We start from the raw sequence: 72089 nt of genomic DNA, 5'->3' as shown, positions 1-72089 counted from the left end.
ACTGTTATATGGTGCAAGTACTTCAGCTATGCTTACACTCCAGGGCTCAAAATAATGCCAAAAGCATGCAGGTTTACTTCAGAATATGTCTTTTTTTGTTCTTTATATAAGAATATTAACAGTCCATTAAACTTGTTAAACTTTATAAGTAAAGAAATTATGGCCTCAGCAAACCTCTTTTGTTCTGTAGCAGAAGTATATTCCTTGCCTCTAAGCACCATTTTAGATTTAAAAGAGTTCCTCAAAGGTATTTCTTAAGTAAACCTTTCAAAGTCTTTTATAGAGTAATCTTCCTCCTCTCCCCCGCTTTGTACCAATGCTTATTTAAACTTGAAGTTTATATGAATTTTGATTCTACAATGTTTTTATTGCCATGCTGAACTTTTCCTCAAAACAACTCAAAACTTGCATGGACCAGTTCTGTCTTTCATTGCATAAACCTGTTATTTAGATTTTAAGGGGGGTCTTTTTGGGTTGGAGATTTTTTTGATGTTGGTGGGGTTATTTTGTTGTTGCACCTCATCAGAGCACTGGTTGAGAAAGCTGCAAGGTGCTTTGTTCTCTGTAGTTCTCTGTAGTGTAAGCATGTTCTTTTCCCCATTTTCTGTATCTTTAGGCACAGAGTGTTCCATCTTTCCTACCTGGAAATGCCATGGGCACTGCTCCTAAGTGACAGTTGTCCATAGAGCCATCCTAAGTACAATTCAAGCAACTTCCAGTGAAAGTTTTGATGGTGACAGGAGAGAGGACACACAGTTCAGAGAGGACATAGCACCTCTGACAGTTCAGAGAGGCACCACTGTGGCTGATGCTGGCACTAGGAAACAGATGGTTACTAGGCCAGAAAATAATAATGGAACTCTTCTATGGCTCAGGCTGCAGATGACCAACTTTAAAAAAACAAGTTGAAGCTCTAAGTCTGCAGCCCTGTGAAATGCCACAGCGAGAAAGGATGTGCTGCAGACATCAGAAAACAGAAGAACCAGCAATTTAAGCAATTAAATAGGCAGGGGAGATTACCAGGAGGAGTAAGACGGCTATTTTTGCCAAGAGTTTTTTGGAATATGTGCCCTAAAAACTATTATAACTTCCCCCACTGAATGCTAGCCCAGGAGAACAGTGTGAAATGCCAGATGTCTGCAGAGCCTTTAGCACAGGCTCCATCTTTGTATCCTCCTTATCCTTCTCAGGAAAGGCTAATTGCAATGATATCCACGTAGTGACAAAATGAGCCAATGGTGGAGAACGTGCTGTTATCCTGAACCATGAGATACTGTCAGATGCTGGTATCTACCATTAAAAGCCTTCATGTTGATTTAATTGTTGGGTTTTTTTCTGATTGTCACATGCCTAAAACCTGTGGCTTCCAGCTACACGAGAGATCTTAGCATGAAGCAGGGTCGTGGAGAGGACAGAGCAAGTGCATGAACCCACTACCCCGTAAGGTAACTCTTACGCACGTGCCATGTGCTAACAGTGTAAAACCCGGGCTGCCAGGAACAATCTGGGGCATGATAATCCTGTAATGAGCAACAGCAGGTGCTAAAGTGCTTAAAGTAAATCACTCCTGCAGTCAGCGAATTGTTATTTATATCAGCACCACCAAAGAGTGCAAATCTGACAGGATGGGTGGCAGCCAGTGACCCCTGAAACTGGGGGCTGGGAGCTGCAGGGGATCCCTGGGCAAGCAGGGCAGAGAAGGGCAGGGCAGGGCAGGGACCATCTCACTGCCTCCACCAGAAGCAGTACAAAGTGGGGACAGAGCACCAGGGGCCTCTCCCTGGGGACAGAGACAGCCAAGGCTGGGGCAGGACATCTGCCTGCAAGTGCAGCTGGGGATCAGGGAACCAGGGTCAGGCCCAGCCCAGGATGACTGAATCATCAATGCACAGCCAAGGAACTGAGTGTGGTTTTATAACATCATTTGTTGTTTTCTAATTTTGATTAGGCTGGAAATAGAGATTTCTTCTATCTCTTTCAAGCCTTTTGTTGATTTGGATTGTGAGGAATTCCTATTACTTTTCCAGCTCAGCCTGTCTGTGGGTACACCCAGAAACACCAGCCACAGGAAGTATTGATACAGTATTAGCCAAGGCAGCAATGAGCACAGCACAACACAGTATGTCTCCAGGATTGGTGCTGTGCTCCAGATGTCTGGAGTAGAAAATTCAGCACGGTCTGAATGGTCCTCCATTCCTCTCCTCTCCAGCCAGTGAAGGATATGGGGCTCTCACACCTCTCTGAGCCGTGGCACAGGAGCAGCCTCCATCCTCGCTGCACAGGTGAGACTGAAGGTCTGGCCTGATAAGTGCTCTCTGATGGCAGCCTCAGGCAAGGTAGATTATTTCATCCAAACATTTAAGTGTATTTGGACAAATTATTCTTGCCCTAGGAACATAATATAGTAATGAAATTATGTTGTCAGCCATTGCAGGCCTGGCAGGAATTACAAACTATTTTAATCCGGCAAGAACACATTTGCCCAGGCAATAATTTGACTTGTCATCAGTAAATTCTTAGCTCAGCTTTTTAAGAGACAGGAACACACAAAAAAGGATTGATCTCTGGGTTATTGATTCCTATCACAATTTTATCAAATTTTCTTCTACAGTCTGTAGCGAATTGATCTATGGGCTGTATTTTCCCACCTGTATATCAGAGGTCTACAGGCTTTAGAAGGGCTTTTCAGCATAATGCAGCAGCTTGTTGGTTTGGTTTCAAAAGAACATGGAGCTTGCCAAATGTACTCAAAGGGAAGAAAAAAAAAGAAAGGTAATTTGTCCTTGTAAGTACCGATGCAACATGAGAATAGATCTGTAGGCCTTGTAAATTCAATGCCTAAAGAACAGGTCTTCTGTTGAATGCTGGGCTGCTGTGAGACAAAAAGATCAGTCCAAAGGAGAGTCAAATTGCAGCTCAGTATTACTTCTTGGCTGAGATCCTCTACTGATCTGGGGTGTCACCGTCCCTAGCCAGAGCAAGAAAAATAAAAAAATTTACAAGAACAGGGTTCAGCTTACCTTTCTACATGCTGGACAGTTTATTCTGAATTCTCTTTCCAGTCAGGGGAAAGAAAACCTGTTGATGTGTCACCTGATCCATTTTAAGCATCTCTGTTAGAATGAGAGGAGGTGAACCCTGAAGGTGTCTGTTTTAGGTTGCTTTTTTTTTTTTTTTTCCCATTGAGTACTCATTGAGTATACAGTGATTAGCTCAGACTTAGAGATATGACTTTTAAGCTGCAAACTGGGACAGATGATTCCCATGCTAGTTTTCCTTCTTTTCATCTTTTTAAAAGCTTTCTCAGTATCCTATTCCTAATCAGCATAGGATGAGTCAAGAGTGCACAGCTTTGTTGTTTCATCCTTCCCCCAAAATAACCCTTCAGCTGTGCCCAATATTTCTGGTCCCCAGTCTGCATTGCTCTGTTACACCACACCATTCCTGAGCAGATTCCACACGGGACACTTGCTCATTGTGTGGAGGGATCAGACAGATGCAGGGGGAAGTGCCTGTTGTAGGGTGGTGTGGGAGTCAGGCCTGTCCTGGATCTCACATAGGGTCCTTCTCTTTACAGAGCTAACATTTTTCCCTGTGACAAGACATGCACAGCAACTGGTGTCACTGCTGTGTCACATTAGGTTGTGTTCGTCAGGAAATACCCTGACACCAGTCTTTACTGGTAAATCTCTTCAGTAAGATGTAGCAGCCACAGCTGTTTCTGCACCAACAGAGCACCAATATTATCTATCTTCATTGCAAGACAGAAGAAAATCTATTTGTTTTAGGTCAGACTAACTCCGATTCATTGTGGTTTTACCAGCTGGCTTCCCTCCAGCACCAGTGTATGTATCTTTGTGTCACTTCTCAGCACCAGAAACATACTGTTCTCCCCAAATTACAGATGGGATCCTGAAGCAGAATTCATCTTCTCCCAGGCAACAAAGGGAGGGGTGAGAAGTTACACAGGAACCAGAACATAGGAACTTTAGCAGCCTAGAAATGGAGCCTGTGAGAGCCCCTTCTGTGGGGTGGTGCATTGAGTTGCTCCCAGAACCACAGGCAAAGCCTGGCCCCACCTGCATGCTACTCCTGTAGACATGAGAGACCCATTTGATCTCTACATGGCTCTTAGCTGGCAGTTTAGGGCACAGATTAGTGAAGTGCAGGAAAACTGGATTCTAAGATGTAACCTATAAGGAACTAAATCCAATGTTTGTATTTCTGGAATAGAGGGTTAAACTCATCTGCCAAGTAAATAAGGTACTGCCACCTTTGAAAAGCCTCATTATCCAGTCAAGACCCGTTTGCCATTAGTGTGACACCTGTGTGTAAAATGATAAAACTGTAGCAATTAGCTATAATTTTAGTCCATGCACATTATATCTGCTTCCAACTTGAGTTAGTTCAAAGTACATGTCATGTTTGAGACCAGTCTGGCAAAAACAGCAGAAGCTTAAAAACACAGAAGTTCTTTTCCTTATTTATTTATTTGCTTGCTACTGTGTCTGCATCACATTTGTAAAAAGGCCTGCACAGCATCCTCCTCTACTGGAAATGTATTAAGGCTGAATTATACACTTCATCTTTACCAGTAGAGATAGAATATCATAGGAATCAGGGAAACTGTCATCTGTACCACCTAGTCAGTTTAAATACAGAGAACCCATTAAACAAAGTATTTAAGCAACAAAATATCTTGCTTATTATTAATGATATCCTGAACATGAGGAAGCCTATCACCCCAGTTCTCAGCAGCCTGTGGTTATGCTGCATAATTACATAATAACCAGCAACACAGTCAATGCCTGCCCAATAAACATTTTCATTTTATTCCATCATAGAAGAGTACACTGCTGCTAAATGGATATTAAAAACAACTATCATGACTCAATACCATCATTAATCTAAAACAGACTCTAAAACAACAAAAAAGAAAGGTTTTTTTTTTTAAATAAGACAAGTATGCTTACCAGCATTTGAGATTTCAAATTTATATTTTCCAGAAACACTACGGGTAAATACTTAAAATGCCTTAGTTACCTCAAAATCATGACTCATCTGAAATTAATGGAACTACATGAGTAACCATGTAGAGACAGCACACTCTCAAGCGCCAAGTTAGGATATCAAATTTCCCAGTCCATCAATTAAAGCCACTTACACATTCCAATCAGTATATCTAGAATCTCAAGTATATTCTACACTGAAGGAAGAAGTTTGGCCAGACTCAAACCTTCACCGCTGATCCTGTCTTCCTCTGATATTTAGCTCCATTCAATCACTGCCCACAACTGTCAGCAATTCAGTTTCCCATTTTTGGTTTCAGATTCCTTCTGTCATGTATGATGTACAGAAACTTAAGAGGAGGCCGACTTTATCTTGAAATGGTTGGCAGCGTTACAAAAGATCATCCTATTGTGAAATCAGGGGAAAACCAGACATCACTACACTCCCATATCTGCTTTAAATAAACCTGATTCTGTCTTCTAGACCTAAAATAATACTGCATACTGTGAAGTATTTGAAGGATTAATTAATCCTAAATGTGTTGAAATATTCATATTGAAGATATTACATAAAGCCATCTAACTGTTCATTGCTGCAAATGTCAAAAAAACCCCCACATTTCACAGGACAACAAAACAGTAAGAAAAGCCCACACAAGATAAATCCAGGAATTTCAAAACACTCATTCACCTAACCTCACCAAATGAAACAAAAAATTCCTACATTTTTTGGGAAAGCTAGAAGCGTAAAAAATTTATTTAGATCCAAAGAGACCTCCACTTTTGAAACCAAAAACTCTCTTTTTCCTGTTGCAAAGAAATTGGCGTTGTCGAATTTAGCTATCAGGTTCGTCCTTATTTTCAGAAAACCAGGAAGAAAATGAAATGCCAATTAAAAGAGTATAAGTACTGAACTATAACCATTTTTCATAACAAAGATTACAGCTGGACATACAATTAGAATGGTCAAACAGCACATTTTAGCAATTAATTGTCATACTACTGCATTTTGAGTCCCAAATCAAATCAAATTGCTTTTGGCAAGGTGAAACAGGGACTAAATAGGACATAGTCTGCTTGTCTCCCAGGTCATTCCTGTACCAATAAATACCTCTTTTAAGGCTTCAAAAAAAGTTTCGTTTCAAGTCCTCAGTGAGGAATATCCTTAAGGGAAGCATCAAGTATCCTGTTATGAAAAAATGTTCTGTCATATTTGTACATATTTTCCAGTTATTCTGAAGTGCTACACAGACCAGACTTGAGTGTACTAACATTTGATTAAGAGACAGCAGTAGGAAATGTTTGCTGCATGAATCCAAGAACTGGATCTTCTATACTACTGCAGATGTCCCTTGTCTTTTATGCCAATAGAGCCATTATGGTGATTTTTCCCCTCTCCTTCACCACAAATGCCAGCACAATGAACATTTGGAAATTTTTGATGTGAAAAACACAAACAGAAGAGTGCTAACCTAACCAGCTGTGCTATGCTGTGAGGAAAAAAACCAGCCAGGCAGATCACCCTGCATAATTATGAAAGAATGATACCATGTACATCATGGTAACATGAAAAATATCTGTAATGAATTTAATACTATGTAAGAGAAAAAAAAAAAGGGATTTCCGTACTGAATATGCTGTACCATGCTGGAAGCCTTTGCTCTCTGCATTTTAGAATGACACCATTGGTTTGTCTTTTGCTGTAAGCTTAATTACAGTGTCACTTTAATGCTGCCAGTAATAAGGAACTATTAGTACTGCTCTTAAAGAGGGGAAAAAACTTTATTGCAGAGTTAGAAATGCTCTTAAAATAATAAAGGGCAGTCAGCAGCCACATTTGCTCTGCCAAGAGCTTTTAAGATGTAACCCAGAGGACTGAAGCTTCATTATGAAAACATTTTTCCTGTTGCCACTTGAAAAAATTTTGCCAAATTTAATGACTAAAATGTAGGTAATAAAACTGCAACATTAATTGCATGCTTAAGAATGGAGAGACAAAGTAGTTCTACTTTCACTGAAGAGATGACTTTTAGGACTGGCACTACTTTGGACCCTAAAAGTACAAGGATCAATGCCACTGAAGAAGACAGAGATTTTTATAACCTCACGACTGTGGATACAAGGGTTCATCAGAGAATTCAAATTTCAAAGAGCAACATACTAATACCAGGATATGTGTTTCTTTATAGAATATATATAGTGTTTAAAAGAAACAACATTCCACAAGATAGGCTCTGAAGATTCCTTAATAAGAAGTGCTCAGTTTTTTTGTCATTTCTATCCATTAGCACTGCCTAAAGCAGCTGGAAACGGTGCTGTGCTTCTAAACCATGCAGACAGAAAGTGGTAGTCAACATGGGAGCTGTGGCAAGCCAGCTTTTAAAAAAGGTTATATTTAGACAATACTTCAGGTTACATCAGTCTGCCTTCTTCTTCTTGGATTGAGTGGTCAAAAATGCTAGAGGCTTGTTTATTTTCCATAATTCAAGGATCTACACAGTGTATAAGACATTATTCTCCAAGTTTTCCAACACCCTCACACTCAAAATCACCGATGTGAAGTAGAATGGAAAGGGTCAGAAGTCACCAGTACAAAGATGGCAACTAGAAGAGCAATTCCATTAGACAGAGGAACACTTACACTAAGGCAGCCAAGAAGACATTCCAATCTGGATCTGGCATTGCAATAAGACACAAATACTTTCATTTTCAATTTAGAAACTTTCAGTCAAATTAAATTTTTTAAAAAGTGACTGGAAGTTCTTGGCATTATTATTAAATCAGTGCTTTAGCTGTGGAAGGTGGTTCACTCCTACAGTCTTTTTAATTGATCGTTTTTGAGGATTAACCATCTTCGGGTTTCCTGGAACAATATGTCTTCCTCTGAAATAAAATGGGTGACGTTAGTCAGCAAATGTCACATTGCCTGTAAGTTTTAACTGCTGAAAATGTGCATGCTTTCTATATTTGCATATCTGATTACTACTGTGAATTAATAAACCCAAGAAAAGAAAAAAACAAGTACATTTCTAGGTTCGCAGGTTAGCTGAGCATCTAATTATTCTGCAAACTCAATCTTCACCTCATGATTCCTGTTACCTAAGTGATGTCATTTGGAGAACATGAACAGAATACTAAATATTGGCACTAGGAGAGTGATAACTAGCTACAAAGACATTTTCATCAGTTAAAGAATTCCCACCAGAAAAGGGGAAAACACTTCATGTAGATGTAGTTGCAGCTCTCTGCAGGTATTCCACTCTGGAAAGCCAGGCTCTTGAACCCATGATCACCAGAAATTCCTGCAGAAGATGCTGCCAGCAGACTTTTGAAGTGGTACTCATCATGGATACATACACCATCTACATGAAACCAGCTAGAGCTTCATGTTGATCTTCTAAGAAATCTGTGGGAATGTAAAGAAATCTCCAGGAAAAGAATGGCACTTTTGCAAGCTGGAAGGATCATTCTCCTGACCAAGAATCCTGCCTCTCTGCTCCTATGCAATGTCCCTTTGTTTCTCTTCCTGTTCATTACTGCAGAGGAAAGACAGCACTTTACATACTCTACAACAATATATAGAGCTTCAGTGTCTTTCTCAAGCAAAGGAATTATATAGGATGCCTTTGGAAAATATATCACAACATCACACTGTTATATTTGTCATGATACCCAGATATGTGATAGAAACTACGATAATGGTATCTGTGCAAGTTTCAAATTTGTGGGGAAAGAGGCAACAAAGTCAAACCTAGGGCTCACTAGTCTTTTTGGGATTGACACATTTGTTCCAGCTCTTACAAGCAGTCTTGGTCTTGGAGGGAGAACTGTCCCCATACAGATATGGAGGTACTTCTACTCAGAGCTGGAAGATCACAATCCAAGGCCCCAGTGTATTTGATAATCAATTATTAAAATTCAAATCAGTTGATTACTTAAAATCAGTTGGTTAAACTGTAGATCACTGTACAGCTGAACAAAGCAGAAAATGCCTGTGTGGAATTCTGCAGGCAACAAAACCTCTTCCCCTCAAAACAAGCTAGACTTACAGACTTAGAAGCTAGGTAACTGCAGCAGTGCAGTGTTGAAACTGAGCTAATAAGTCCCACCATAAGTCTCAGTGTAACAGCAGGGGTCAGAATGACAATGAATTGACTGCTCAAATTGCATCAGAGATATGAGCCGTCAAGACATCCATGTTCTTCCCACCTGTCAGCTAGCCTATCTTCTTGTCCTGTAATAACCACAAAAAGGACCTCTGCTGAACTTGCTTCTGTTTTGGATGGCCAGGAAACTGAATGCATCAACAATTAGTTGCTGGAACTCTGGTTACTGAGAATTTTAGACTCTCTGTGCTGACAGGCACTGATCTCTATACCATCTCACACATTTAATCCCAACCTCAGGAAAAAAAAACCAAAAAAAAAACCCAAAGAATTCACATTAGTGTTCACAACTACTACCCAAAAATGTTTTTAGTGTTCGTTTAATACACAAGTAGGGCTTTCTGTACATGTTCCTATAATTAAAGCAAGCATTAAGCAGTTTCTCAGTATGGTTTGAATTCCAATGCAGTTATTTTGTAAAAGGGCAACAAAGGTGAGATAAGAACTCTAGACAGAAAATTTTCAAATTACTCTCAAGAACATGCATGTCTTCTCTTATTTTAATGAAATTATTTCTCATTAATGTCAGCTTGAACAAACAACCCCCAGGCTATAAATCAAAACATAATTTAAAAGGAATAATATAACAATGGCTGTATTTACCTTGTGATGTTCATGAGGTGCATACTTATATTCTAGTATTTTCGTAAAATACAAATTATGCCAAATCCCCACTCTTAGATCCATGTTGCCAGCAAAGATCAAAGTTTGTCCTGAAAGTTCTAAGTCACTAACTATAAAAGTAATAATCTGAAAACTAGGTTCTTATATACTAAGGACAATTTAAAAGATGGAAAATTATCTTCATGTGTTTAAAGAACATTGAAAAGTAAAAAAAAAAAAAGTCCTCTTAGGGAAAATGGATTGAGATGGGATATTTTGTTATACCACACATCTTCTGAGACCAGCAGTTACAGGACACTTTATTTTCTTTTGTTTGATATATAGAAAATTACAGAAACACACTGTCATATAATTGCAGGGTAAGTAATGGTCTACCAAAATAGATTGTAAAAAACCCCACCATAATCACAGATCAGTGGTAACCCTCAGCAAACCGCTGTATCTGGCAGATGATATTTAATCTCACTGCAGGGGCAGTTAATCCTCCTGGTTCTAGCTTTCTGACCTTCTCCATAGGAACCATGTTAAATATCACTGGGGTCAAAAGTGATACAGTGGCATATGGGGCACTTCAAACCCACACAGTGCTTTTTATGTATTGATAAACTTCAGTTATAGAACTGAATTAATATTGTACTGCATTATTTCATATTCTACTAATATACTCTCCTGGAACATGAAGATTCACCATTCCAGTTTATGAAATCCTGTGATTCTGTGCTTAGAACAGAATGAAAGGAAAAGCCTGGTAAGCAAATAGGTCTACACAATTTCATGTTTATAATTCACTCATTATATTTTCAGATGATTCCAATATATATTGTGTATGCTTATATTAATAATTTTGGTTAAGTGTCTTTGTGGAAGAGTATTAACTGTGAGACACTAAATACATAGAAACCATACTATCTTAGAAAGTTTCCAAATATAAATTATTTGGGAGAGTTTCAAAATTAAGTATTATATCTGCTTGCTTCTACACTTTTGTAAGCATCTGTTTATGGCCACCGGAGGCAGGTGACTGGGTCCAACAAACTTTTCATATATGCTCCCTATATTCTTCACACTTTATGTTCTTAACATATTCAATTTAGTTAAAAAATAAATCTCATCAAATTTCAAGCTTATCCACAAGTATTACAATCAGAAATTAATTTTACTTCTATGTATCTCAGAGCAGGGGGACTTTTTTCAAATTTGTATTTCTAATCCATATAACTAAACAGAAGTCTGCTAAACAATGATTTAAACATATGTATTTTCAACATTTGCATTAAATAAAACTGATGAAAAGCAATATCAAAAATTATGTTGAGTAATACTTTGTCTGTGGGCTTATGCTGTGATATTTATCATGAACAGAAAGTTGCACTGTTCAAAACAGTGCTTAGCAAAAATTAATTAACCAGAAAACAGGAATATAAAGCAAATTTACCTCAGTATCTGTTTTTCTCCCTTGCCAGTCAGAGCATCTGGTTTTTTCCTTTCAAAAATTGTAGGTTTAGCTGAGGTCTGCAATAGCCAAATTTTTACAAAACAAGTTAAATCCTAACACAAATGACAGTTACAGAAGTAAATAGGATTTGCACGAATTTACCTCACTGAAGGTAAGAAATTTTTGTAATTGAGGAACTCCAGTATTAAAGATGATGGCTAGTATAATTTATCACCTTATCATATCTGAGATGTGATTCTGTGACACATGAGGAAAGAGCAGTGCCAAGGTTGCCTTCACTGTTTTTGTAATTTATATTAATATAGAATGCCAGTATATATGGTTATTATCTATAGCACTGTTTTTGCTGATAGAGTTTACTCCAGGCCTATCCCAAATAAAATTAGCCATTTCCAGCTGTAGCAATCTATAACCCTGCGCCTTTCCTGCAAAGGAATCCCAGTCACAAGTCAGATGCCACTCTGCTAGCAAAAGTTTGTGGCAAAATTCTGGCCTGAAAGTATGGCCTTTTTAAATAACTGCTATAGTTCTTAGCTTGCCTCTCAAACTGATTTCTGAACACCACCAGAGAGTGTCTTTAAGATTCGTGGACTCCAAATCCTAAACCAATGCTTTGCCAGACTGAAAACAAAAAAAAAAAAAAAAAAAGCAAACAAGAATACACCAGAATCCATTGGTGCCTCTAGCATGAGCTCTCAAGATTGTTGAATTTTTCATTTATTTTAAAACTATCATTTAAAACTGACTGCATCCTTATGGATCAGATAAGACAAACATCAAAAGGACTCAGAAGATAAATATATTTTGTAAATAAATAAAGAAAAACCCAGAAAAGCACTCAGTAATAAAAAGGTAAATTAAAGAAATGGCCTCTCAGAAACATCTTTGTCTTCTGCTTCTGCCGCAGGCTTCAGGAGGGATCCAAAACACAGCAGAAAAACTTGCTGGTTTTTCTCCTCCTGGTATTTTTTAATCCCTACCAGTAAAAAACTTGTATTTTATGATATTTTTTTTCTTACTGTCAGCTATAAAAAAAAATACAAACATAACGCGATAAAACAAAGGCTTAGAAGAACACTATATCTATTCTTTGTATATATCTATTCTCTGTAAATAAGAGTGTGTCACTAGGATACACTATTGTCACAGGACAGCAATACTCTGTGGTATATTTACTGTGCAAGGTAAGGAAATTGTTAGCCTATGGGTCAATCCTTCTAATTCAACAGCAGCCAATATTACTGTGCAGACTCTAGAATACTGATATTTTACTACAGTTGAAAAAGTCTGTATTGAATGTACATCTACTTCTGCCTCTATTGTTAAAGGGAACTGTTAAAAGAGAACACGGATTTTAACATATACCTCACTTCAAATGATATCTTACACATATTTAAATGTTTTTATAGGGAGCTGAACATAGGCACTCCTCTTGCTAGCATGTTCAGTAATAAAATCTGCTTTTATTTCCTTTCTTCCTCCAGAAGTTCTCAGTTTCACTGCTAATGTAAAAATATTAACAGTTATCATGAGCATTTCCCAGGCTTTTTCTTGGTTTCATGCTGGAAAGTTCATTTAAGCAATTCTTTTAGATTTCCCAAAGTAGCAATGAACCATGTGAGAGAATCAGTTGCCCACTGTGCAAACACATGCTAATTACAGGCTTTTACCCCACTTAGCTATGAAAGTGACTCAGTGGCAGCAATTCTTGACTATCACACTAAGCTATTACTTTCACATTATTTAGGAATTTAGAACTTTTCTTGAATAAGAAGTAATATAAATCTTTACATATTTCTTTACAGGTTTCCCCAGTTTGCAGTATAAAATTTCTTGTATTACATGATTTGCATCAATAAAATTTTTCAAAATCAGCTTTTGTAAGATATTTGGTATACAAATGAAGTAATAAAACACCCTGATCTAATGGCATTACAGACATTGTTGTTACTTTAAGAAAGCATTAAAAGTTACTGAGTCACGCATGTTTCTTACCTGTAAGATCTCTGAGAGGTACAAGCGCCGCTCATCACTAACTTTGTGGTAAGCCTACAGTTAAAATGAGATATAGGCTATCATTAAGCACAAATTTTAAAACCTGAATCATACAGCAGATTCAGATATACAGCAGAGCCTTTTTCCAGTGACACATTTTTTTGGAACTATTGTATTATGTGTTCCACACACAATCTGTTTGCCACACAACATAACAGCTTTTGCAGTCTAGAGGGATAGAGTGATTACAAACCTTTGCTTCTTGTTCCAGCCTAAGTTCATAGTCCTTTAGCTGATTCTGGAGACTCTTCTTCTCTTCTTCTAGTTGTTTAAGAACCTCCTTTAAGGAACCCTGTGGTTATGGTAAATAAAACAGTGGTTTACATCTACTTCTATTCTCTATAAAGATGTCATCACCATAGTCCTTATTATTCAAGCTTTATGATGTTTGTCATTGTCTTCGGTTCCTGTGCATTTTTTGTTTTCATGGTTCTAGCTGGCACACTGCAGAGGCAAAAGCAATTAACCACATGCTACAATTACCAGTTATGCATTACACATTTCCACTGTGTTAAAATGACACAGGTACAGTTTTCCACACTGCTGCTCCTTGGCATCTTAAGCAAAGTCACGCTGCAGTGACCAGTCAGAATTGCTCCTTTGTTCTAACCAAAATTCTCTCTGATGGCTCTTTTTTAGTAGGAAGAAGATTTCACGTCTTACCAGCACATCCATTTTCAAACTACTTGCTGAGAGAGCTGCTGGGCTGGTTGAAGAGCCACATGGGACATTAAAGGTAACTCATACCAATTTGTCTAGAAAGCAATACTTAGTGGGGAGACTGTCTTAGGTGTGCAGCCATCTATGTTGTCTACAGTAGGAATGAGTAACAGCAGTAGAGTCCATTTTTGGTTACTGGCACTGGCCAAATCTTTGCTTGTTGTGTAATGGAATTAAAACACACACCCACATTTGGGAGGACCTAAGCAGGTCCTCATCTACTACTAACTCAGGGAATTGCTTTTCATAATCCCATTCATAATTTGATCCACTCCATCCAGTAGAGACATAATTATATGAGTTTTGCCCTCCAAATTCAGGAACACTGCATTTCAACAAAGAGGAATTTGGGCAAACATGCCAGAAGGCCTGTGTGGATGAAAAAGTAGCTTCTTAACAAATTCAAACACATGAAGGAAGCCTAGAGGAAGCCTAGAGAGCCTAGAGGAAGTCTGAAAACACAGACTGGTAGCCTAGGAGGAATACAGGGATTGAACAGTCAGGGATCCGTTTAGGAAAGCTACAGTCCTGACAGAATTAAACTCATTGAGGGATGTCAAGGGCAACAAGAAAAGCTTCTATAGGTATGTTAGTGATAATAGGAAGTCTAGGGAGAATGGCTTCTTTCCAGAGAATGGATCGAGAGCGGTCTTTAGAAGGAGGACTTGGGGATGTTGGTAGATGAAAATCTTGCCATGATCTGGCAATGTGGCTTGCAGTCCAGAAAGCCAACAGTTTCCTGGACTGCATCACAAGTGTGGTAAACAGGCTGAGGGAAGTGATTTCCCTCCTCTGCTCTGCTCTCTTGAGACCCCACCTGGAGTCCTCCATACAACTCTGGGGTTCCCAAGAAATGGATCTGGACTTGTTGCAGCAGAGAAGGACCAAAGAAGGACCACAAAAATCCCAGGGCTGGAGTAACTCTGCTCTGAAGACAGGCTGAGACAGTTGGGATTGCTCAGCCTAGACAAGAGAAGGCTTTGGGGAGATCTTATAGCAACTTCCAGTACCTGAAGAGGGCCTACAAGAGAGCCAGAGAGGGACTTTCTTACAAAGGTATGTAGTGACAGGACAAGGGGTAGTGGCTTTAAACTGCAAGAACATGTTTAGATTAGAAACTAGGAAGAAATTTTTTACTGTGAGGGTGGTGAGGCACAGGTACAGGTTGCTCAGAGAAGTTGTGTATGCCTCAACCCTGGTGGTCTCCAGGGTCAGATGGGACTCTGAGCAAGACTATCTAGTGTAAGATGTCCCTGTCCATGGCAGGGGTGTTGGAACTAAATGGTCTTTAAGGTCCCTTCCAACTGAAACTACTCCGTTATTCTATTATTATTCAAGGTGAGTTTACACCTGTTTGTTCTTGTACTTAAACATGTTTTAAATAACTGTTCTTCCTCCTCCCTGCTGTTCGTCCCCAGCATGAATAGACTGAAGACATGAGCATTTTTTTTCCACATTCATTTTACTAGGATGATTAAGCTGAACTTGCAGAAATTATCTTTCACACGCCAGGCAGTCCTTTCATCTTATCATCCTAGTAATCCCTTTGTACACCAGGCTGGAGCTCAACCTTCTTATGGCTAGAGAACAGAACTGGCCTACAGTATGCAGTACTCCAAAAGCCATCCCACTGCCTTGATCAGTGATAATTCTTTACCTATACAAGTTTTAGGATTGCATTTTCCTTTTGCACAGCTGCACAAAATGGCTCACAGTCAACAAGGCATCAGCTAGAATACCCAGATATTCCTCTGCAGCTGTATCTTTCTCAATTCATAACATAATTTCTTTACTCATTTCTAAATCCTTTGGTCTACACTATTAAATTTTACTCACATTTTTAATAATCTAGTCTTCACTGTCTTTCTTTTTCTAAACCACATCCAGATCCCAATTATATTATATAATTGGTTTCAGGAGAGAGATATCACAATCTAATTCTGCTGTGTGTATCAAGGTCATGCATTAAATATTAAGGTTCATCTTAAACCTAGTCCTGGAAGACCTCTGCTTGTACTCTCCCAGCAGACTCCTCCACTAATCACTGCTATCATGTTCCATTTGCCAGCTCTTTACTCCTCTAACAAATCTATTCATTTTCATTTTCTCCAAATTAATCAGTCACTTCCCAAGTGACATAATATCATTATCAGAGGTCACAGTGAACAAGATTACTGTATTTATTGAGACAACAAATGTATTGTTTTATCACAGAATGTCAACAGTTTGCCCACCATGAGCCCCTTTTAATAAATCCATATTTCAATTTCATTTTGTAACAATTATTCCTCTCTTTAAACTGAAAAAAAAAAGCTTTTCTCCAGTGCACACAATGTGCACGTTTATTAGAACCACTTGCTATCATATCAGTGATGTGACAGGCCAGTTCTTTCAGAATCCTGAAATACGGATTACCCATCTCCCTCATTTTATGCATATCCAGCTCTTTCAGTTTTCCTTAGAATTTTTTTGTTGTCATTTCTCCTTCCAAGCACTTGCTGACATTAGCTATTTTTTCCTTTCCTGCATTTTATTGTTTCTGCCTTTACTTAAAACTTAGGCAATATATACATGTTTAGTTTAAAGTGCATGAATTCATGATCATTTGATCTGACACGTTTTTTGACTGGGTTTTCTGCAATGTTCTTGTAGATCTTAAAAATCTAACATAGCATTGTGTCCCTTTTATCTATTATTTTCTGATAAAATGTGTTAATTACCCATTGAGTTTTGTGCCTCATCAGTATTAGCACTTGGTTTTTAGTCTTTATTTACAAGTCTAACATACAATACAATTTCTGTTAGTCTAATAATATTATATTAAAATTCATCCATCCAAATATTATATTTATATGTATATTTGACTGGATAGATTCAGTCTGAGGTGAAGGTATCTGCACTTGAGTGTGCAAATGTGAACTGAACATCTATGAAGAGGCAGAGTGAAGACAACCAATGATGTGCAGTATTCATTCAGCTAAGCAGCTAAAGAGCTCAGCTCAGTTCCATCTGAGTTCTTCTAGAGAGTCCAAGACATTCACGTGTGGCAGATATGACACATGGGTTACACAAGACACATCCCCCTGGAGCAGTAAAGGCTACTTCGCACTGAAACATCTTCAAGACTCTTTGCTTACGCAATTATTCCACTGAAGATGCCAACCAAATAAATCTAGATACAAACTCCTTCACTCAGTTCACTGTATTAATAAGACCTGTAACTGCCTATAGTAGGAATTAAAAGACCTAGAGAAGAGATAGACATATAACTACATATAGAAAAGTAAAGTATTTTTTATTACCATATAAGTATTTTTGTCCTAATATTTAAGAGTCATATTGTTCAATGTACATTCAATATTATTTCCCAGTACTGTTGTGACTAAACTTTGTTTTCCATTCCATCCTCAAGATTAATTCATCCAAACAGCTGATGAAGAAAGAATCAACAACATTTTTGTCAAAGTCTCTCACGTCTGCTACATACCACATCTATCTCTGTTTTGTTCTTTCCTGGCAAGTGTGTACCTTCAATACTTGTTATCCCATAATGGTTTTGCTATCAATGCTACTGCATTCCTGGTCAGTCAGGTTCTTCCATTTATTTGCTCAGATCCCCTGTGTAAAATAAGTATCTGGTTTAGTTTTTTGTTTTTTGTTCTTTTTTTTAATTTCTAACACAAGCACCTCCTTAGACAAAATAGATGAATCCTTTCCTTTCTATGCTGATTACTTGACCATCCCCTTAATAATCAGTTATTTCTTCTCATGACCTTAATGCTTTGCTAAACCTTGGTTTACCAGATTTTCCTGGTAAACACTGAAACAAGGTAACAACTCTCCAAATATTTTTCCCTTCTTTTTCCATGGGAATTTTAAAATTTTTCCCTATTTAACATGCTACTCTCAGATTCAGAAGGCCAGTATCCATATATGGTTTATTTCTCAGAGAGTTTATGAGTGCTTGCTGCTGGTACAAAAATTATATCTGCCTGTTTTAAGTCTCCAGTCTTTTCTAGTATCTGCAGATTATTGCAATTTTTATTCTTTTGCATAATTTTCTGCATAACATGTTAATTTTTGGCTCCACATTTTATTTTTCATTTTAAAAATTCTGGGTTTCATTAAGATTTTCATAGGGATAATTTCTGTTAAAGTCAAGATTTTGCAGGAGCAGGGTGAAAGGCACACCCTGTAATTTTAAACATGTTGCAAGAAAGAATAGCCCCTCACACTGTTCAAAAGACAAAAAGAGATGCAGAAGAGCTGTATCTTTGAGGAGAATTTTGCCCAGGATTGAACCATTATTAACTTTAATCTGTTATAACAGGCATACTGGAGACATGAAAAGAATTGAGGAGTAGTTGCAGATTTTTTTCCTAATTAAATCAGAAGTGTCTTGGATGCAGACAAAATCTTTGTCCAAATACAAAAGGCTTCTACAGTCAATTCAGGCAATGCTGGCCAATTCAAGGAGAAAAAGTAAACTGCAGATTAAAGAGAAGATTTGGCTTAATTCCACTAGGGTCATGTGCTGTTTCATTTCAACATCAGTGTCTCTAAAGAATTAAACAAGACAGAGAAGACCTCAGCACTCTTGAACTAGAAAACTAAATTTTTTTGCCTTGACCTCAGTGCACATTAATGATTATAACCATGTGACAGCATATTTTGTACAAAATCTTTTGTACCACCTACTACATATTTTATATCAAAAACCACAGCTCAAATACAGTAAATACAAAAGTTCATGCTGCTTTCCAGATTTGTTCTATGTAAATCCACAACACACTATTTATTTCTTTACTAGACTGTCCATCATTGTTATATAAGACAGCAAGACTTGGTGCTGCAGCTGTTACTTACAACAGAGCAATTTGGTACCTCCTCAGTGATGGTACTCATCTAATTTCTTTGAGTTCTTTCACTTACAAAGTAAACTACTTTTAGATCTTTTTTCATTAGACTTTTCAGAAGCACTGTCTATTTTTTGCTGCCAATGCAGCTGGTCCACTGCAGATGCCTGGGCATTCATTCAGCTCTGGAGCAAGGATGTTATCCAAATGCAAGCAAACAAACTGTGCACTACACTGCTTTTGATGAGCAAGCAGACGGAAATAGGTGGATAACATGACTAAAAGTACACAGTTACCTCAGAAACTGTAATAAATCCATGATTACAAATCCCTTATGAAATAAGAAAGCTATCACTCAAAATTTACAGATTGGGAAATGAGGCCCAAAATCAAAGTAGGACTGGAGTTGCAATTGCACTTCAGGCAGAATTTAACATCTTAGTGCTAATAAAGCAGTCTATGCAATGTCTTACATTCTTCACATCTGCTTTTGTCAAATAACAGGGAGGCATCTGAGCTGTTGCTGTTGTGATTGCCCATAAGACCAAGGCAAACTGAGCTGCCTGGTTTGCTGTTGAAAGCCTTCATGGAGTATCAGTACAAAGCTTTCCAGTGGTCATCCCTGGCAAGGATGTTCTACACATATTACCTGGGGAAGAAAGCCACTTCTATCTAACAGCATAAATTTTAACCCAGAAATAAACTAGTTGAGTTACATTTTAGTCCTCTGCTTCCCCAAGATCTTGAATTCTCATATCTCATAGCCTGAGAATGCCCTTGCCACCATCATACTTAACTAGTGCTGACACAATTTTTGAAGCCAGGCTGTCAACGAGTCAGAAATACAAATATTTGCATGGAAACAGATGGAAAAATTGAAAAAGGCTGAAAGGTCATGTCTGTTTCTGGAGTGAAGGCAGGATTTCAGGCACACTTCTTGGGTTTTTCTTACTGACTTCCTATTGGTTTTCCATCTCTAATGTGCAATCTGTTTGAATTCCAATCTAGACACTTTTCTCACAGCTAATACCTATTAAATTTACTCAGCTAACCCTGCTTGAGAACTTCTATTCCTGCATCCATGAACCTAATTGATGACACAGATCTCACTATGGCAGTACTGAAGTTCTTGTGGAAATCTTGTGACACAGATGTTCCTACTCAAGTAAAAGACCTCTCCAAGTCCCCAAACACTATAGAATGCAATTTCAAAACCAGGCACTAAGAAACTTTAAAGGACAAAACTTCAGAGAGGTTCTAGAGGTCTGCTTTAGCCAGGACTGATTGATTGTAAGTTATCTCCCATTCCTAATTTCAAGGCAGTTATTGGGGAACTAGCAGAGTCCTTGTTCATCTGCAGGTTTTAGCTGCTGCACATCAATACAAATCAAGAAGTGAGAAACAACAGCATATCAACTCAGACAAATCATTAAGAGCTGTATTTGCCTTTCCTGAATTCTGTGGGAAGCATGCAGAAAGAAACCTCACCAAAACAGATTCAATTCTCTATGATCATGGTTGTATAAGCAGCTTAGTACTTCATACTGTAAAACAACACAAAAATTCACAGAAAACAGAACTTAAGACATGTAGTAATACTGACTTGTAGCAGACTTCTTATATCATGAAAAAGACTGAAAACAAAGAAAGGGCCAGTGAGAGCTCAAGAGAACCAGAAGGAGATTCCTAGCTATGCAGATTTCCCCCAGAATGAATGTCTACAAAACCCCAGGAAGAACCAGTATGATAAGTTCTGGAAAAGCTTTTTAGAAGTAGTTTAACTGAATCCTGACCTTTTTTGAAGATAGATTCATTACAGGTTCTTCTACTAAGCCTTGAATAGTGGGACATTGTATGCCTGAAAAGAAGACATAAGCTGACTAAGGCATTTAACCTGAATTTAAGATCCTTAGTTTTCAATACATCATCCATGTCAAACCACTCTGAGCAAGCTGGTAAAAAGCTAAAAGACACACTGAGATTTTAAATGAATACTTCCTTTATATAACAGAATTTTGTGGTGCTTAGCATGATTCACTCTCAGAGCAAAGACACATTAATCTTGTGCCTAGCAATTACAAAGTCCAGAGTTTTACAAAGAGAACACCAATTCTCCAGTTTCTTTTTCCCACCATTTTCTTTTCACTTGACTAAAGTTACATATTTGGCTTAATATTGCAAGAAAATGAAATTATATGGAAAGATACTGTAAGTGAATTTTAAGGCCACCCACACAATTTGCTCTCATTCTAGAGTCTTCCTTGCCCTGCTCTCAGAGGGGAGATTTCTAACAACCATTTCACAAAAGACAAGGTGCCAAATCTATGGTACCATCAAGAAGTTCAAATCTCTTTTCATCAGAGACCTGCTCATGCAGACTAATGATCCTTATGCCAATTTGCTTCCTCTTTTTCTCCATGATTTAGAACAAAAGCAATATATCTGTCAGTTTTGCTTTAAAACAAAAGCAACACAAGGAGCCTTTAACATATCATTTAGAACTCATTAGTAGCAAAACAAAATAATACATCTTTAGTTTTACTGAAATGGAAATTGATTTTAGATTGCTGTCAATAAGCTCACGAGTCATACACCCTATAAAAAATTATACCTCAAAATTATTTAGCCTAGCATATTTCCCCATGCAACATGCACTTGGATCCTGTAAAAGAATCAGCACAGGCAGAGAAAGGCTCTCGGCACTTGCCTAAATGCCAAGTGCCCCCTTGTGGTCAGCATCATCCTTAGATTCCAAACCTGACCCAGAGTGGAATTGCCTTAGTGCGCTGTATTAGTGCACAGGGGTGGGATGCTCACTCCCTAAATCCTTATTTCAGTGGTCTCCACACAATGTTCACAGGGGTTATACGCTGACTTGGGCAGGGGAAGTTAAAACGGAGACTTCCAGCGCTGTGGTTCAGATTGATAGAACAAGGAACTAAGGAATTCTTGAGAACAGACAAATAGGAATGCCACTTGACTCCAAGATTTTCATCTGATTGTTTTCTTTGAAACACAAAGTGTATTGTGCCGCTAGACACACCACAAAGTGATTTGAGTAAAACAGTCTCCTGGTTTGAATAAGGCCACCAGGAGGAACAATTAATGCCAAGTTGACATGGAAAGGAAAAAGATCTCTTGGAGGTATTTGAAGTATTTATTTGAAGGTCAAATGAAAGGAGTAGGAAGGGGAAGTCTGTGAGGAGGCAGGATAACAGCCGGGGGCAGTCAGAGCAGAGACAGAACTTTCTCCAAAATACTTCCAAGTTTCATGAAAAACCAAATTAGGATACCAGATTTCTTCTTTCCATAGAGCCACTCATGGCTTAACCCAGGAAGAGCAACAAGATTCATTTAAGTCACTTACTAGAAGAATTGTCAACATTTCCTATGACATTCTAAGTGCTGATATTCCCTATAGGCAGTTATCAATGCCTACAGAAATACAAAGCCTTCACTGCATGTTTTCAAAAACCCAAGATTCCCTTCCAGTCATATTGCAATCACGTATGTCTCCAGCGTGACACTGCCACACATTCTGCTTATATTTTAAACCTGACAGCAAACACTCTGAGGTGGTTGTGTGAGGCTATCAGTTCTGTGGTCACTGTCCTTATAGAAAGACAGCTTTGTAAAGCAAGTATCTGGCCCTTAATGTCAGAATTTTCTCCTCTGTGGTGCTGGACATTATGAAAAAATGGTGATTTATCCCAGAAGCCCTGGTTCCCGGGCTAATCTTAACTAGAGCGTTGCTAAGGCAATGCTATCAGGAGTGTGCTCTTCTGAACTGATTTCACAGTGTGCTTCTCAGTATTTGCATACTAAAGCTCCTGTCTAGGGATTTGTTCCTGCAGAAATAGTGAGAGAGAAAGGAATAGTTTTCTTTCTGCTTATATAGGAAATTATGTTTAGCAGAGAACCTGTATTTTACCAAAACTCATTTTATGAAAAAATGCAAACAAATGAAAGCAGCATGTTTAAAAGATGCAAGTAAAATTCACATCTTGTTATACTTTAGAGAGAATGCATTCCTTCTCTAATTATTTCTGAAGTACTGTATGACAGTTGTATTTTTCATTGGAACATAAAGGAAATTACTGACTAAACAGTTTTCACTGTTGGAACTCCCTTGTGCTTGTCACTGTTATTTTTAATCTGCCCTCAGTACACAAAATTTATTTTCTAGACCCTGGCAGTAAGAATTTCTGTGATCAAGGTATTGGTTCTGCATATATTGCTATGTGACATCTACATAATTTTTCTGAATCAATAAAAAAGGATTATCTCATATCAGTATAAGGACTTCAGAATAATAACTGTATACATAAATGGTGTAGGGCTGTTTTTAATAGAAATAAATTATTCTTCAGTTCAATTCTAATTCTAAAGCAAAAATAGTGCAAGCCAACTGCAACAATTACTGCAATTTTTCAACACAGCAAATCCTCTGTGCTTCCTTGTTCATCACGTCAGAATTTGCATTTGTATTCTTCTCTTTCATTCAGGTTTTCATAGCTTGCTAACTGCCAGGTCCCTGATGACTAATATCTTTTTTTTTTTTTTTTTTTTTTTTGCCTGTAGTGCTTGATATTAAGAAAATATTTTATGCTACCTATATCTAAATAGGTTGAATTACTCTATAGACAAGTTTTCCTCCCTCGACTCACTATAGCAGGACCTCAAATAACTAGCTTGAGTGAGCTAAATCTCTTCAGCATCTTTGAGATAACTCCTCTGTTAAATATAGCTGAAATTGTTCAGTAAATTAAGAATTGTTAGAGGTCCTTCTAATAACCCTAATTATAATTCTAAGTTTCTCGGGAAGACAGGTTATAAATACTTGAAAATAATATTTAATTTTCTAAATACATTGCTCAAAACAAAATCTACTGAAATTCTACTGTCTACTGTTGCCACATTGTAGGAATTGCATCACCTTGCTGAAAGAACCACTTTTCAATCTTTCCACAGAGCTTCACACAATCACAGAATCAACGTTTTTGGGATCAAGTCCAACCATGAACTCAGCAGTGTCAAGTCTACCACTAATCCATATTGCCAAGTGCGACAATACTTGTCTTTTAAGTACCTGCAGGGATGGTGACTCAACACTTCCCTGGGCAACCTGTTTCAGTGCTTGACAAACCTTTCAGTGAAGAAATCCTTTCTATGCAATACACTTAGGAAATGTATTTTCATAGAGGAATATATTTCCTATTCATATGCAACTGCAAGTTGAAAGCTGAATACCACAGTGTACTTTTGATTTTACAGGCACACACGCGATGCTTTATATGCCCACTCTCAGCATTTTTAATTTGAGCAAATGTATACTGATGACTGGCTGAAAACTCTTTGTTTTTCTACCACTCACATCTGCTCTTTATTCTCATATGTGAAGAAGCTAAATATTCTCCCCTAATCCACTGAACAACACTCAAAAACCCCAGAGGAGCTTTAACAAACCTAAATGCTTGAACACCACAAAAAATTATCTGTATATTTTTACCACTGTTTTATCTTCTAAAATTATATGTATAAAAAGCAAAGCAGCTCCTCATTCTCCAAGAGTATCCAATTTTCGAATGGCTTCAGCCAAAAAAACCAAAAAACCCCAAACAACAGCCTTTATATTTCTGTGCTCTTTCCATCTCCCAAAATCAAAACAAGAAAAAAATGAAACATTTCATTAAATCCTTAAAGCACTTCCCTTTCTGGTTAGCAAACAGGAGGATTTATTAACTCTAGGGTGGAAGAATTAAGTAAGGACTTGAAAATGCATGGCCTAGTATATGGATTCCAGACTTTCCCAGGCTTCACTAAGTGAGTCTAGGACTCTTCAAGCTCCCTTCTAGACTCCTTCTGGCAGGATGAACCTTTCAGTCGGGCTGGCATTCTTCCCTTCATGGGAACAGTAATCAAACCTCTCAGAACCACGGCTCATTGGTGAGCAGGCAGTGCAGTGCATAGCAGGGATTACAAATGTACTGGTTGGTGGGAAAGGAGATTATCCCTCTGGTAATGCCTCCTGGAGTGCCTGGCAAGGTGTAATTGGATTGGTTAGGAGAGTCCTGGCAATTGGACAGAAATAAATACTTGTGATACTGTAACTATGCATGTCAGTCTGTGCTTTATAGGTTGACAGGAATAATATCGTCCAAAGCAGACTCTGCTGTAAATTTTCCAGATCAGTGTTCTCTGTCTTCGAGACTTTTCTTTTAACATAATCCCAGCTGTATTTTCAGATGAACTCAGTGAAACAGGAAAGTGGGATGGGGAAGATTTTGTTCTCTTTTTAATTGGCTTCTAAAGAAAAAAACTCTTGCCTACCTACAAAACACCATGGTCTCTAGGACAACACTAAAACTGGCAAAAACGTTTTTCTGTTTGAAAGCCATGGATCAGATCAGAAAAAGCAGTTAATTATTCACACCCTGCTTACAGCAGATAATTATCCTTCTCACTAACAGAGCATGCAGCCTCTTCTAGGGTCACTAAACTCCCAACAATCTTTAGATTCTGAAGGACCAAAAAAGTCAGATGGTAACACTTCTGTAAGTATAAGCAACAGGAATAAAAACTACAACAGCCCTGTGTCATAATGTTCATTATCACAATGTGTTACGAGGCATTACCATATCTTTATCTACCTTCCCTATTTCTAAAAGTGAGTAAGAAACAGAAAAGTTGTCAAATTTCATATTTCAGCAAATGACAGGCTAAGGAAAAAGCAGTTCTGAATCTACAATGATTTTTTTACTTCATTTACTACCTTAGAAGACAAAATTGCCATAATATTTGCTAGGGTTTTTTCCTTGGCATTTTCTCCTCAAGACTGCAGAAAAAATGTTTTAAGCTGTGTTGAAATAAAGGACATGAAGTATGAATGCATTAAGGAATAAAATTTAAAAAATAAAAACAAATACTTCCTTCAGTGATGCAAAAATTTACTGTAAAATGGGGACTTTTCCTGTGACTATATTATGCAAAATGTTACTCCAACTATTCATCTAAGTTATCACAGTTGATAGAAAACTGGGATTATTGTCTGATACAACAGAGGATTGTGTTGCCATGCAGAGGGGCCTCAAGAAGCTGCAGAAACAGGCAGAGAGGAATCACGTGGAATGTAAATGCAGTCCTGCCCCTGGGGGAGAAATAATCTAGGCACAGTATATGCTGGAGTTGACTGTCTGGGAAGCAGCCTGGAAGACAATGTCTTTGGGGTCCTTGTGAGCAAGGTGACCCTAAGAAATCAATGCACTCTTGCTGCAAGGGTGGCCTGTGGTTCCTGGGCTGCACTAGGAAGGTGTTGTCAACAGGTTAAGGGAGGTAATCCGACCCTTATCCTTAGCACCTGAGAGATCTAGCGGCAGTGCTGGGTCCAGTTCTTCAATACAAGAATGATATGGACTTCTTGGAGCAAGTCCAACACAGGGCTATGAAGGTGATTAAGAGACCAGAGCACCTGACAGATGAGGAAAGGCTGAGAGATCTGCAACTGTTCAGCCTGGGGACAAGAAGGCCCAGTGGTTCTCATCAATGTGTATAAATTTGTGATGGGAAGGAATGAAGAAGCAGCCAGGCTCCTCTCAACAGAGCCCAATGACAGGACAAGAAGACTGAAACAGCTGGAATTCCATTTGGTCAAAACTGAAGACATTTTTTACTGTGAGTGGTTAAAGACTAAATGATTCCCTGAGGTTTAATGTTTTCTCTTTTATTCATAGATCTAGTCCAGCTATTCCATATTGCAAGCCTTACTGCAGATTCAGTTGTAAAACCTTCACTCAGGAAAACATTTCACTACATAACTCTTCCCAACATTCAGGTTTTATGTATTTCCTACATAAGGATTTTACTCAATATTTTATAAGCAATTGCATATATGAAACAATAAAAACATAAGCAGAAGTGATTGTTTTTTCTTCTAGACCAGGCTGCTGCTATTTTTTGTCATGAAAAACAAAGACTATACGAGTTTTCAATTAGAATGTGATTCGTTGTTAAGCCAACTAAATGTCACAGTACTTACCACAGGCATTTTATCAAAGATGCGAACAAGGGACAGTTTATCTATAAATAAGCAGAAAATTGTGACCTGTTGATATAATTTCAACATCTCTAATCACCACTAATTCTATTGAAAAAGATACAAATATCCATTTCTACCTGCTGGATTTCCACGAATAAGCTCCACCTTATCTTGAAGAATATTAATTTGCCTTTCCAGCTGTTTGTTCAATTCTACTTGTGTCTCATATCTGGTTTTCCATTCATTACCTTAAAGAACAAGTACAGAATTATTTTATTTCCCAGATTAGTTCATGTCATTTTAAGCAAAAGCATTTTTAAAAACTGTTCCTTTTAACTAACTGAAGACTGAGAAAGTCTTCACTTAGTAATCTTCATAATAAGCATCTTTGCATATAAAAGAGCTTGACAATGTAAATCAAGGGGAATTTTCACTAGGCTTACTGTGGTCAGAATATTAACCAACTCTGTGAATTTATACAGATCATAGTTTCATGAATAATTAACAAAAAAAAAGCTAGTGTGGCCACACGTAGTATTTCTTAATTTCACATCTGAAGCACCACAGTTATAATAGTCATGTTTGAAAAGTGAAAATTTAAATTTCTAAATAAATATTTGAACCCCTGTAGGTCCTTCCTAAAATAATTATTTATCTATGTTTCCGAATCAATTAGAAATTCAGTTGTAATTTACTTACCTTCATTTTCAACACTGTTAAGACTTTTTTCCAGTTCTGTTACAGTGTTTCTCAGTTCAAATATTGAGCTTTCAAGCATCTGCCTGTGGTATTAAAAGAAGTCAATAAATTGCTACACGAGCCAATAAATGGCTCTGGTACTAGTCCCATTATTGAAATCAGAAAAAAAAAATAGTTCAAATATATTTTCAGAAGATTGATTCAGAAGATTCAGATATATTGGTCATTTCTATGAAGTTACATTATCTTGTCCATTCTTAAATATATTGAAAAATGGTTACTACAGTACCTTTAAAACAACTAAGCATTTCTACTTTGTGAATAAAACTACTTCCACAACAACCCAAGATAGACATTTCCTAAAATATAATAATTTTCTAGCTATCCATCAGAATTAAAAAAATGTAGAGGGGACATTGACCCTTGTTTTTCAACTAAAAGATGCCCAATGAGTATATTTTTTAAAACAAGAATACGCCTGAGAGATGTGCTATTTGAAATTCTGAATTAGTTTTTCATTTTGACTTACTGCTCAATAATAGTCATTTCCTAAATTGCATCCATATTAAATCCAATCAAAACAAATGATGATTTATGACTATCAGAAAAGAAAGTGAGTAATTTAAGTAAGATGAGTGTTAAAAAAAAATACAGGACCCCTAGCCACCATTTTTTAGGAAAATATATTTTTGCCCATCCTGGTCAGCCAGCAAGCTGAAAGGTATGGTGAAAACCAGGCTCTTTCTGCCTTGGAAGGTATGATCAGAAGCTGAAGGTAGCAGGGGACTTTGACAAGAGCACAACCCACCTGGCATGCTTCAGACAAGGTGCTGAGTGACTCTCATCCTTCAAAGTGGCCCAATGGTAGTTTAGTGTCTTACAATGAACCCTATGATCTTGATCACATCAAGAAGACATTACCGATAAGTTATGGACCATATTCATGCTAACAGTCTGGTTCTCTGAGGAGATGTCTATGGAGAAATGCTCCTGCCTGTGAGGTCTCAGGAAGTCAGACCACACCAGGATAGATGCAAGCAAAAAACACAATGCCCAAAAATGCAGAGACAGTTTGTGGGTTTGTCCTTTATAGCTAAGTTTGGAAGGCCAACATTTCAAAAAAAACAGTCAATTGGTCTTGGGTACCTCAATTTTTCAGTGTCCAAATTAAGATATTCCAAAAGAACTGAGAACACAAACTCTACAAAGAAGGCCCTTTGGGAAATGCTTTACAATGCCAATATGATAATTGGTGTCTTTGCAACTTTAGCCTAGTTCAAAAACATGCAAGAAAGAAAATTATTAGGCTGTAATATTGGGGGGAAGGGGGTGTTTAAAGGAGAGCTTCCATTGTCAATATGGATATTCATTTTCTGAACATGTCTGTGAGAAATGCTCTTCAAGATATAATTATCAAACCTCTGAGAAATCAAATCTCTGATGACAGATATTGATTACTGAGGAACTGCATCACCTCTTGCACTCATTGTGCTCACATTCAGTTGGTGACACTTCTTTTTCACAGCTTGAAGCAACAGATTTGAACTGCAAGCTGCAGAAGCAAACCAGCTGTTCATAGGGAGTTGAATAGGTAAGCTTGGAATAAGGAGGGCTGAAGAGCTGAAATTGCAAAGAAATATAAAGAAGAGTAATTTAAGGTAAACCAAGTTTTTCAGTGAAAGAGACACACTGGAGAACAGTAGGACAGATATCTTAAATGGCAAGGGAGTGGTGGGGCTTCCAAGCCCTCCCTGCTCCATTGCTCTTTTTGTCTTTACCAACATTAAATTAAGACAGGGGGCACATTGGCAAAAAAATAACTACAGTACCGGTAACTTGCTAGAGACAAAAAGGATAAGGTGAAACCCAGCCAAAGAAGCCTTGAAGCATGACTCAAAAAGCTTTAGATGTAGGAAAACCAAAGGAAATCTGATTGCTGCTGCCTGTTTTCTCCCACTCCAAATAAAAGAGGCAGATGGCTAGGAAGAAGAAAGACAAAATCTTACTACATTGCTGCTATGATTTCAACACAAATAGATAAGGTTTCTGCAAAGCAGATTTCTATCAACTTCCCAGAGCTTGGAAAAGAGGAAATTGTGATGACAGTGAGTGCTAAAATGGGAGTTTTTAAAGGAAATAACACTGAAAATTAGAAACAGTCAAAGCTGTAACCAGAGCTGAGCTGTATAGAAAAGAAATTGTTTTCGTTTTCAAAGAAATCTTAACTAAGTGCTCAGATGCAGAGGGAAAACACAGGAAGAATAAACTCTTGAAATCCAATATTTCCAGTTTTCAATTTCTGTTACCATTCCAAGACTAGATACAAAATTTCTTTCATTAGATTTTATTATTCTTTCTGCACAATTAACAAAACTAGAAGCCAAATTCCAATTATATTTTGTTCTGATAAATATATTTATGAAAATGCTAAATTGTCAGGTGTCACACTGTAATTGCTACACTGACAGAAAGTCTTTTTTCCATGTGGCAACAGAAACCAGTTTTCAAAAAAATATAATTATTATTAAATATTTAATAGTCCAGTAGCGCCCAGGATGCATCCAGGGTAAAACCACTCTATTTCAGGCAGTGCATATTCGGTAAAATGTAATCCCTGCCCAGACAGAGAAGGGATGTAGAAATAAATCACTTTGAGCGGCTTGGGAAGTATTGCTGGGGTTTAATGTTGATTTTGCATTTCTGGAGTTATTTCTAATTGGGAAAGGAAGTGAAGGTCATGCCATGTATCTGTTAGTGTGAATTTAATGCAGCTGTGTATAGCTGGATACCTGCCCAGAGAATTGGTCCTTGCTTAGAGGGACTGCATTGCACTTTTCACCTGCAACCTCACTTGTGTTAGACATAAATAGTCTATTCAAGGCCTATAAATATTCTCCATGTCAATGGACAATTTACAGTCATCACAGAAGAAAGCCTGTAAATCCTGAAACCACACATTTAAGTTATCATGAGAACCTAATCACATCCTTGCATACTAAGCATAACAAAAAAGCTCTTGTGAAGAAAATGAGAAAAAAAATATGCAGTTCAGATAAGAAGGCTCTGATTGAAACTACAAAAGAGAAAAAAAGCTAAATTTCTTTTTAAGGCTGTCTACAGGTGTTATTTTACTTGACAATGGCAGCCACTTAGGATGAAAACTATTTTCCTGCACGTTTTGCTACCCAGGTCTGGATATCTGGAACATGTATCAGGCAAAAGGCTGCTTGAAGCAATTTTCTATAGTCAAGAGAAAAACTCAGGAGAAAAATCAGGAGAAGCTCAGGACAAGTCATCAGCTCTAGGGCATCAGCTCTATAATATGGCAGCTCTTTACCGAGTCCTGTAGAAGATAAAATGCACAGATGCCTTCAGAATATACAAACAGAGCAGAAACAATATTGCACAGTGCAGGGGCACCACATGGAAGAGCAGGTACAGAATTGAAAGCTCCAGACTCCTGACACTTGCAGTCAGCAGTGTGCTGGGAAAATGCTGCATCTTTCCTGGCAAGGAAAGCCACAGGAAATGAAATCTCACAAGCTGAAGTAACATACAATTCCATCAACATTACTAAGTAGCTGACATGCATAAATACATGTCTTGAAGACCTCTTTGTCTAGTAAGAAGTACACTGCAGTATTATATGCCTTCTCTCTCTCTCTCTCCCAGAAACATTTGCCATGACATTTCCCAATCAAAACGTGCACCGAATCTTGATCACAACAACACAGAGTTAGATTTGAGCTGACTTTCATTACAGTCAGACAAAAACTGGATTCACAGTACTACATCCACAATCATCGAAGAGTCAGTAAGTACATTAGGAACAGACCTCTCATGGACATGAATGATTCAATTTACTCTGTGAAGTAAAAATCTCTTCTTCATGACTGCTAAATGAGAGGGGTAGGTGGGCTGTTAGCAAACTGCCTAATTGGCACAACAATCAGATACGCCAGTAAAATGATGACAAGGGTGAGATGGCAGTGAAGGAATGCAGACATCTATCTGCAAGCCACTCATCCTCAGCTTGCTTCTACCCAAGGGAGAGAAATTGGCACCTCCTAGGCTGTGAGTCATCTCATGCTAGAACAGCCAGGCAAAGTAGGTCAGATGAATCACACCTTCAAAAAGCTTTTCTGTATTCATTGACTACACATGCCACTGGTTTAGATGGAGACGTCTAACAAGCCTGGTCATTGGCAATTAAGCTGAATAAATAGCTTCTGGGAAACAGACAATATTGTTGATTTGCACACAAAGAAAATAGTTGTAAAACTGAGTTGGAGCTGAAAGTCTTTTACTGGCATGCCATCACCATAAAGGTTTTTATTAAATATATATTTTGCTTTTATCCATAAGTAAGTCACCACAACTCAACTTTGTACCTGATCATCATTAATATCATGTGTCAGGTAGAATAACTGGTGCATGCAGAGGATAACTGATCTATTGACCCTGAGACACTACTACTAAGTCAGGAGATTTATTAAAGGTCATTTACTTACACATTAGTGCAAGTATGTCCAAGCTACTTTTTGTGCCATTTTGATTCTGTTAGTACTGGGTTTTCCTTTTCAATTTATGAATGAACATTTTATAAAATCCACAACTGCAGGACTAGTTTGAAGAGGTCTGCAGCTCAGACACTGAAAGAAACATTTACATTTACATACCATTTTCAAGCATTCTATTCATACTGATTTTTCAGGTGAAAAATCAGTATGAATAGAATGCTTGAAAATGGTATGTAAGTGTAAATATCAAGAGTCTGAATTCAGGCAGCACAGGAGCTTCCAACATTTCCTATTTCCATTTATTAACACTCAAAAGGCAATCATGTTGTTCAACAAAGGGAAAAATGTGTAGCTTCCTAAGCAAACAGGAAAAAAACAATCCCACCAGGCGTGAGCATCATCAATTATCAAAGCACTGAAAAAACTGCTGCTTTAGCAAGGGGACTGACTGCTAAAAGGAACAAGGAACAAGTCCTCATCCTTGCAAACTGCATGCAGAGATGCCGCACCTTACTTAGAGGTCTCTGAGATATTTACTGACCCTAGGTGAAATGCAGCTTTCCACTTTTACTCAACACTGTAGAAAGAAGTGTGCATAAAGAGCACCTTATTCTCCATTTTATTCATCTTCCCCCAGCAAGGCATGAACCCATGTAAAAGTCTTCTCTGTTTTTCTCCCGAAGTGGCTTCCCAGCCCAGTGTACTGTGCTTGCCTTGGACACATGTAATTCACTCCACAGCAGGTGGTATGGGACTATGTTTCAGATTTGTGATGAAAACTGTGTTGATAGCACCGTGATGTTTTGGTTACCATTGAGCATTGTTTACACTGCGTCAAGGCCTTTTCTGCTCCTCACCCCGTGAGTGAGAGCTGGAGGTGCACAAGGAGATGGGAGGGGACATGGCTGGGACAGCTGATCCCACTGACCAAAGCCATACCCCACTATATCATGTCACATTCAGAAATAAAAACTAAGGTGTTGGGACTTGCTGGGGCTGCTTTGCCTAAGGAAATGCATCATCCCACTGGTGGTGAGCTCTTGGAGGTTTTTGCATCAGTTGCTTTTCTTGGGATTGTTTCCTTTTTGTTGTTGTTGTTCCTTTTTAGTTATTAAACTGTCTTTGTCTCAACTCGCGAATTTTCTCTCTTTCACCCTTCCTTCCTTCTCTCCCCCATCCCACCCACTAGCAGGAGAGGGAGCGAGCGGCTGTGTGGGTGCTGAGCGGCCTGCCGCGGTTAACCACGGCAGCCGGCCCTATCTTCCACTACGGCTGGCATTATCCCGCTTTTTCGGGCTCCTCGTGCCACTCGCATCCCTCGGGCCAGCCCTTGCCGGCGCCCAGCAGAGCGAGCGACGCTCCCCGCACAGCCGGGCCGCGCTGAGAGGCTCCGGGCAGGCCGTAGGCCCCGCCCGCTCCCCTCGCAGCGGAGCCAGCCGCCATTTTGCCGCAGGGAGGCGGCGGGAGTGCCCCGCGGGCGTTGCTGAGGGGCCGCTCCCGGAGCCGCCGCCGTGCCCGGCCTCGCCGCTGTGCGCGGCCTCGCCGCGTCCCCCGCCGGACTCACTGCTTCCGCCTCTCCCGCCCCAGCTCCAAGGCCAAGCGCTCCGGCTCTGCCGCCCGCCGGCCGCCGCCTTCCCCCATTGCCGCCGCCGCTGCCGGCGCCCGTTCCGCTCGCATCCCCCGCGTCGCCGGCGTTGCGCGGGGTGACGGCTGCGAGCGCCCGGCGGAGCCCGAGGCAGCGGCGCGCTGAGGCCACCCCAGCCCCGGCTCGGGCACCTGTTACTCCGCAGTCCCCGCTGCTCTCCCGCTGCCCAGAAAAAGCCGAGAGAGGAGACGGGCTCGGGCACTACCGCCGGCACCTGCCCCGGCCCCGACGGGTGCCGCCCCATCCCGTCCGCCCGCGTTTGCGGCAGCGTTCGCCCGCCGTTGCTGTGGCGGCCCGCGTTGGACGGGCTGTTCTGTCCTCTTGTCTAGCGAAATGCCCAGCATGTGGCTCGGGCAGTACCAGAAAGGGATGGGGGAAATAGGATGCAGCTTTGGCCCAGTTATGAGTTTTGGGCGTGTAGGCTGAACTGTGTGCTGAGCTTTTCATGACCTAGGGAAACACAGATGTGTGCAGATTTTTAAAAATATTTCTTCTGGATGGGAAGTAGCACAATTTTAAGTAGACGCTGGCACCCACATGTGAAGGCAGGCACAGTACGGTGGAACCTGGCCTACAGCTTGACCAGCCCATCTTTTAGCATGCTCAATAATTGTGATCTGTGCTATTTACTAATCAGTGTGTAAGACCCTAACTTGAAACAGGGGTGTTAAGAATTAATGGCCTTAATCATCATCACTAATCAAGTCAATGGTGTTAGTCAATATATATTGGAAAATATCTTAGATGGTCTCGATTGATGCTTAAAAATGTCTGATGTTGCATTTTTCAAACAAGGAATTTCAGATCAGTTAATGGGTTTCTCAAGGTAAATCTTTATGGGGTGGGTTAGTCAGATTATTGCTGTAAGAGTGGTATCACCTATGTAAGGTTCTTCCGGTCACCTTCTATGGCTGCTTCAGTGCCAGCTTTTGACATGTGTGGCTCTACAGTGAGCCAGTACGGCTGCTGAAACATTGAAAACTTACATAAGGGAAAATGCTTAATGTTCACAGTTTCTGTTGGTTGGTGATCTGAAGTGCCTTACCAGCTGCACAGGAAAGCACCAGACTTGATGCAAGGGACAGGGAGAAACTGGGAGCAATTAGTGCACTCTTAGATCAACTCACCATTTCGCAAGACTTAATGCTTGCTAGAGGAGCTATCTGTTCACTTTCCCAGGAAGGGGGTGGACTTTAATTTTCCTTTATGGATATATCATGAGAGAGGGTATGGTTTTCTCAGTTCAAGTAATTGTGTTGCGTGAGTAGCAAGCCAAATGCCATAGCCCTACCACTTGCTGGGTAACACAGGCACTGCTTTAAAAGATTTAAACATGGGGTATGTATTACTATTACGGTAACATAATATAAACCAGTATTGCCATCCACAAGTCAGTCCTGAAATGTGAATTGTAATCCTAAAGTGGTGGTGTCACATTGAAATTAGCCAGTCTAATGCCTCACTGATACTGCAACAGCAGGGCACTAATCCAGCAGGATCTAATGAATGGGAGTACAACGGCAGGATGGAGAGTGGGAAGATTGATTCAAAGAAGAAAAAGTAATTTTTATTTCACTTGTCTGATATATGAGACTCCTCCTCTTGAGCAAGACGATTTTTGAGTCTCAAGTTTTAACTGGTTCTATCAGCTATTACCATTTTTGGTGTGGGTTAAATTCAGAATTTTCTGATACAATTTAATCAAGAAACAAATTTAGAAGAGTGCTGCACTGTAACTGCATTTAAATTTATCTGCTCATTTTGCTTTCATGTATTACTGAATGCTACCTTTTTAAGATTCATAATGAAAACACATTTCATAACAAACCAGTAATTTAAGTAATGATTTGGACCTAGGTTAGCATTCATAACTCACTGAGTGTACTGAATATTGGCAGCAAAGTTTTTAATCAATAACCATTTTTCTTGTTACAAGTTTTTGTGAACAACTGCTTCAAGATTAATGTAACCAGCCTGATGAATTGTTCTCAATGGGTGGGCACATTCAGAAAGCTCAGGAAGAGGCCTGGAATCACAAAAAGTCTGAGAACAGAGGGGGAACTGAGGGCTGTATCCCCACCCACAGCATACTCGTTCTGCCCCAGGAGACTTTAATTTGATCTCATCTCCAGGATACTTTCAGGTCCCACCCTCACCCAGGGATTACTAGGTGTCTTAACCAGGTAAACTCTCAGGAACCAGGTCGCTGTGCACATAAGGATGAGCCCAGACCACACGGGCTGGGCTGGCACAGCACAGCAGGTCTAACTAGGTGTTTCACCTGATGGTTTGGGAACCGGAGTGAGAGAAAAGCACAAGTGTCTTGTGGACTGAGGTCTTGTGTGAGTGTGTGTTCTGGGGTGACTTTATGATGCTGAATTGTATCCCCAATCATAGTTTAGCCCAGACATAAGTTTTGCACCTTTACGACTGGTTCCAAGAGTGAAGGGGGGGAGAGAAGCACGGAGCTTGTTATCAGGGACGGCATTTGCTCCCCCGGATCCTTCTCCTGGACTGTGTTGTCTGCAGCACAGACAGATGGCAGGAGAGAGCTTTCCTTGGGTTTTTAGTTAGTTTTAGCTAGTTGAGGCAGAGAAGTTCCCTGGACTGTGGTTTTTCGTTTTGAAGTTTGAACCTGCTCTGGACTGAAAACCCAGAAGAGCACTAGGAACTTGCACCTGCGGCCCAAGCCTGGACCGCAGCATTTCCAGCGCTAGAGGGACTGATAAGAAACTGAGTGAGCTGAGCTATAGCCCACCAGGGACTTTCTGACTTTGTCATCTCTTTGGAGCAGCAAGAGGTTTTATTGTTAAATATTATTCATTTTTTTTTGTGCTGGTGAATTCTTTGCCTGTTAAATAAAGGTTTTTTTCCATTTTCCTCCAAGGAAATCTTTTTCCAAACCAGTTGAAGGAGGGGTCACTTGAATCTGCTTTCTAGAGGAAGCCCTTTGGAGGTTTTCTCCCAAATTTGCCCTAAATGAGGACAATGTGAAACTTCAAACCATCAATATTTTTAACAATCACAGCAGTAACATAGTGACACTTGCAACACTAAAGAATTTTCCTCCATTTTTTTATTCCAAATAAATTAGTTAAAATTAGGTAAATGGATACCGCTAAAGGCATTATCATTAAGGCTTTTAATGCATTGAGTTCAAAAATTTTAGTAAGAACAGTTAGAAAACTTGGTCACAACGCAATGTGTTTTGAAAAGAATTTTATACTTAAATATGTATTTATGATAGGTAAAGGCATTAAACACCTAGAGTTACTTAAAAGCAAGGTAGACCAGTTGCTGAAGGCATAAATTAATTTTTACATAGAAGTTATTTCTGTAGCACCAGTAACTAAGGTATGATGAATGGCTGTGTGGGCAAGGGGAAACGTGTGGATGTTGTATATTTTGACTTTACCAAAGACTTAGATGTAGTCTCCCACAGTACTTTTATAACTGAATTGGTGAGTTCCAGATTGGATAAGTGGTTCATACAGCTTCTGGAAAATTGGTTGGGCCATCAGGCTTGAAGTGTGGAGATCAGCAGTATGACTGCTAGACTCTGGGATCAATACCTGAGCCAATACCCTTAATTCCTGATTGACAACCTGGAAGACTGAGCACAAGCTCAGCACATTTGATGACGGCGATGAGTTGGGAGGAGCAGTTAGTATGCAGGAGGAAAAGGTGACCATTCACAGGTAGGTAGCCTGGAGAAACCTAATGAAATTCAACAAAAATCAAGTGCAAAGCCCAGTACCTGGCATGGGTAAAGCCCATGGATCAATAAGGCTGGACTAGTGTCTAGAATGCAGTGCTGTAGAAGACACAGGCTTCCTGGTGAAGAAGCTGCCGTGAGCTGCCAACAGCTTACAGCAAACAGGACTGAAGGGCTCCTGGGCTGCCACAGCAAGGGCACGGCCAGGAGCCTGAGTGAGACAGTTCTTCCACTCTGTTCAACACATGCTGAAGTGCTTAGCTTTTGACTCCCAAACAAGTCCCAAGGACTGCATTAATTCAGGAACTTGCCTTTGTTCAGGCTGGAGAAGAGAAGGCATCAAGAGAGCTTAGTGCTGTAATTAGCTACGTAGTATGAAAGTCTAAATAAGATGGAGAAGCCAAAGTTTCTTCCAGTGTGCATGATGGAAGGATATGCAATAGAATGCATCTGCATTTAAAAATGTTTGGCTCAGTATAAGGGGAAATATTGAGCAGAGTCAAGTTGGGTAAAGGTTGCCCAGAGGGGCTGCGAAGTCTCCATCCTTTGAGATAATCACAACATGAGCAGAACTGGGGCAGAGTACTGTGCTTCAGGCTAGACCTGTTTTGAGCAGGAGGTGGATTACAGACCAGGGGCTCCCTTCCAACCCTCACCATTCTATTGTAAGCTGGTCAGCATGTTTTTTGTAGTGGAAGGTAGGTTTACCAGTTCTTTGTAAAGGATTATGGATTTATTCAGGGAACATTAAAAACAAGCTATTCCAAGTTGGTTTTAAACCAGCATTAAACAAACCAATCCAACAACCCTTGGAATCTATAGAGGAATCCATTCAAATACAAGGGTTTAGATTTGAGATAAGAACCATGGTTTATATCTACACAATGATGAAAATGCCAGAGATGGCTGTAGCTTAGAATGACTTAGAGATCATTGAAAGTAATCCTCTCAAGACATGATTTGAGACCAATATTGTAGCGGAAAAGTCTTTGTATAAATTTGGAAGTAAGAATGCCTTAGGAAATCACATGGTAGTTCATACACTACACAGCTTAGTAAAATATCTAGGACTGCCATGTATCAAAAGATGTTCAGTGTTCCAAGAAACAAAACCAAGCTGTGAAAAGGAAGCCAATCTAAGACAGGAGGTTTGGGAGCTTAATATATAAAAGGGAGAGCTGAGCTAAGGCAGTAATTGTGAGAAGGCCGTTGTACATAGTAGAAGAATGGAGGAGAAGCCTATGGAGTTGCTACCCTGGGCCTAAGAAGTGGCCGGTGAAGCGAGGTAAGTTCAAGCGTCATACTATCAGCTGGGAAAATTAACTAAACTTTGGAAAAGGGAACATCATGGATATATCACATTACAAACTGTAAAATGGGGTAGGCATCATGCAAAAAATAGTTTTAATCCATTTTGAAAGACATACACACGAAGAGAACAACAGCAGGTTGAGCAGGACACCACTACCTGATACTGATGGCATTTAAATACTGTTTTTCCTCAGTGCACTCCAATGTGGTCTCTTGAAGACTGTAACACCTTGATCTTAACTGTTGTTTTGATGGTTTATAGATGAAACTGAAGGGTATGAGCTATATGCAAAACCTCAAAATGGGAGGGACAAAGAAGATGCAAATACCTATACCCCTATTGTAAATACAGCTCATAGCAACAAAAAATGCTTTTGCTAGTGTTATGTCTTCAGCAATCTTTAACTGGTTACACAAGCTGGCAAGTGGCAGACTATAGAAACAGAAATTGTTGCAGTGTGCTTTGGATGCAACTTACTACTTTGAAATATTTAAGGCCTAGTTGATAAGCTTGTTTATACCATATATATACCCCAATACTGCTATTTTATTACTTCTGAAGAAGTCCTAGTTCTTCCACTATATATGGATCCATATAGTAGCTTCATATGGCAGTATTCCTGGCAGCATCAGCTTCATATCATAAAAAGGTCAAGCACAGATTTTATCTTTATTTGCATAAATCCAAGTTACACTTCAAGTGGTTAGATCCTTTCTTTCACATTTCTCACCTTAAACACACACCTGTAGTAGCTACCACAAAATATGAACCTATTACCATTCTAACAGACTGTGGTTGTTAACTGTATTTTTTCAATCTTCTACAAATATCACTTGCCAACAACAATTTATAGTTATTTTCTCCATTTACATGAAATGGAGATAAGTTGTAAGTTGTTCGCATTCTGTCTGTTGCAGGTCCAGCCAATATTAGAATGTGCAGCAGCTTTAGAACTCAATAGTAAAGTGTTAAATAAGTGGCAGTGTCAAAGCATCTCAAGGATTTAACATCTTGAGTTATTTTACACTATGCTACAAATGAGATGACAAATCTACACAGAAGTGTCTATTCTACACAACTCTTCATTAAAAGGTTTGTCTTCACTGTCTTTTTCAACACTTCACACCCTTGTGCAACTATCAATTTAATGGAATAAAGATGATGACCATTAGAACTATTTCTTCAAACATTAGGAGTCTTCCCTTAGGAGGTCATGATATACAATCTGAATCTTTCTGGATCAGCTGAAAAGTACAGAATGCATAGAATTTCCCACTGCCCTCTAATATTTTCACAGAAAAATACTTTCTTTTATGCAAAACCATACTTATTCTCTCTACATAAAAACCTGAATTTCAAAGCATCTTTGTACCTTCCTTATGAAGTCAACTGGAAATCCATTTTTCTAGACCTGTAAATACTCTCTTTTAGAAGAAATGCTTGGTATCTTTGGTTTACTTATATGCTGGGTGAGGAAAAACAAAAGTTTGAAAGGGAATGGCTACCTAATTACCTGAGGATTTCATCTTTCATTTTTCCTAACATGAACTTTGGGTAAGATCAGCTTTTTTGTAGGTGAAAGGATAAATTCTCTATGAAACAAAATGCTTATTTTAGTAGTGCATATTAAATAAGACAAGGCTTGATTAGTAATACTAATCCTTAGGGATAGTTATAAAGCCAAAACTGGTAATTTTACTTATTCCAGAATTAGCAATCCTACTCTCTCTGTATCACCACCTTCTTTATAAATATAAAGCGTTACAAAAATATTCACAACAGTATTTCTATATTAATCTATTATTCCATATATTATTTTGAAAAAGTGCTTGAAGACACAAATATATGAACTGCAAACTCATAAGCTTCCAGTTGCCTAAAACCCTGATCCAGTTGTTTAAACCCCTTGTTCTGTACTGAACAAGGAGGTGACAACTTTCATTTCTCCTCCTACAAATGCTCTTCCTACTTTTACATTTTCTTGTCAAATTAAGTAACAGTTACTTGAAAAGTACAGTGTGACTTATGTTCAATGTCAGATGAGCAGTGTAGTTACTTCTAAATAGGAAGTTTCATCTCTAATGTAAGGCTTTGAGAAGTATTTAATTGCTTTCATTTTTTACCCTTCTTCTCATTATCCAATACTTTATATTCATCTAGCACAGCATGGCCAGTTTCCTTTGCAGTTCTCTTTACAACAGATTTTATACCAATATTTTCAATGTTAAATGCTGTAACACCAACATTGATTGCAGAATTCATAGCGTTGTCTGTAGCATGACCAGCATCCTCTCCATACCTAAGGAAAAGAAAGCAGTTTTGTAGATTTGTATACTTAAGACTTTAATCCTCACTGGAATTCTTTTGAGAGCCAAAATTCAGGCATTACCAAGAAAAATAGTAAGCACAGTGCCCAAATGTCTAAAGAATAAAATTAGAATTTATGAAGCCATTTGAATAAAGGTTGCTCCTCTATCAGATCATTTGCTCTTTGAAAATACCAATACGCTTCTACTCTTTTTCTTCAAGAACACTTCCAGTCTTTCTCCCGTTTTTCCCTCTAATTTTGAAGAGTAAAAAACCTATTTATAGAATGATAAGGGAGGGGAGAGAAGTTTTATGCAACCACTAAGGTTCTCTACTCTTGCCTTCTGAGACCCCCCACCTGGAGTGCTCCATCATGCAGAACTCCAAAAGGGTCAACAAAACTATCCTGAGAACCCAATGAAAATTATGAAGCGATGAAAACCTTTGGTTTCTCCCAGGGGCTGTGAGTCCAGCTTCTTTGTGCTTTAGTGGGCAAGTTGGCAGTCTCAGACTAAGGACTCAATGGTGCACAGAGAGCACAATGAAGGAGAACAAGAGTACAGTGAGAGCAGTAACTCCAACTGTGCTGGGTAGCCAGACATTTCTCCAGAGAGCACTGCAGTCAGACAAACCAGGGCAAAGGGAAGTATTCCTGGCAGCATCAGAATGCCAGCAGTCAGCAGAGTTACTTTTTCCCTGTGCTTGTTATGACCAGAGGTTCTTTGAGGACCTCAAGATAGAGAGAAGCAAAGAATATCAAAGAATCCAAAAATCTATAATATATCAGTACAGCAGCCAGAGCATGTGGCTGGAACTGACAATGAGACCGAATAAAAAGAATTGGTGGGTTTTTGTTTTGCCTTTAATTCTCCGATAGAGCAACAGCCTTGAATCATCAACGCTGGATGTGCAGGTCAGAGAATTAATCTCACAGCAGAAGTATTTGTCAGTTTGATTAGTTTGTCAATTTGATTATTTTCACGTCAGGAACATCATAAGCCAGTATAGCGTCAGTAAAATAAGTAACCTCATTTAAAGTAGGATTGTAGCTTATCCAGTACAGTAAGAGCAACAACCTCCTAATGTGTGATAACTGATTTTTTACTTTGCCTGCCTGAAGTGCATAATTTTTAACTCTTTTTTAAAAAATTGTGCAGATATATATACTGCATCTATTTAAATAGTTTTAAAAAAAGGTAGTAGCATGGAACTTTGGCAGACACATTACTTCTGAAGAAGTTTTTTCCCCCCAATTCTAATCAACATGCATATGATGAGCATCTCTTTAAAACACCATCCACAAGTGTACTGCAGCTAAATTTTAGCCTTTTTTTTATTTTATTCAGAGACACTGATGGTGCTCCTTTAGCTTTGTTTCCATTAAGTGGAATTTAGCTCATTCACTGGTATTTTGAGTGGCAGACATCTTTGTCACTGAAATAAAAAACCAGCTTACAGAAGGGAGATTATGTAAAATTTTCATCTAATTACAAGGATAGATTTTAAAGATTCCGTATCAAATATTTTCAATCATATTGCAGTTAGCTACAACAGGTAGTTACTTATTGTTTTTCACTCTTAGTGTCTGTTGTCTGCTGATCTCCATATTTCCTATATTTGTATCTAAAATAAAAACATTAATGTGAATTTATGTGAAATGAGTACCAGTACAACTTCTCCTGACATTCCTACTGCAAACAAACATTAGCAATAAACCACAACTGACTAGAACTTTGCTATTTGGCCTCCTATTTGAAATGCATCAGAACACAACCCTGAATGGCAATCTGCTTAATACTGTATGCTGATGTTTATCTTGTTACCATTGGCTTATGCACTTTCAGAAATCCTTTTAATATCTCTTTTGCTACACTTATCACCAATTCCATTTAAACTGCTTGCTTCTTCTTACTCCTCACTTTCTATTAAATCTATTGCCCTTTTTGTGAGGGGTGCATTTCATGTTTCACAGTTATTTCAATATATTCCATTATTCTCCATAGTACATTCCAGTACATGCATACAGCTTTCATCTTTCCATCAACTTAGTATCATCATCTTAATCCCAAATGTTATTGTCCTCTTCCCCCACTATCTTCTTCTAAGAACATCTTATTCTGCAAGTGAGACTGTTCTATTATTGCTATATATGCCTTAGATTTCCTTATAAAATTTTCTTTTCTTGTACTGCCTTGCTTTAGCCAAACCTGCTGATAGATGAGGTTTTTTCTTTTTCATAAATTTAGCTAAGTTTGCATAAATTCAGGATTAGAGCTCGGAGGTTTAAACCAGTAATTCTTTTCATAATCATATTATAAAATACAGCAAATATATAAATCTGAACATTATTTGTAAGACAGCTTGAAGCTGTAATACTTCTACAAAGAATTAGAACTACTTCTACAAGAACTAAAAAATACTTCCTATAATCATTTACTTGTTTCAGATTTTTGCATACAAGAGTCGCTCATTACTGTGCACTTACCACCTTATCACATGCTACATAATTACAGCAAAGGAGGCATTTTAGTTAGCTTCCCTGCACTTTCATAAGCTTTTTTTTGCCAGTATTCAGAGACAGTAACAGTGTGCTGTAGAAGATGAAAACAATAAAAACATAACTTACTTGTATTTGACCGTTTTTACAGTCTCAGTTGAAACACTTTTGGCAATGCACTTGGCTGCACTTTCTAAACCTTGCCACACTGTTGAAAACCCTGTAGAAACAATCAGCTTATTTGAGTTCATACCATTAAAATTATGCCATTAAAAAAGTGTAAAGAATTTTTATTACCTTGAACTCCACTTGCTGCTACAACCAGAGCACCATCAAACGTAGATTTGCCATCTTTATCTTTCTTTAGGGATTCTGGAACTAATTTGCTGCCATGCTTCTTCACGTGTGGAGCCAGCTCCTTTCCGACACAGCTTGCTATAGAACACACCCCTTCAACTACCATAAAACAACAGTATGCAGATTATTTAGTGAGAACACAGACCATTCTTCTTTAAAAATAAATAAAATAAATAAATTTAAAAATTAAAAATAAAATAAATCTTCTTCACTCATAATTAACAGAAAGCTTCACTGAAGTCTTAAGTGATGCTTCTATTTAAATATCTTTATATGAAAGACAGACTTTAAGCCACATGTAAGTGCCCAACTGATACAAATCAACCTTATTTTTCAGGTTCTACACAGCTGCAAATCCTAAGAAACAAGTAAGGCTGGCCTTGTGAATAAAAAGTGCCTTAGAAGACATATATACACATCTCACACTCAAATTTCAAGAAACTGTTTCCACTGCTTTGTTATCTCTAAGTAGTAGATAGAGAACCAGCTGCTGCTTTCGTGACTTGTCTTCTGCAGAAGTCTTTCTTACAAGCATTCCAACTCTTCAAAGTAGTTTTATAAGATCAGCACAACTTACTTTTAAACTTGGATGAGTCACTAGACAGTAAATATAAACATTATATGCAAATAAATAACAAAATTAAGTTACTGTGAGCTGTTAGGGTTTCCAGGCACCTCTGAATACCAGGCCATTTCTATTTTGGTATTTATACATAGTCAGATAGACTTGTTTCAGGAGTGCATGTTTAAAAATATGCACACACACGTTCTCTTGTGGTACTGTATGTTAGTAACCAGTGAGACTAGAGGTTTGAAAAAGTACAGTTACCAATTTAAAAAAAAGAGACAACATTTTGAATTAACTGTCTAAACTCTCAAAAGCATATCAAACTTAAGACTATACAGACTCTTCTTTCAGGAAAGAAAAGGATGTCTCAAGGCCAAGTAATATGTACTAGTGTTAAAGCACATCTATTGCAGGAGATGCACAAATTACTGATCTCTGAAGTTTATCAAGTCAGTAACTCCTCTAGTTTACTGGCTAGAGAAACCAGCTTGCATTTACAAAGTTTTTATTATTTAAGACAAAAATATATATTCTCTGAGATGGAAATTTTTACCTAAGAACTGGCTGACTTTCACAGCTCCTCCAGTAGCCTGTTTTGCTACATGAAGTCCCTTTGCTACAGTTGGGTTGACTTCCACAGGCTTTTCTTCTGGTTGAATGTGCTCTCGCAGTTTAGAAGCTCCTTTGTGAATAGCTTTACCCGTGTATTCTGCTCCTTTCATTAGGCCCCAGCTTACCCAAGATGCACCTTCAAGGCAAAAATTGTTTTTCTTAGTATGTACAATTTTATGGACCGTGATTCCTTCAGCTATCCCTCCTCTGCCTCTGCAAAACAGGAATGTTTAGAAACATTCCTGATTGAAGTCTGCAATTATATTCTCCCCTGAAAGGGCCAGCACAGAAGTCCTGCAGTAATTTCTGCACCTATACCACCACTTTCTATATTAATTTTATTTACGTTTAATACATCCAGCCCACATCCAAATGTCAGCCTAATACAGATACTCAGTTTTGTCAAGCACCAGCCGAGTTAGAACTGATAGAATTGCACATCTCAATGCTATTAGCACTCAATAAAACATACAAACCCAAGCCTCTAGCCCTCCTTGCAGATTCATATACAATTAGCTGGTGGTCATCAGTATATTCCAAAGGTTCTCAGAGGAAAAAACCCCATGTTTATCTGCAGAAATCACAACAGATGCCTGCTGTAATATGTGTTCATACAGGAGTAAAACTGTTCTGTCACAGTGGTTTGAGTCCCAGCAGGTGATATTCTAATAGAGTCAAATGAGGAGCCAAACTCATTTGCAATGAATAAGCTGGTGGCAATAGATTTATATTCTGCATGCTTTTTATAAAGCTCATCAAGACATCCTTTAGAGGATCAACACTGGAACTAAGGAACAATTATTTCTGATCACTCTGCTTCTATCAGCACCCATGCATTTAGATGAAAATACTGTTTAAATGTCACTAACATTGGTTTCTATTCAACACAAGTCCCCTTATTACAGCTGTACCTGACAAGATTCCATGGGCAACTTTCTCACTCCATTCTGGTAACTCTTTCTGATCTTCCACTTCTTCAGGTTGTGGCTGGATATGTACAGTCTGAGGCAACTGAATTGCATCACCAGAGGCTTCAGAAGGCTGACAAGTGAAATCAAACATCTGAGCATCTACTTTGCACCATATCATCAGTATTTCTGGATTAGATCATACACATCCACTGTCAAATAATACTAAAGTTGTGCATGCCTTGGGTAAATGTACAGAAACTCAAGCTAAATTTAACACTCAATTGCTTTTTCCACAAAAATTCTAGACATCCAAAAAAGTTTATCAGGCAGGACAGCTTTTTTGTACACTTTTTTTATCCAGCTACAATGAAAAGGTTTGCTTGTCAATGCAGCCACATGGCCAAATAACTAAGCAGGAAAAATTTACACTACTAGTTCACCAGCAAAACAGGTAAGAGACTCTCCATCTCTCATTTTTATCTTCTCAGACAGAAGTCAACCTTGTTGTTATTCAGCATGGGAACTGCAGTCTTTGGTTAGAGAATCCAGCTACACTAAAGGAATGCAGCTGTTAAGGTTGTTTTGTTCCTCATTCTTTCCTCCCAAATTCAAAAATAAAGGAGATTATTCATGCTGTGTGCTGTTGCTGCTTTTTCAGACTGGCACGGCCAAGGAAAACATCCAACTGTGCACAATACTGACCCCTATTTAAGGCTGGGTGGACAGGTTCTTTGTTACTTCATGTCAAACTCTACAGTTTCTAGAGTAGATATTAATCATTCAAACACAGCAACCACTACCACAGGCTGCTTAGCGCTTCTAAAATGTCTAACATCACTTTATACAGTTTGCAGACAATGTATAATTAAACTTTAATTACAGAAACCTAAAAAAATTGTAATAGATTTAAGGTTTTGTTAAGAGAACTTTTCCAATGTAAAAGTAAATAAGCCCCACAAGCATTTAAAAGATTGAAAGAACTGCTAGTTAATGACAGAACAAAAAACCATTTTTGTTTAGTCGAGAAGAGTCTAAATGAGAGCATTTACAGATTAAACTCACAGGCAGATGAGAATACACAATACAGAACAGTATTTGCTATTACAGGGAATTCTTAAATTCCCCTGAAATATTTACTGGATATAAAAGCAGGGTATTGCACATGTTGAATGTTGTAGTAAAACAGACATTAACAGGAAAGAGTAGATGAAACCTTAGGAGGTTGCTACCCAGAAGGTTAACAATGTATCACTGACATGTACTACTTCATCATTTACTGCTTGACAATGTGAAATCTTGGTGTTCAAGAAATGTCTTCAACATGTCACCAAAACACTCTGAGGGCTGAGCAGGAGAAATTACCTCAGTGAACAGCTATAGGTAAAAAACAACAACAAAAAAAAACCTATTAAAAAACCCAAACTATGTTCCAGAGGTAATTTAGTTATGCCACAGGTTGGGGCACTATAAAGAAAACCAGTCAACAAGACTTCTAAGATCTACCCTAAGGAGCAAAAATGGATTCTCTAATACGACAGGGGACTCAGTATTGTAATTATATTAAATATAGTTGTCAATTAGATCCTCGTGATTACTACATAAAACAGACACATTAAATGGCCATCAGACTAGGCTTTGGAATACTTGTGCTATATCACAGTTTTTAAGACTTCAGAAATGTGCTGATTTGAAATGTGGCAGGCTGCAGTAACAGAATTGGTGTTTGACAAGAAACCAACCGACAACAACACAAAAAAAGCCATCCAACAAATAAAATAACCACAGGACACAGCATACACAGCTGCTGTCAATCAAATCAGCAATTCTAACATGCACTTCTGTGTTTTTTTTTTTGGTTTTTTTTTTTTTTTGGTTTTTTACTATAGGATTTTGGAATGTCCTGGGATTTACCTGGACTTTGTGGGCAGACCTCTGTTTAAACTTGTCTTCAAAATGTGCTCTCATAGTTGCTGGGAGCTCTGAAGTTAACCCTACTCTCTCATGGGATCCTGGCACCTGTGACATTGCATCAGGGAACATTAACAAAAAACAAGTTTTAGGAAAATATGGAACTAATAAGATATCCCATTTGAACTACTTCTATGCAGGAAAAATGAAAGAATTTTATCCAGTGAGTGAATATCACATAGTTCTGTAGTACTTTCTGCCTTTAAGTAAAAGTTATTGGCCTCCTGTACTAGTGAAATTCCCTGCTGAACTCACTGGGATTTACACCATAACAGAACTCCCCCCACCGTGGGATGGTCCAAACTGGTCCTTCATCATCAATGAATTCAGCTTTTGGTGAATTAACAAAATTCTTGCATGAAAAGATTTAATCATGCTATAATCTTTTAAGTAGTTATTGATAACCACTCTCCCTGAAATGATGCTCCAGGGCTTTTACAGTAATATTTTCCACTTTACTACAAATCGCTGAATTTTATTACACATTTTTTAGACTATGGGTTGTTTTTTTTTTGTTTTCTCTACCTGTCAACATCTTACTGCAATAAGGCACCAGATTTATCTACTTTAAGATCCCATTGGAAGGCAGATTTCTGAGGTACATACTATTTTCACAGATCTTCTCTGAAGTGGCTTAAGAGTTTTGAACTGTAAACACGTTTGGGCACAATATTCCAAGAATGCCAGCATCAAAACTACACAGAGAGTTATGTGCATGTACACATAAGGAAAAGCATGCTTTCTCCTGAACACATGATTTCATTTTGGGTCCTATGTTCTCTTTCGTAAAAATAGAAAAAATATAAAAAATGGTCTCGAACTCCACTCTGTGCTTACAATTCAGTATTTAAAAATTTCTGTTGTCTCATCTCGTAGGACCTACAGTTTCATTACAACACAGCTTTATCATGGCTACTTTATCTATTTCTCACAGATGAGCTTACCACCTAGACAAAAATCTGTCATTTTACACAACTAAATGTAAATGTTAGAATATATAGATGACTTATACTTTTCCTTATTGGCTTATAACAGACTGCCCAGAAATTTACCTGAATTCGTAGGTCAGACATCTGTTTTAACAGATCCTCAAACAGTTCTCTGTCAGCTGCTGGAAGTTCTGAAGACAGCACTACTCCCACGTAGGACCCCGGTATCTGGGACATTGTGTCGGGGAACATGTAGACCCCAGTATTGCAGCACAGAACTGGAGACTGGGTACACATCAGAGGATACAACCAGTCACAAACCTAGGAGAAACAAGTCCATAGAATCAAAGGATGCTTTTTAAAAGAAAGATAGGCAGAGCATACTGATACACGTCATAAACTTGATTTTCCATAAAGTTTCTAGTGGAACCTTCTAGTGAAATGTTCCCTGCTGATGACAGCAGGATTGGAATTAAATTATCTTTATGGTCCTTTACAATTCAAACTATTTTATGATTCTATGATGAAAAATAAAAAGCCTTATACCATGTTGAAAAAAAGAAAAACAATCTCCATGTGATTCTGGAACTATCATTCTTGATTAGTTCTGACAGTCTAATATAGAGAAAATACTAATTTTCACAGGACTAGAATTCAGGCTGGTACCCTCTTAACTGAGGTCTCATCTTGAGGCCCAGATGAAAAGAACTGCCAAACAAGTCAGGATTCATAGCCCCTATACCACTCTGGAGACCTCAGGACAGGTTTATATGACAGGACTAATAGAAATGCATGGCTGTCACTGGCCTACTATTGAAGACGCCTAACATCAGTGGAGCTGAACCAGCTGACCCCAAATCAGGATCCAGCAGAACCCCAAACCAGCCAATCATAGCTGTAACAAGAAGACCCAAAGTCAGAATCCAGACCAGAAATACTATGTTCATTACAGAACACGCTCACATGAAGCAGTAAAGACTGAGAAAGTACAAATAATGCATCTTTTTTTATTTATGGTTCTGAGTCTGGATAACATGGACCCTCAAATTTTTAAATTATCAGTTGCCATAACAGCAATACCTTATCACTAATTTAGAATTAAGTGGGTAGCACCCAACCCCATTTCATCCTGATTTGTTACAATAGGTGAATCAAAATGTCTTCTATAAGTGACAAAATAAGTAAATTTTATGAAATGGAAATACGTGTTAAGTCCTTTACATGCTGGAATTCAACAGAACAGTGAGCACTTGAAAATCTTGGGAAGACACAGAGGTGCTTTTCATAAAAGAGTCACAGGAGTATGTACTTGCAGAAAAAAATTTCTGCAACACCTGTAACATCCTTCTTTTTATCACAGGGATATTTAGGCTCACAAGAGCAAGGACCTAAGAAGATTGCCTGTTAGAGCTTTATGACAGTTCTTGAAATTTTAATTAAAGGAGAAAATTATTTTCCTGTTACCTGAAGAAACGCTGGTGGATGATTCCGAGCAGCTTCACTATCTGTATCCAAGAACTTCACGATGCGCAGATATCCAGGATATGAAGGAGCACTAACCTGCCCATCAGGAGTCACAAAAAATATCTGTACTCCTTGGGGAATCAAGATCAGCTCATCTGCGTCCACTCCCAGGTTTTCCAGGGGAGGTGGCTGAGTACGTTTGTTGTTGTAGTAGTCCTCACTAACAGAAGAAAACTCCCCAGAGTCTGTGCCATAGGACACAGTAAAGTGGCCATTGGTAGCCTGAGGAGTGTAGGCAGGAGGTGCTTCATTTGGCAGACAAAGAGGTTTTGCAGATGATGGACTCATAGCTGGAATTTTCCCCTGACTCACAGCTGCAACACTTCCATCTGCTGCAGGCAACTGACTTGGAACAAACAGAGAATTAGGGGGAGGGGTTCTTTCTGGCTTTTCTTTGGAAGGAATGGAGGGGTATAACTTGGGCATCCCAGGAGGGGTATCCATCATAGCAGGAGGTGCTGGTACTGGTGGGGTGTTTTGCTGTAGACTGCCAAGTCGAGCACGAACATTTTGCAGGGTCTCTCTCATCTTCTGTTGCATTTGCCTGGCAGACTCCCACTGGGACCCCACACACACAGGACCCTCTGATGGAATGCTAACTCCTCGGAGCAAGTGGTCAAGCCCTTGCTCATAGTAACTTCTTGCCTCTTCCTTCTGACCCAGTTCATCTGTATTCAGTCCTTTATTGATAAAAATAAAGGCTTTCCTGTACTCTTCATTAATGGCTTTAATATTTTCATCTTCTTGCATAACCGGATCCCGCAGTTGTTCCATTACTGCAAATTGGAATAAAAATCAATAAGAATATACAGAGCGAAAGCCAAACAATGTTTACCTTAGAATAAAATGTCTTCCTAATGATGACCCTACTGCCTGTATTAGCAGAAATCTATCTAGTTGCTTGGAACAGTGTCTGATATGTTATGGTTATCTCCTAATAACATTCAGATTCAGCTGACATGATTCCAAGGCAAGGAATCTATAACCATCAAATCTAGTTGCATCACAGATATTTACTTCTTAAAAATTAAACATCACAAGAACATGGACATGCCTGATACTAAATTTTTCATCTTCAAGATCAGTAGCAAACAAGAAGAATAAACAAATAACTTTAAAAAAATCTAACTTTCCCAAAAACATCTCTAAGGTTTTAAAAAATTCAGTTACCATTTTGTCCATTTAAATAAAGGCTGAACTTACAAACAGTACATTTCCATTTGAATAATTTAAGATAAAGCACTCAACAGATTTTTAGATCTTGATCAACTAACATCAACAAACAAAACAGTGAAATACTTTGAACAGTTAAAGCTGTGCTTTACAAAATAAAAACATGCAATTACTTATTTCCTTTACAGTGTTTAGAGAGTGAGAAAAGGCAGTTGGTGTTTTACAATCTTTCCTCCCCTGGTGACAAAAATTGGAAGTACCAACATGTACAAAAGTTTGCAGGTTCTAGGTCTTGGAATGTATTTCTCGAACTGCCTGATGTATTTCAACTGAAAAGAATCCAATAGGCTTAAGTATTGGATAACTCATTGTTTTAACAATACACATATTTGTCGGTCTTGGCCAAACACAGGGAACACAAATAATAAATTCCAATAAATTTGGGGTTGGTTTGGGTTGTTGACAGCCTTGAGAGGCATTGTTAATTCAGAAAAATCAGGCAATTATACTGGAAGAGAATAACGATCATGGGTAACAAAAATGGGATACTATGTTAAATTAAAGAGCAGATATTTTCAAGCAAAACCATTAACACATTCTCTGCTGTAAGGCAGATGAAAGAAAGGAGACATCTGTCAATTACAATGATATTAAGCCACAGAAAACATGGAAGTAAGTAAAATCCCAAGTGCAAAACTAAAAATACTTCCATTACATGGGCAGAAGCATTAACCCCACCATACAGGGCATTGGTGAGAATTCACACAGTGAGCCACGTCCAAGGAAGCTGTGCCAGTAGAGGAAGAGGTGGGAAGGTTTTGTTCTGATGAATCAATCACTCTTCCCTACAAAGGTGTAGGTTTGGCTTACCAAGGCAATACAACAAAGGCTAAGAGATTGGATTAGTCTTTACATATATAATGGGTGAAAAGAAGAAAGTAAACCAGTAAATAACAAATAATTACTGGGAATTAAAAAATAATTAAATCCACACTTATAATAAAATCCTGAAATAGTACCTACATTTAAGTTTATTTAATGTCTCTTCTTGTTTTAGACTATCAACAAGCTAAAAAATATAATCTGGAAAATAGCCCTCCTCTACTCCAAGAAAAACAGAGAAACTTACGAAGTGCAGGTCATGAAAAGATTTTAAAGAGGCAAAGAATGCTTTGTTCTACTTCCACACTCTATAATGAAAATGCAAACAGCATTTACGTGACTGATGCATCTGCAGTCACACAACAGAAGTGACATGTAATCTGGGAGGCATCTGTTGCATATGATGCTACAGAATCCAATTTCATGTAAAAGTCAAATGTGTGACAATAACAGAACCGTAGCTCAGAATATAACAGGAGTGCTTGAGAAGGGAGCCCAGTGGAGTGGGTCAGCAGCAGCTCAAGCCACCAGGTTCACTGCCCATCATGTAGCAAATTCTGGTCTAGAGGAGATTTTTCTGATTGACTGCAGCCACTTGTTGCCAAGAGGCTCGGCTTTAAGCTAAAGAACGACACTGGCATAATCACGTACTAATCACCAAGGAGTCACCTTTAGAAGTTAAAAGTATGCTCCTGACCAGCACAACCGCAAACAATTAGAGTAAAAGCAATTAGAAAGAACTCCTTACAAGGTTGTGAATATAGCTGGATCCTTACAGCAAAAAAAAAGCTGGTGATAGCCAAACCACATCACTGTGTCAACACTTCTATTTACTATTGAAAAATCCATTTTTCCTTTTACTTAGGGTATGAAGATGAAAACCAATTTAACAGTAAAGACTCTGATTTGAGAATTGTAGGTTCTTAAAACACAGAAAATGTTTAGAAGACTGAGAATGACAGACAAAATTAATCTATCATCACCATCTACTGAGCAAAATGTACTCGTGTACTCATTTAAGATTTTAGTGCCTGTATCCCCAAGCCTGTATAAGGTTTTCTCAAGGCTTGAAGTAAATGATTCATTTGTGTGAACACAACTGCAGTACAAGTCCCCTTTGACCCATGTTTATTGATTTGTTGTTTTTTTTTTTTTTCCTGGGTGAGGCTAATTCAAAGATACTTTACAGGTTTCAAATAATTATTTTGATAATGACTGTTAGCATATAACAAGAACAGACATCAAGTAAAATCCTAACTACATTTCAACTTAATATTTAATTAATTTACTCTTCACTGTATAGTTCTCATACTGACAACAGCACTGGTCCTGCTAAAGCTCAGTCTTTAATGACACCAGAAAAGGTCTGTAAGGAAATGGAGATGTCAGCACCATCAGTGTCCAAACAGCACTGGTGCACAGCAGAGCTACAAAAGCTGGCTCAGGAACTCTGATTGTCTGAAACATCCCAAGGTTGCAGTATATGCGCAGCACAGTCACCTCCAAATAATGCATTTGGTTGGCAGAGCACTTGGAAATGCAGGAAGGACTTCACAGAAGATTTCAAGCTAACCATGTGAGAACTAGAAGTCAGCCCAAATAAATTAATTTCATTCATTCTTAGTAATTGATTAAAACTAATACAAAAGAATTAAATAAGCTTATCTAATTGCTCCCTCACAACATAAGAATAAATATTCCCTGAAAAAGAACATTTAAATAGCAATCTGATCATATCCAAGGAATATCCTCATTTGCTATTATTTTCAGTGTACGATCTTAATATAGCATTTAAGTGTCCGGCATATTTTAATATTTATCTGTAATCCACTCCTGTACAATGACGAATCTCATTTCCTCTGTTTTAAAGCTGTAATAAATGGAAAAATGTGTATTACTGAATACTGACAGCACTGCGAGCCAATCTTTGTTCCTATGGCCTGTTCAGATCAACCCAGATCTGTACAATTTAGTGTTAATTAAGATTTAGAGGAACTTTGTCTCAGAGAAAGCCAGTCCAAAACTGAGGCAAGAGCTAAAGGGCACTGTAGATAATCACCGATCAGTCGAGCACTTGAGCCCTTTTTCTTCTATCAGTACAAATATACTCTGTGGTTTTAAGTGACTTGACCAAAGGAGGCTACAGTGCAACAATGAAACTTGAGTTTAATTCAATATTGTAAGCTACCATCTCACCCATCCTTCCTCTGAAGCAGAAAAAGTCCACTCCATTAAAAAGTAATCTATATTAACAAAAATACAGGTCAATGGTGGATCTCACTGCTAGACTGTAAACATGAAGTCTAAGGCTTGTTAAGAGGATTAAACAGCCTGAGTGACAGAGGCAGGATACACTTGCCAACTCACTATTTTTGAAGGAGAGTAGGGAAGGAAAATACAAATCAAATTTAAAAAAAAAAAAAAAACTGAACTAAAACACCCTTTATCCAAGAGTTCTTGTTTGTCAACTGTTTTTCTCTCAGCCACCATGTAGGAAGTACCATGCAAACATAATTATTTTAGCCTAATTTCTGTATGAAAAGAGCAAGTAAGAAAGTATTAGTAACTTTCAAGAATTAAAAGAATTAAATGGTATCTAGAATATAAAGTAATACAAGCCAGGTAGTAGCCAAGAAATTTATCTTTCTATGCTTTTAGCTTATTTAAATTGTTTAAAGAAGCCTTTAAATTTTTCATTAAGTGGTGGCCTACTCCTAGTTTTTAAGCAAAGAAAAAAAAATTGTCATGATAGATAATATCACAGACTAGACAACAGAAAGAGTTAGTGCTATTAAAGTAATTCTTCCTCTCAAAATTACCAAATACTTCAGTGAACTGCCATCCTCTGACATTGCAACCTAAACCTTCTTCTCAGGCTGGTATCCTAGCACCTACATTCACTCAGCCAACATGTCTAATTTTCCTCATCTACTGCTGCTTTAAGATTATTTCTGTCTAAATAAAAGAAATTCCTTCTTGGTCTGCACCTCCATCACATGCTGTCACCACAGAGCTTTCAGGCCCCGGGTGCCTACTTGTCACTTCTCTAAAAGAGAAAGCAGAAAAGCAGGAGGGCAGACGATGCCCTTCATCTCGCAGCTGCGCTGCCCCGCACTGACGTTTTTCGCAGCACCGAAGTACAAAGACATCGTACTACCATTCCAAAACATTGCAAGATCGTCATGAAAAATTCAGTGTTATGTAAGACTGCTATTTAATACTATTTCATTAGCTACGTGTGCCTGCCGGTTTCCGATCACTACCAACGTTTTACCAGATTCAAGAAACTCAAAACGGTCTGACACGAATCCTTTAAAAACAAAACAACAAGACAAAATAAAAGGAGCAGCTTTCCTTAGTACTCTGGCAAATAATCTCTCAGGACGCTCAACGCACTATTTACCATCAGGGTCACCTCAACCTGCCCACATCCCGGCCTTCCCCGCCTCTCCCTCCCACCACCTGCCCGCGGGGTTCCCGGCTCTCCGGCGGAGTCCCACGGCCGCCGCCCGGCCTCGGCCCGCTCCGGTGCCTCCCCCTGCCCGCCGGCTCCGCAGGGAGCCCCGACAGCCCAGCAGGGCCCGACCCTGTGCCCGCCTCACCGAGCCAGGAGCCTCCGCCGCGCTCAGCCCTGACACGCCACGCCTGGCCCGGCCCTGCCCGGCCCGGCCCGGCCCAGCTCCGCCTGCGCCCCCGCCCCCGCCCGGGTCAGGCGGCAGCGGGCGGGGCCGAAGGGTCGCGGCTGTGGCGTCACCCGGGGCGGGCTGGCCTGAGCCCGGGGCGGAGCTTTATAAATAATAAATAGCGACGAAGTATGCAATTTGTCCTGGTGTTATTCGTTTGGTTTTTTGTTTGTTTGGCTCTTTTTATTTTGGAGGGTTGTTTGTTTGTTTGTTTTTCTGGGCTTTTGGGGGGGGGGCGGGTTGGAAGGCTACACAGAAGATTAAAAACGCAAAATTGGAAATGCGGAGTTAGAAAGCAGCGCGTCTTGTACCGTATCCCTACTTAAACTCCTTTTTTAAATTTTAATTTTTTCTCCTTTTTTTTTTTTTTTTTTTTTAATGCTTTTGGGGTTTGGGAGGAACAAAGGTCTGCATGTTGATTTCACTTCACTATAAAGTAATTTCGCTGGGAACATGGAAGATCACTTCTCTTTTGACTCTGGGTTCTGTGGCTCTCACCACCATCTATGATCAACACGTCAAACTGAAAAATAATGTATACCTCCAGTGATACCATGGGGGTTTTTTTCCTATTGTTTTTCAGTAGCTGAGTGGCTTTGCCATTTGTAAGGAATTGAGTTAATAATTTCAATCCATGTATCTCTTCATCTTCTAATAAGAATCTGTAACTCTAATTAGGTGTACGTGTGTGCACAAAAGCACACATACCCCAATTCTAGTTACGGAGTTGGTATGAATATCCAAAAAATGGAAAAATAAGGCCCAAAAGCTATCATTCTGAAGTCTCCCCTTTCATGTCATGTTTTCTCATTTTGACTGCTACCCTAATTGTGCCAAAGAGGCAGGCTGCACTGAGCAAGGTTGTACTTCCAAAGTGGCTGTCTCCAGGTGAGACTTATTTAGCAGCCTGGGCAAGTTGGAGCTGGTTGCTGCCCGAAGTGCTGGGCTGTGGGAAGGGGTATCTGCATTTGTGCATGGGTGCTGTAAAAAAAAAAAAAAAAAAAGAAAAATTATCTAACCAAACATCCAGCACTTGCCTTAGAACACGAACACTTATGTTTTCAGTCGAACTTCCAACTGTTCGGTAAAAAAAGCTGCTCAAATTACTGGATATAATCTGGCAGTATATTACTGATTTGCAGCTTTGATAATCAGTGCAGCAGCTTGACTTCCAAGTGGAAAATTTCTAGCCTAGTTAAATCTAGCAAAGGTGCATTCCATGGTGCTAGCTCTTCCAGAACTTGCTGGGTTCCAGCCCTGTTAAGGCTCACTAACTTCCTTTCTCAGGTACTGTGTATGTACTGACAGTGAATCAACATTTAACACGCTCAGGACCACAGACCATAAGAAATTCATAGTAAATACTGACTTTATGTAGTGGCAGCCCTGTCCAGTCCTTTGGCAGATGGGTTTACCTCTAAGCTTCATTTAGCTCCAATGTATCTCTGGAAATTTGTCACATAATTTGTTTTCTAGCATAACATTTCTCTAGGAATTCTGTGTTCCAAACTTTTCATGTGCCCACTCTTCAGTCCTTTTCCTACTGACAAGAAACAGAGAGCAACATGAAAGAGAAAAAGTTGTCCACACATCAGAGAGAGTTCCTCTTTCTGAACAGCAGTGATGATGAGAGACAAGCTGTCCACAAATCCGGGAGGGTTCCTCTTTCCAAACTGCAGTGAGGACAATATTTGCATGTGAAACAGTGTGTGGACAGATGAGGGTTTGGACTGATGGAGAGGGCCCTAAACATTTGTTTAAGCAGATGGCAGGTTGCACTCAGGTAACCAGATGTTACTGGACTGTGTTATGCCCATATACGCTAAGTTTACAAGGAAATAAAAAATGTTTTTATAACAAAAAGTGACATTCTCTTTTGAAGCAGGGTCACAAGACAATAGAAGAACTTTTAAAGGCTTTTAACCATGCGGGGGGTACCTTTGTCAACATTGTTTTGTGGGAGCACACCTAGCGAGGTCCAGAAGTTGATGAGGGGCACAGCAGTGTCAGAAGCGAGGCAGGGATGAGCTGGACAGGTGAGTAGCAATGCTGTGCTCTGAGCTGTTACAGGAAAACATGGGCACATGTGCCCTGACAGCCTTTCCTTCCACCTGACACTGCTCTGCTCTATCACCCCCATCTCACAGGGCAGCTTGTATCTCTTGTAAATTTATATAAGCCCCAGTACTATTGCTTTAAGTCAGAATTAGACTGAGGGTTGAATTGCTACCGTGACATGTCCCCTCCTACAGCTATAGAAATAAACTGCTTTTGCCTCACCTGAATCTGCAAATTTTAAACTGTGTGTTTTTTCTGCAAGTCTTCAGCCTCATTTGTAAATGCTAATTCTGCTTATGGTAAGCTATATCTTTAGTGATTTCAATCTTAACATCCACTGTGGGCTTGCTTAATTGTTGTCTGCACTTTCATAAAAATAATTTCCCCCAAATATCTCCTTTTTATGCTTTATAACATAAAGTTCTATGCAAGCTAGGCAATATCTATGTATGTAATGTATTAAGGTATATAGGCATGTATATATTTCTAAGATGTTTAAACGTCATAAACAGTAAAATCATTGAGGGATCTCAAACTGGTCTATAAATGCTAACAAACTGGGGGGAGTGAGGCTGTGAGTAAAAATGATGTGAGAATTCTCCCAAACCACTTAGTTGTATGCAAATAAATTTCATGGGCTCACACCAAATGCCAGTACATCTGTAACCTGGTTACACATCCAGTGGGAATCAGGCTGCATAGACAGAGTGCTTTAAGTCAGCAGCCTCCGAATCACTGATTGAAGCACAATAAATCACTGTTGTGTGGGTACAATTGAATATGTAATTATTCCACAGCTCCTAACAATAGTAAAAACTTCCGTGGTAGACGAATGATGATCTCACTGTGATTATTACCTTTTGTCTGACTTCAAGCTCCATAATCATTTGCAGAAAAATTATACTGAAGCCAAGCAAGGAAATGGCAATAACAGCTCTCTGACAAGGGTAATATTGCATCTTTTTAAAATTATGCCATCCACTGACCTCAGACTGAACTGGCACTTTGTTAAGGTGCAAGAACACATCTTCAGCATCTGTGTGCAGTGTTGACAGCCTTGAGCTACAAGCAGGGATTATGCACTTAGAGCAGACAAGTATGAAACATGCCATACGTGCCATAGGAAAGGCACCTACTTCCTGAGACGATCCCATCTGGGATGGCCAGTCCCAAAGGGTGGTGGAATAACTTGGCTGTTACCAGTACAGCCCTGGGAAGAAGGAGGCTCTAGTTCAAAGAAACAGATCCAGGTCCAGACAGCATCTGTGCACTGCATTTGGCCATGTGCCAGGCTACTGCCATCTTGTGCAAGGTTTTTCCCTGCCTTTTGCTGGAAGCAATTATTTGCATGTGTGTAATCGCTAAATGCTATCTCCCCAGTCTGCTGTATTCTTGTGTTGTACCTACAGAGCAAGCACAGAAAACCAAGACCCTTTTATGGGACCCCAGATTTTACATTTCTGACTGTCAGAGCTACTACAAACATGGTCCTCAAGTTCAGCCTATGGAAAATGTTTCTGGAAAGGGATCAATGTGCTCTTGGAGGGTCTGCTAATGGGGACAGCAATGGGAGAATGAGAGAGACAGATGATGGACCAGCTTAAGTTGGCTGGGAGTTCAGTTTGTTTATTCAGCAATACATAAAATGAGTTGACAAAAATGGTCAGAAGAGGAAATACCTGGGAAATACCTGGCTCTGTAAAGTGGTAACAAAGCTCTTCTCTTGGATGGTTTATAGGTGCTGTGACAGACCACAGCAAAGTTGGGCACAACAAAGCTCAAGTTGTTCACACATGTTGATACAATATTGAGATGCTGGTTGTTCAGTTCAGAGGAAGAATAAATTCAAATGCTGATGGAGGCATTCCATCATGCCTCCTTTGTGATACTTGGAATAGTGGATGCTTTTATTAGATAGCAGCCACATGTTTCCCAGAATGATGTGACATGCTGTCAGACTGCAGAAAGGAGCAGAGATGTTGAAATATATTTCTTTCAGCACCAAAGTTGAAAAAGTATGCTGCTGTCAAAAAAGAAAGACTATTGAGGGGCACTTTGCACTTCATAAGTGCAGGAGTGAAACTGTATGTAGCAAATAAATAATACTGAATTGTGACATTTATCCTGGGTTTCTTAGTTGTTGTTTTACATGTTTTTTGAAGGGGATGGAAGGCTACACAGGAGATTTAAAATGCAAGATTGAAAGTGCAGAGTTAGAAAGCAGTGCATCTCATGCTTAATCCATAATTAAATACATTTTTTAATACTCTTGATGTTTAGAAGAAACAGAGATCTGCATATTGATAGCGCTGCACTATAAATTATTTTCTCTGGGAAAATGAAAGGTAACTCCTGTCTTCTGGTTTTTGTGGCTCATAACACCATCAAGCACAAAAGCACATAAACCCAAACTTTACAGAGTGCTATTCCAAAATTATATTGGCAGAATTAGGGCCTTGTGATATACTATACAGAAAAATAAATTTCATCAAAATTTTTCTACAGATTATTTGGGGGAACACTTGTTTTCTTAATGATTCAGATGAGGCAATCTGCAACCCTGCCCATGGAAGTTCTGGGTCATCTTCTTGTAGTCTCAGCTCTTCACAATTTAAAATTCAGACCTATCTCCTGTTCCTAAGTTAGAATGGGCCTGAAGGCTGTTATTTGTTAAATAACAGCATGTTTTCTTGTATCTTCCTTTGATGAACCTGGTACTAGCCAATTTTTAGACTACGGTATTTTATGAAGTGATCCTATGCAGGGATATTTGTCATATTTTATGTCCTATTTGGCATGGTTATATTAAATACTAGATTAAAGACATCTGCTTATGTAGATTTCCTCTCCTCTTATGTTTAAGATATGTCTGTCCTTGGATAAATTTCACTATCTATTTGGAGTCTCACTATGTGGGTGCTAGATGAAGTATATTTTTTTTCCTCAGGAGGAAAGTGGGTAGCTTTCCCAACAGCTTTGTACTTAGAGACTGAGTGTTTAAGTAGGTGGCATATCTGTCCTGTAATTGCATCCATTTTTCCGGCCAAGGAAAAAGAAATTGAAGGAGTCGTATATCTCTATTTGTTTTGAAATACAACCTCCTCAAATCGATGGGCAGGAGTTCAACCAGAGTGATTGTAGTTATCCACTGAGTAAACTCAAACAGCAGTTGAGCTCTGCCCAACTCTGTACATAATGCTTTGGAAGAAATGTGAAAATTCTTCTAGTTCCCAAGTCTAGCAGCTGAGACCACCCATGGCCTTCTCAGTATCAGGATGAGTCCTGTGCACGTGTCTACTCTCTCTTGGTCCTTTGGTTACCCAAAGAGGTGTTCAGAGGGATGCTTGGTGGATCAACATCTTGAGTGTGCAATGATATTCATCCCAACGTGCCTCCATATGCCCTTAGCGGAACCCAAACAGCACTGTGAAAATACTGAGGCTTAGCTGACACTACATAAACACTTTCAAACAGTTTATGGATCAAACATAACAAAATGGATATTTCTTAAACAGTGTTTTGTAGAAATGCTGAGTTTTGGTAAATAAATCTTGAACTGGGAAGTGGATCTGGACTTCAGTTTAAATATGTGTGTTTAAAGTCCATTTATCTGAAGGCATGTATAAACCTTTGAAAATCCTGCATTTGTAAAATACATCATTCAGAAGGCCTGTTCACATCAGATGCAATAATTTTAACCTTGTTTTTCTTATCCTTTCATTAAATTAGTTTTAATGTTAAATTAGTATTTTATAATACTATAATTTCTTTTTTATAATGAATGCTGCAGTCAACTTTTTTAATTGACAGAAGTGCAATTGGAATTTTTGTATCTCTATTCTGCTCTATTCCAAACTGAAATGGTTTGTGTCTAGCAGAACTGAACTAGAGATATGCTGATACTGTATAGCTAGATGGCAGCATTCACATTGCTTTGAGAAAAACTGTAGTTATTTGTATGATTTGGCTGCTCTGTTGCAGTTAAATGGCATGGTCCTATTCTGAAATGTGCTGTCTGAGAATGGCTGAATAACTAACACATTTGAAAATCTTTCATTTATGTGTCTAAATTGGTGGTTTATACTTTGGCCCTACAAAAAGTAAGTACGAAATGTAGTACTTATCCATTTATCTAAAAGGATAAAAACTTGATTATGTGCATACATCTTTTACAACAGGCTAATGTTTAGCCTGAAATCAGGCTTTGTTGTATCTTATACAAGATTCCATTTATGTGAGGCTTTTGTATCATTAAACAACCTACAAGCTTGTTTGGATGATACACAGAATGACTTCCCAGCTGTTACAGAATACTTATATACTCATTACACTTACAGAATTATACTGTATTTTTTATACTGTATTATACTGACAGAATACAAAATACTTATTCAACAAAGTCTTTATGAATGTCCAACAAGCTCCTCCTATCATCTATCCCAAGCCTTACCAATTTCCTCAAGTATAACCCCACCACCTCTTTCTTTGCCCTGTAAAGGGACAAGGACACCTTTCAGAACATTAGTCCTTTTTTCTCCCTACTTGTTGAAGATGTTTATTTGTCTAGTCCAGGCTACTTACACACACAAGCATCCTGTCCCTAATGTGTCAGCCCACATGAAGGTAAACCTTGGAAGACCCAGGACAGGGAGCATGGGCTCCCCTAGCTCACACAATCTGAGACATACACAGAACACTCTACTGGGAGCAAAGTTTTGGCTGTCTCCACCTTGTCCTTTCAGCCTTCTGCAGGATGACCTGAGCCCTGGGGCTCATTTGCTAAAAGCCTGCTTTGCAATTATATGCAGCTTTGGGTGCCAAATGCTCTATGAGAAATAGATTTTGATTGCACTCAGCTGGAGACCAGAATGAGCTGCAAAGAGCTGAGTGGACAAAAAACACAGAGGGGTGAGAGCAGGGAGATGGGTGTTATGGGTGGTAAGGAGGAGACAAATAGGCATGGCAATGGTTCTGTGCTGCACAGATGGTACTCGTAAATCAAAGTAAAGGCTCTGACACCATTGCCCACAGCATTCTCCTGGAGAAACTGGCTGCTTGTGGTTTGGACACTGGGTAAAAAACTGGCCAGCTGCTTGGGCCCAGAAAGTGGAGGTGAGTGAAGCGACATCCAGCTGGCAGCCAGTCACTAATGGTGTTCCCCAGGGCTCAGTACTTTATCAATGATTTGGACAATGGGATCCAGTGTACCCTCAGTCAATTTGCAGATGACACCAAATCAGGCGGGGCTTGGGCCTGCTGGACGGCAGGAAGGCTCTGCAGAGATATCTGGACAGGCTGGATCCAAAGGGATGAGGTCAATTGTATGAGGTTCAGCAAGGCGAAGTGCTGGGTGCTGCACTTGGGTCACAAGAATCCCAAGTTGTAAGAACTAACATTTAGGATTGTGCTGACCTGATCTGGAGGCACAATGAGATCCTGGCAGTATCTTTTCTGGTAAGCTGTTGCTGTGCCCTCAGCAATCAAAACAGGATTGAGTTTATCTCTGCTACGACAGTTCAATTATTTATGTATTTCAGCTAACTGTCCTTGGAGAAGCTATTGAAAGATTGGAAGAACCTTTTCTGCTGCTCTCTGTGCATTTTTATCTCTTGTTTGTGGACTAAACTGCAGAAAAGAAAGCAGGATAGCTATGTAATGTACAGAGGTCTGAGCCTGAAATGAAGTAATACTGAAGTGAAAAATAAGGCTTTGTTCAGCATCTGTACTGCAAACTATAGGATAGCAGAGAGATACTTACACCAATTTTCAATATTTCTGCATAACACTGAAGGTTGTACTGTGGCCATATTTAATTGAAGTCATAATGTAAAATGTAAGCATGACTTTATTAGCTAAAATGCACCATTAGGTTTCAATTCAGTAACTCTGGATTTACAGCCTTTTTTTTTACTGCATTACTTGCTAACCCATAGACTAAAAACTTCCTGAATTTTCTTGGTTTCTGTAAATCCAATGCCTATGCTTTTTATTTTATGAGAAAGTTTTTATATTTACTAGTTTGATAGACAAAAACTGCCATCAGCAACTGACATAAAGCTCCAAAGTTTCTTAAGATGGGTAATGTCAAGTAAAGGTCAGTAAATCTCATAATCAAAAGCTGTATAATATGGAACAATGGTAAACAGTTCACTCAATCTAATCATCAGAAGCTGTAAAAGTTGAATGAAAAGCCACCTGAAAGTTTACAGCTGTGTTATTAATGCTTAGATAGGAAACTCAGTGGGGAGCCTTGACCTTGAATATCCAGGTAAGCATGCTAGGTAATATATTAGTTTGCAGTATGATTTATTTTCTTTTAAAATTTATTTTAAAATATTTTAAATTTTGCTGAAATGTAGAGAAAAATGATTTCACAACAGACATCTAAGTACTTCTAAAATGTAGTGGACTGACCTGCTGTAAATGGACCTGCATCTGTTGGATTTTGTCCAAGGGTCTAGAGAATTTGTGACCTGTTAACCTCTCTGTTTATAGTAACTCCTCTTTCCTAGGTTAGGAGGCTGCATCCTTTACCCAGACACATCTCATGGCAATTCCAGCTTGGATATTACAATATTTAAGTACCTGAAGCATATAAAAAACTTGAACTTCAAACAAAAGCTTAGTTTTTGTCTTTATGTACTTCCTTAGGTAAACTGCCTAGTACAAGTGTTGGCAATTTGTTCCACTGTATAAATAACCTACAGTAAAATTACTGTTTTCTTCATTCAATCTTCTTGAATGAAGGAGAAATATGTATTAAATTTAGTGGGCATGAAACTTTCCTGAAATTAAATTGGTCTTTTTTAACTTTCTTGAATTTATGTTAAACTTCAAAATTATTGTAATTGAAATATTTAATATCCACTTTTTTTAATAAAGGGAATACAAGAAAAACCCTTCTGGGACTAATTTAAAACAAACAAGTTCCAATGACTATCACTGAGAACTCCTTAACCTACAAGATAAAGTATGTGCATTATATTGAAATGCAAGTAACAAGGTAATATCTCAATTATTACATTTTAATGAGTTTCATACTCTATTCCCTCAGTGCCTGAGACATTATTATATTCCAGAATGATTATTTTATTACATCAAATATTATTTATTTAATAAAATATTTAAGAAAACATAAATGCAGCTTAATTAAAGCTAGGGTTTTTTTGTTTTTTTTTAATGTGCATCATCTCAATAAATGTTTTTAAGGAATTAGCCTGGCTTGAAGTCTGTGTACCTGGTCTGTAGGACCACAACATCCTTCCACTTTCTTTTGCAGACCAAATGAACTAATAGTCCCTTCACCCTTTGAGTACTCAGGAACTCATGCTGTTTGCCTACTAGTGAAATGCAGAAAGGCCAAGGGCATAATGACCCTAACAGTCAAATCATCCTAGTTTGAAAACTGAACAAACAAAAACAACACATCAAGAACTGTTTCTTTTTCTTTGATTTGACAGTTGTTTTCCTGCCTTGTATGCCATTTAAGGTAGGTTTCCATCATCTGCAGACCTGATGGGACAACAAACTGAAGTACAGAGCTGAGAAATTTGTTGAAATAGCCCTGCTGCCAGAGAAAATGTAGCAATGAAGCACCACCATCACACTAAGGATCTAAAATGTACCCTCTAGGCTGTTTCTATGGTGTGCAGTAGTTAGTGCATTTCTTTTGTTTGTGTCCTGGATTGTCAAGCAAATTTTATTCTATTTGCCATCTGTATGGCAGTTGTCTTCTGTTACGCATTCTACCCAGAATATATAATCTTGAGATTCTGGAACACCAGTGCGGCTTTCTCCACTGGATTTTCCCAGAGGACCAGCTGCCACTTCTTCCGCTGGATCTTCAGAGGAAGACTACACCTTTTTCTGTAGGATCCCTGCTCCAACAGAACCACACCTAACACTCCAGGAGGACTGCAGCCACATTTCCAATTGGACTGCTACCAACACCCTGACCAATAGGGTGTCAGGTTGTGTTCCGACTCTGTCAGTGTTGTTTTAGTTTACTGCATTGTTTATTTTATCTTTTTATTTTCTTCCCTACTAAAGAACTGTTATTTCCTGCTCCCATATTTTTTTGCCTGAGAGCCCCTTAATTTAAAATTTCTAGCAATTCGGAGATGGGGGAGTTTTACATTTTCCATTTCAGGGGAGGCTCCTGCCTTCTTTAGCAGGCACCTGTCTTTCTAAACCAAGAGAGCTGGCGTATGCTAATAAGAAGCAATAGAATATGGATCTCTCTGCAAAACTATGGCTGTGAGAAAGACACACCCCTGTGCACAGGGAGGCACCTGCATTTGGGCATGGTGGCTTCCATCATCCAGGAAAAGAACACTTCTGCACAGTACCTGTACAGCACTTCACAATGAAAGGTAAATTAGCTTTCCTCACAATATGCCATGTTCCTCTTGGACTGTTCAAATGCTTACTTTGTTCTAAGTTAAAGAAAATGTGGTTTTGAAGATACTCATTCTCTATGACTTGTTTTTACTTGTAAAGTGCTTTAAATTCAATACATATTTACTCAAGTGGAACTTGTTCCACTGTTCTTGTCATATATTTTGTAAGTATTTTCAAGAGCTGCCTGAGTAAAAACATAGATATTCAAGAGCAGAACATTTTTCTCCTGACTTAAGGATGGGTAGCTAAGTTGTTTATACAGTTTCCGTGGTTTTTTTGAAGTCTTTATTAAAAAAAAAAAAATCCTGTATACTTCTTTTGTCTGGTAGGCATGAAAAGTCAGTACATTAAAAATACTTTTGGAACGAAATTAAGGAGCCAATTGCAACCTAAATTTGAGTTAATCCTTATTGAACTGAATTCTATTTTAATAGGACTATACACATTAGAGGTGAGACAACTTCTAGTTCTTTGTCTCGTTTGATATACTTAAAGAGAACTTATAGCCCCTCTGAAATATAGCACTCTCATTTTCTTGTATTAGTTCTTTCTGTCTCAGCTTTTGCACTTACAGTAAAAGCAGCATTTTCTACAAATCAACTATTGCCCTGCAGTTAATTTTCCCCTCTGGAAAAGATTATAGACAACAAGATCTCAGAGAGATTAAACATGAGTATATAACAAAAAGAAACCTCATGTAAAGCAACAAGTAGGTCAGATACCACATTTCCCTAAATACATGCATGGACTGCTCCCTCCTAAAAAACATAATTCCTCTTGTAACCTTATTGAAAATAATTCTATTCACTTGTTAGCCAGCACTGACTATGCTACCCTGTTTAGCAGCACCTGATGTTAAGATCAGTGCATGATCCCAGTTGTTAGTCTACATTAAATGCACTCAAATAGAAATAGAGTAAGACTCTGACACTACCATAAAGTCTTGAACCAAATTTTTAAAGAGACTGATGGACCAAGAGAAGTCAACATGACCCTGCTAGCAGGCTGATATCATATGCAAGGAGGAAACAAAAGACGATGTGTGACTGAAGTAATACCATAGAGGTATGGAAAACTGAAGTTTTGCTAACAGTTCAGTGATAATCAGGACATTGCACTACCTGTGCTAATGTTGGGGCTCTGGAGGGGAGAAGAGCCCACTCCAGCCTAATGCTTACATCCTCTTTCTGACTGTAAAGCAGGAAAACTTAATGAGGTAATGGGAAGGTTTATATAATTAAGAGCAATAGACCAACAAATGTTCATTGTCAACCTGGGTCAATCTAAAGCACCTCAGGCAGCCACGTGGTATAGTTAAATCAAACTTGGCAATTGTGCTGAAAATACATCAAACCAAAGTTGATTCAGAAATTCCTTGAACAAATTCTGTCATTAACTGCAGAAAAACCTAGCTAATCATCTTACAATAATACACTGTTTAAGCCTGTAGCAATAATTGATTGATTTACTTTGTGGACACATTCTTGAAACAAACATTCTGCTTTGAAAATATAGAGTAAATGATATAGAATTTTATGAACAAAATATTTGTTACTAAAATAATTGAATACAGTCCTCAGAATCAGCAGATAATCCCACCACTTTCTCACTCTTACAGGTGCTTACTGCTGCAAGCAGTAAGCTTGTCTTGGAGTACAAAGCACAGTGCAGGGCTTTCTGCTGGCAGTGCTGGCCAGAGCAAATTATCCACTTTGTGCAGTAGCCCCTTTCTGCAGTTGCTGAGGGAGCTCTGAAGCTGGAAGCAGAAAAGGACACATGTCCAAGGCCTTGTTCATGTCTTGTCATTCACTTTCTATAGAGCCCAAGAAGCGTCTCCCTGTGAGACAGGTACAATACAAAGGTTTTCTATGAAGCACTTGAAAACTGAAGTGTTTTCAAGACAGAAAGAAGAAGGTATGCAGGGCCACCAAGATCTATTGTCACACTGGCTCCTGAGAAAGTCCAGGAGTCGTGGGCAGGTTCAGGCAGGCACTCAGCACTAATCTCTCTTTGTCAAAGCAGCTGCATTTCTTGCACAAGTGACAGTCAGGATCAATAATTTGGAAAACTGCAGGAAGGTGTGTCTACTGTAACAGTTGCAAATCTGCAGGAATGAGCCCTAGGTGATGTGGGGTGCCAGCTGTGCTGGGAGTAGCTGGGGTGTCAGGCAGCGGTGGCAGCTGTGAGAGTGCTGGGTGGCATTGAGGGGTAATGGGGGAGCATCAGACAGGTGGCCAAGGACAGGAGAGGGACAGGGACAGGTCCAGCCCAGCTTGGTGTGTAAAGGCACATGAGGCTGTGTGTGGGATCTGGGGCAGGCGTGTTCTATGAGAGCTCCTGCAACAGCAGTTGCTTGAAAATCGACCAACTGCATCTTGCTTCACCCCTGCCAAGACATAAAGAGCTAAAAATTGATTGTATTTTCCCGCCTCTCCCCATGGTACATCCCACTGGCCTGGGGGGGAGCTGCCTACACTGACCCTGCAGCTTTGAAGCAAGCAGCTAGTCCTCGGTATCAGCGGGAGAAGCTGATTTTCACAGCTCATCCTTTATCTGTAGAATTGCTTGAGCTCTTCCTCAGAAATGGCTGAGTTTCTGTGATTCCTTTGTCTGGTATATGCAGTTAATTAAAATCTCTGGGTGCAAAACTTTTTTGAATGAAGTGTCCTAAATAAGTATGTTATCATTGCCAAAATTATTTTGAAACCTGCTTATCTCCATATTTTTCCCTAGCTTTGTTCCTTTTGAAAAAGGTATAAAAACAATGAATAATGTGGTGATACCATCTTTTCTATTGCTTTAGTTTTCTAGATGTGTTAGTAGTATCTGTTTCAGCAGTCATCATTGCACAGAGTAGACATAAACTCTCATTAGGAGACTGCATTACAGCTTAAATTACACTTAGCCATCACCTTGAATTTGTTTGTATGTCCTTCAAGCAAATCCTAAGCCAAAAAATCATTAGTAATACCTTAGTACTCCTGGTGTACACCACCTTTACAAACAACTCAGATGTTAATAATTTAGATTTATTACTAAGAGTAGTGTCTTGTGTTCTCATAAATGAAACAAATCCTATCACTTCACTGTTTTCTAGCTGAAGCTGGAAAAACACTCGGTTTATAACTTGGAGACAGCAAGTAAAGAAACAATATCCATCACTCGTTGACTCTTTTCTTCTGAGACTAGTATCAGCTGGAAGCTGCATATAAATATTCTATGTTGATCAATACAAATGTCAATAGGCACATAGAGAAGGCGGCTTTTAAAGAGCCATTTATGAAAGACTTCTTAGAGAAGCTGCTACCAGCGGAAGAGAGAGGCCTCCTGTGTGTTTGGTTTTGGTATGAGTGTCTACAAGCCATAGACTAGTTGATGTGTACACAAGTCCTAATTAGCAAGATTGCACATCAGCTGGAAGAATTCTCAGCAGCTAACATCAGCAGTGCTGCAACTTGCTGTGGAACTGAAGAAATGTGTGGCTGTCACTGCTGTACTCTGGTCTTCGATTACAAAGTAAAACACACTGCAGGTTAGAAGAGTAGGTATTTTGATTCTTATGGTAGTAGGGATAAAATCTACACAGAGCTTCAGGTGCAGTAACAATTTCTTTGAAATAGACTGAATAAATCTATTATTTTTATAGTAATAACAAAAAAGCTATAGATATACTATTTTTATAGTAGTAATAAAAATATATAGGGTTGTTTTTTTTTTTTAAATCTGGATACAGATTTGAGCACCAGAGAATGTGCCTGGTAAATTCTAAAACAAAGAACAAAGAGCACTAGAGACAAACATCCTTATCATCTTTTTGCTACCTTCTTCTCGCATTATCTTCATTCATTAGGACCAGAGGGGGTGCTGTGCATGGGGCACCCCACCAGCTTTGCCTTCCTGCAGTGCCTTGCGGCAGCTGACCTTTAGGTGTGTCCCGGCTAGCTGCGGCCAGCACCGCCGGCAGCACGGGGGCACTCTCCCGATCCGGGGCTCGGTCAGGGGCGCGCCTAAGGCTTTCGCCTTAAGGGACGAGGATCCGCGGCTGAGAGAGAGGCAGGGCTGCTAACCCACAGGAGGCAAAGGAAGAGACGGACTCCAGAGGTAGTGCAGTCCGGATTTAACATCTAGGGCGGGCTGCTAACCCACAGGAGGCAAAGAGACGGACTCCAGAGGTAGTGCAGTCCGGATTCAACATCCAGGGCAGCTACCAACTGGAGACCCCCCAACTGGGCTCCGACCTGGGTTTTTAAAGTAGGGCGGATACAGAGAAGAAAGGTGGTCTCCAGCAAATCACAGCAACGGTGGGAGTGGTAGGAGGATAACAGGCATGTAGGGAAAACCAATGGGGGAAGAGCAGGGGAGGAGTCCTGGCCCCTGATCCAATCACTCGATGCCCAGGATGGAAGATTCTAGACAGAAGGGTTGGGGCACTGAGTGACAGACAGGGAACCAGGGAGGGACTGAGGGAATGGATACAATGGTTGCTAGGGGTAACAGGGAGGAGAGAGGTGATGGACGGGGCGATCAAGGAGGGCCAGAACCAGGGCAGAACCATTACAACAGAAAGGGGAGGAAGGAACAAACCAAATCAGCATATAACATAACAAACACAATACAACAAGCCAGCTCTTTGTTTTTCTTTTTAGTTACATTTCTCAGTTTTTCTTTGAGTTTCTAAGTCCTGTGGTTTATCTTTTTTTGCTCACCAGAGGGAGATAAGAGGAATAAACCTCTTTGTTCCAACAGCGATAAAAGCACAAGAGGGAAAAATGGTATCCTTCTTCTTCCTTCAAATCAGCAAAAGGTGGTCTGAGAGAATGCTATATGTGTGAGGCTGTGGGTTAAGGAGGTGTATTGAGCCAACATGAGGCCATCCTCCTGGCAATCCAGTAGTGAAAGATTTGCAGGAGAAAAATTGTCTGCAACAATTCCTATACATGTCTCTCCAAAACATCTATCTCCTAGGGAGAAAAAAAGCAGTAACAAATTGTTCAAGAACATGGATAGCCAAAAGATCCTGACCCTGCAAGCTGCATATCAGAATCTTCTGTAAGCTTTGGGACCAATTTGTAGGCAACAACTCTCCCAGCATTCTAGCGCTTCATTTTGCAGGGTAAGATTACACTGGGCAAGTTAGCGACGGCAGTCTTAGCAGGACATGGTGGTTTGCTTTTTCCTACCATGGAGAATTCAAATAATCTCAGTAGCACTCTAAGCCCCATGGGTGCCTGAGGACTGTTCTAGGCCATTGAGACAGTGCAGATCAAGAATTAAAGGGTGACCATTCCTGGTCCAGGAAGCACTCTGAGCATAAAAACCTCAACTTTTGCTAAATATAGCTTTATCAGAAAGAGATGTTTAACATACAGAAATCAAAATGTGCACAGAGCCCTTGGTGGCCCAGGTCA

The 72089-nt window shown here is 39.0% G+C and overlaps 2 protein-coding genes across 4 annotated transcripts; both read right to left on the bottom strand.

Moving 5' to 3' along the window:
• Positions 1–7789: 7789 nt before the first annotated feature.
• LOC121341979 (coiled-coil domain-containing protein 169-like) lies at positions 7790–33817 on the bottom strand. Its single transcript, XM_041416016.1, has 8 exons — positions 33705–33817; positions 27621–27703; positions 27059–27169; positions 26922–26962; positions 13504–13602; positions 13251–13304; positions 11235–11311; positions 7790–7892 (listed from the first exon to the last, which is right to left on the bottom strand). Exons 1-8 carry the CDS (start codon positions 33815–33817, stop codon positions 7790–7792), a joined length of 681 nt encoding a protein of 226 aa, XP_041271950.1.
• Positions 33818–39462: 5645 nt separating this feature from the next.
• SPART (spartin) lies at positions 39463–56224 on the bottom strand. Of its 3 annotated transcripts, XM_041416038.1 has the most exons (10): positions 56143–56224; positions 50426–51261; positions 49085–49282; positions 47976–48080; positions 46065–46194; positions 45095–45289; positions 43914–44072; positions 43746–43836; positions 42682–42742; positions 40982–41111 (listed from the first exon to the last, which is right to left on the bottom strand). In XM_041416038.1, the coding sequence occupies exons 2-9, from the start codon at positions 51257–51259 to the stop codon at positions 42682–42684; spliced, it is 1773 nt and encodes a 590-aa protein (XP_041271972.1). In that variant the 5' UTR covers positions 51260–51261; positions 56143–56224; the 3' UTR covers positions 40982–41111. The 3 variants fall into 3 exon arrangements, with proteins under 3 accessions (XP_041271970.1, XP_041271971.1, XP_041271972.1); XM_041416036.1 differs by lacking the exon at positions 42682–42742 and having other exon boundaries at positions 39463–41111; XM_041416037.1 differs by lacking the exons at positions 42682–42742; positions 47976–48080 and having other exon boundaries at positions 39463–41111.
• Between the last annotated feature and the right edge of the window lie 15865 nt (positions 56225–72089).

Source organism: Onychostruthus taczanowskii, unplaced genomic scaffold (assembly GCF_017590055.1).
Source record: "Onychostruthus taczanowskii isolate IOZ18803 unplaced genomic scaffold, ASM1759005v1 scaffold50, whole genome shotgun sequence".
Lineage (NCBI taxonomy): Eukaryota > Metazoa > Chordata > Aves > Passeriformes > Passeridae > Onychostruthus > Onychostruthus taczanowskii.
This window is presented reverse-complemented; position numbering and strand designations above follow the sequence as displayed.

What these genes read in the sequence shown, in the direction of transcription:
- LOC121341979 (XM_041416016.1), bottom strand. Translation starts at nt 33,817, where the DNA reads ATGCGAGCGGAACGGGCGCCGGCAGCGGCGGCGGCAATGGGGGAAGGC. An exon ending in TATTCGTGGAAATCCAGCAG is followed by an intron (nt 26,963 to 27,058) that starts GTAGAAATGGAT and finishes GCTTATTTATAG; the next exon opens with ATAAACTGTCCCTTGTTCGC. An exon ending in ACCTCTCAGAGATCTTACAG is followed by an intron (nt 11,312 to 13,250) that starts GTAAGAAACATG and finishes TGGCTATTGCAG; the next exon opens with ACCTCAGCTAAACCTACAAT.
- SPART (XM_041416036.1), bottom strand. Translation starts at nt 51,259, where the DNA reads ATGGAACAACTGCGGGATCCGGTTATGCAAGAAGATGAAAATATTAAA. An exon ending in GAAAGTCAGCCAGTTCTTAG is followed by an intron (nt 44,073 to 45,094) that starts GTAAAAATTTCC and finishes GTTTTATGGTAG; the next exon opens with TTGAAGGGGTGTGTTCTATA. An exon ending in GTAAAAACGGTCAAATACAA is followed by an intron (nt 41,112 to 43,745) that starts GTAAGTTATGTT and finishes TCTTTTCCTTAG; the next exon opens with GTATGGAGAGGATGCTGGTC.